The sequence below is a fragment of the Triticum dicoccoides genome, chromosome 4A (genome assembly GCF_002162155.2).
Source record: "Triticum dicoccoides isolate Atlit2015 ecotype Zavitan chromosome 4A, WEW_v2.0, whole genome shotgun sequence".
Taxonomy (NCBI): Eukaryota; Viridiplantae; Streptophyta; class Magnoliopsida; order Poales; family Poaceae; genus Triticum; species Triticum dicoccoides.
The window spans coordinates 536,687,854-536,759,942 of NC_041386.1; the positions used below are offsets into that span (position 1 = coordinate 536,687,854).

Consider the following 72,089-nt stretch of genomic DNA (forward strand, 5'->3'; position numbering starts at 1 on the left):
CAGTTAACTAAACACCACTACACAAATGAACCAAACGTTAACTGAGCACCACATTGCACAATGTATAACCAAACCAAGCATGCTTGACAACTTGGAAATATAGCAATTGTATTCGTTTCTCATGTATTTTGTAAAGATAAATTTGATTTATTTCTCACATGGAAGACAATACAAAATTGCAGCCTGAAGAATTGAACATCACATTTGAATAATTGAACCAAACAGTTAACTGAAGATGACAACTAATTAACAAAATAGTAAATAAGTGATCACCACACTGCACGGCATATATAACATATACACTAGAGCACCAGATTGCATGGTAAAAATTAGATAGCACAATTCACTAGAATTTGTGAAGGAAAGGCAGGAGTAGCACATGCAACGGGTAAACCGAGCATGCTTAACCGGCGTAGCTAGCAAATGGCAAGGTGCTCCTCCAAGATCTGGGGGTCGGCACGAATGGCAGCCATCGTGACCTCATCCGTGCATGCGGCCGCGATTTTCTTCTCTGCTGCCAAATGCTCCTTGAGATCCTGGCTATACTGCATGCACCATGGCTTAGGGAGGCACTTATTTGGTGGAGGGGTCGGTGATTTGGGTGGAAGGTGCCGCGCTCGCGCCGACGGTCTGGGCATGTGGGATGTGGAAGGAGGAGGATGGGGGTCGGGTGTGGATTACCTGCCTGGATAGACGAGGCCGAGCAGCGTGAAGGAGGGTCGCCGATGAGGAGGTGGCACTGCAAGCAAGGAGTGAAGGTTTCAACTTGGAAAGGAAGGCGGAAAGAGGGGAAATGTGGCTTTTGGTAAGGGGAGGGGCGGGGAGGTAGATATTTCCGCGGAAGCCAAAAATTTGGAATCGCTTCAGCCAAAAAACTGGCGCGCAAAGTGTCATCAGACACGGTCCCTTATTCAAAACTGTGTACGATATGTGGACATCACAAACGATTCAGATGGCTTCACCCATGTGTGACGAGTTTGAACGTTAAAAGTTTTGGTTCGAATTTCCATGGTTATAGTGGTCATCCACGTCATTGCATAATTTGGGTACACAAAGGAGACTACAACACACATACACTTCTTAATCGAGCAAGTTCAAAAATTAAACAGAGCTAGCTGACCTAAACATTACTCTAACAAATTAAAGACCGGCGCTCTTAATTAAACAAAACAAAGAGTACTACTACGGTTGGTGCTCGTCGATATCTGCCGCCGCCTCCATGTCCTGCTCACGCCCGACGGTCTCATGGGGAAGGGGCTCAATGGCATCCATCGCACCATACTCGGCAAGCATCTCGCCATCCGCGTCCGCCATCTCTTTGGAGAAGGCCGCCATGAGCTGGGCATGGGCGGACACGATCTGGGCTTGGACGGGCTCCGTAGTCGCAAGGTATACGGCGGAGGAACGGACGGCTGCTTGAACGCTCTCGGCGATTGCCAGCTCTTCGGCTGTGGGTTGCCGACCGTTGTCAGAGAAGCAACTTCGTTCGATTTGTGCGGTGACCTCCAGGAGCTGGGCATGGGCGGCCTCGACATGGTCGTGGGCAGCCTCCATCAGGGCTAAGGCCGCCGCTGCGGAATGGACAGCTGATGTGCCTCTCTAGCCAGTTGCTATCCCCGAGGCAGATGTTTCTGCCGCCACCTGAGAAGCAACAGCGACCATTTGGGCTGCCTTTGCCGCCCGATCGCAGATTGCGGCCGCGCTCATGCACCTTGTTAGCACGTGAATGGCACCTACGGCCACACTCTCGCCGGAGTGGGCTACCGAAGTTTCCCTCACGACGCGGGTCCATGTGCCCATCTTTCACCGGTGATGATTGAACAGTGAAATGGTATTTGGGGAGTGAGCTAGTGTGCTTGAGACGCCGGATGTGGACTGTAGCTGACACACCTTCTCGCATAAGCCATAGGCATACTATACACCGACGGTGCTCCAGGATATTTTATGCTGCATCTCACATGGTTGCTGATAATAAACTGTGTGCGATCTACTTGATTTTTCATCTTGATTTGAATTATATAATGGGGTCACAGCGGCAATGGATGGTGTTTGAATTGCTAGACCATTTATCTGGAGTGAACATGCAACTATATGTGTGTCGTAAAAGAATTGGAATTATTCAGGGTTCGTTTGAACATTTTATACATTAAATTGGTTTTCTAGCCATTTCAGGTGCATAATTCAAATTTGAACTGCATGCACATGCTCCATTGCATATAAATTGGTTGAAATATTAAATCTGTGTCCTTGGGTGCATGGTTAGGTCCCATGCAAGAAATGGGAATGAATTCCAAACACCAGGGCACCGTTGATTGCCGGTAAAACATTGAGATGCCTGGTTTTTAAATTATAGTAAATCCAAAACACGTCTGAAATTCATGAAACTTGGCATGCTATCATGGAGCAGCATCAACATGCCGTGGTAAGATTTTGTCCCATTTGGGGCAGGTTTGGGTATATGCTTCTCACAAACAGGAGCTTCTCACAACAAGAATGATGATTTTCGGTAGGGAACGTCCCACCTTTGGGGACGAAAAGATATCCATTGCCTCTTATTGCTTTCAAATTTTTTCTCGTGTCAACATAGAACAACATGAGTGTTGTGTGAATATTTGTGATTTTTCGGGGTTCGTTTGGACATTTTTATGCATTAATTGAGTTTTCAATGCATTTATGTGCATAATTCAAATTTGAACTACATGCACATGCTCTAGTGCATATAAATTGGTTTAAAAAAATCAAATCTGTGTCCTTGGGTGCATGCTTAGGTCCCATGGAAGAAATGGGAATGAATTTCAAACACTAGGGCACCATTGATTGCTGGCAAAACGTTGAGATGCCTGGTTTTTAAATTCTAGTAAATCCAAAACCTGTCTGAAATTCATGAAACTTGGCATGCTATCATGGAGCGGCATCAACATACCGTGGTACAAAATTTGTCCCATTTGGGGGCAGGTTTGGGTATATGCTTCTGACAAACCGGAGGTTCTCACAACAAGCATGATGGTTTTCGGTAGGGAACGTCCCACCTTTGGGGACGAAACGATATCCATTGCCTCTTATTGCTTTCAGTTTTTTTTCTCGTGTCAGCATAGAACAACAGGAGTGTTGTGTGATTTTTTGTGATTTTCCGGGGTTCGTTTGGACATTTTTATGTATTAACTGAGTTTTCAATGCATTTATGTGCATAATTCAAATTTGAACTACATGCACATGCTCCATTGCATATAAATTGGTTGAAAAATCAAATATGTGTCCTTGGGTGCATGCTTAGGTCCCATGCAAGGAATGGGAATGAATTTCAAACACCAGGGCACCGTTGATTGCCGGCAAAACATTGAGATGCCTGGTTTTTCAATTCTAGTAAATTCAAAACCCGTCTGAAATTCATGAAACTTGGCATGCTATCATGCAGCGGCGTTAACATGCCGTGGTAATTTTTTGTCCCATTTGGGGCAGGTTTGGGTATATGCTTCTCACAAACCAGAGTTTCTCACAACAAGCATGATGGTTTTCGGTAGGGAACGTCCCACCTTTGGGGACGCACCGATATCCATTGCCTCTTATTGCTTTCAAAATTTTCTCATGTCAATATAGAACAACATGAGTGTTGCGTGATTTTTTGTGATTTTTCGGGGTTCGTTTGGACATTTTTATGCATTAACTGAGTTTTCAATGCATTTATGTGTATAATTCAAATTTGAACTACATGCACATGCTCCAGTGCATATAAATTGGTTGAAAAATCAAATCTGTGTCCTTGGGTGCATGCTCAGGTCCCATGCAAGAAATGGGAATGAATTTCAAATACCAGGGCACCGTTGATTACCGGCAAAACATTGAGATGCCTGGTTCTTAAATTCTAATAAATCCAAAACCCGTCTGAAATTCATGAAACTTGGCATGCTATCATGGAGCGGCATCAACATGCCCTGGTAAATTTTTTGTCCCATTTGGGGAAGGTTTGGGTATATGCTTCTCACAAACCGGAGTTTCTCACAACAAGCATGATGGTTTTCGGTAGAGAATGTCCCACCTTTGGGGACGAAACGATATCCATTGCCTCTTATTGCTTTCAATTATTTCTCGTGTCAACATAGAAAAACAAGAGTGTTGTGTGATTTTTTGTGATTTTTCGGGGTTTGTTTGGACATTTTTATGCATTAACTGAGTTTTCAATGCATTTATGTGCATAATTCAAATTTGAACTACATGCACATGCTCCAATGCATATAAATTGGTTGAAAAATCAAATCTGTGTCCTTGGGTGCATGCTTAGGTCCCGCAAGAAATGGGAATGAATTTCGAACACCAAGGCACCGTTGATTGCCGGCAAAACATTGAGATGCCTCGTTTTTTAAATTCTAGTAAATCCAAAACTCATCTGAAATTCATGAAACTTGGCATGCTTTCATGGAGCGGCGTCAACATGCCGTAGTAAAAAATTTGTCCTGTTTGGGGCAGGTTTGGGTATATAATTCTCACAAATCAGATTTTCTCACAACAAGCACCATGGTTTCAGTAGGGAACGTCCCACCTTTGGGAACGAAACGATATCCACTGCCTCTTATTGCTTCCAAAAATTTTCTCGTGTCAACATAGAACAACATGAGTGTTGTGTCAATTTTTGTGATTTTTCGGGGTTCGTTTGGACATTTTTATGCATTAACTAAGTTTTCAATGCATTTATGTGCATAATTCAAATTTGAACTACATGCACACGTTCCAGTGCATATAAATTGGTTGAAAAATCAAATATGTGTCCTTGGGTGCATGCTTAGGTCCCATGCAAGAAATGGGAATGAATTTCAAAGACAAGGGCACCGTTGATTGCCGGCAAAACATTGAGATGCCTGGTTTTTAAATTCTAGTAAATCCAAAACTCATCTGAAATTCATGAAACTTGGCATGCTATCATGGAATGGCAGCCGACATGCTGTGGTATTTTTTGTGTCCATTTTGAGAGAAGGCGCACTCGAATAATGATAGCCAACAAAGGCATTTTGAAAAAACAGCTGCCACTTTAATATCTCAAATGTTTGTATAATTCAAACCATGTGCGTTCTGTTAACCATTTACGTGACACCACGTGTCTTGGTTTTAATGGCTGTAGGAGGTGCCGTGCGGACAACTGCTTGACCTTGACTGAATGGGAGGCATGCGAGCGCCGTCCGGTGCACAAGCTAACCGAGAGGCGTGCAAGTTGTCCTAGAATGCACAGGCTCACTGGGAAGCGTCCGAGTTGTACGATGCGTAGGCTCACTGGGAAGCGAGCCCTTTGACTTCCATGGCCGCCCGCCTTGCTCGCATCCTCTCCATTAATGGCGCCCAAGCCGTAGTTTAATTCTCTTTTTAAATGTAAAACAATCATTGCAAACATTTTAGTTAGAACACCCATATGCAAACTGACAGCTTCCCCAGGAAGCCAAATGAAAATGTGCCAAGCAGGATTTCTACTGCTCTTGATCGCAAACGTTTTAGATAGAACACCTATACGCAAAGTGAGAGCAGCGCATGATTTGTGCATCCCTTCAATGGAAACGGTTGTTTTGGATGACCCGTGTGCAACCACGTACAAAACATTTGGTAAGATTTGCCAATCCTTGTAACACTGCGATTTGTCAAAATATGAAGCTAAAAATCACTAGCAGTATCTAATTTTTGCAACTAAAATTCAGTAATTAAGCATAGATTTGATTCATAGATTAAGCAGTCGTTCTTAATTTATACAGACAGTTCAACTTAACAGCCGAACCGACCAAAATTTTCCCCAACTGTTACCAACCACGTACTGAAATAGCTAGTTCAACTATATATACTAGCTAATTTTAAGTACGTTGTACTGTTCCACCAGATCTATAGTCAGATGAACTGAACAAAATAGACCCTAAATACTACTACTACTGCGGAGGGGCTTTGTACTACTTCCGGATGCCTCTCCTCTACCGAGCATGCTCAGTAAGAGGCGGCGGAGGAGGAGCCTACCGACGAGCTGGGCAACCGCAATACGGTGCCTGCCACTGTTGCAGCTTCAGCGACGCTCACCTCGAACGCCCTCTGCCGCTCCAGACGACCCCTCGAAGTGTTGGTTCTCCTCTTAGATCACCTGATTCCTCGCCTCTGAGGTGGTGTGTGCCGCGGCCATGGCGACGGTAAGGCTCTTTGCATGATCGACGAGGCACTCCTCCTCCTCCCACAGGAACTCGGTGTAGCATGAAAGGTCGCTGACGCACGTGCAGGCATCCACCTCCGCCTCCTGCCTTCAGGCGGCGGTGGCGGAGCGGGTGATGACCCCGACGGTCGACGGTGGGCTGGCGGCCACGGCGGCCGACGACGGGGTGGCGGCCACGACCACCACCTCCCGCCTTCGGGCCGCGGTGGCGGAGCGGGTGATGGCCACAGTGGCCGGCAGTGGGGTGGAGGCCATGACGACCACCTCCCACCTTCAGGCCGCAGCGACAGAGCGCACGATGGCCCTGGCTTTCGATGATGGTGTGGAGGCAACGGCGGCCGGCTACAGCTGCCGACGGGCACTGGCGGCGGAGCGTGTGGTGGGTGTTCCACGCACACCCAACAGGGACGCCACGCGCACTACACTACACCAGGGACTGCGCCGCCGCCATGGTGTAGCCTCCCAGCTGGAGCTGTCCTCTGATGGCAGCGGAGTGGCTGAGCGACGACGACGGACCGGTGCCATTGGCGATTGTGGGAGAAGTAGACGAGATAAGCTACAGGGAGGGAGGGGAAAATGTGACGCAGGACTCGCCGGTCGTGGGGGTTTATATAGCAGGCCGGTAAGCATTGGGATTTCAGGGGATTTCACCGAGTCGGGTGGGAAGCTTGTGTGGGAACCTGCGAGGTTGCACGGGAACGGGCTCACCGATGATTCATTGGTGCCACCGTTTGGCCAAAAGAATGCCCCCGTGCGCTGCGCAAGCTTGCGCTGTAAGCCATCTGCGGCAGCAGGGTGGCAAGACGTGCAAGAGGAGGATGAAAGACCATGTACACATACGGTTAATAAAAAATGTTTTTGATTTAATTACCTACTACACCACCGTCCTGGTTTATAAGTATGATTTAAGTAATAAAATATGAGTGCATGTCGCCAAAGATTATATAGTTGGATTTGAATTTGAACATAGTTTCCAATTATATAATTTTTAAAACATGCATTAACATTTTATTGGTTAAATTTGAGGGCAAAGTATGACACAGAATATAAAGGAGACTATAGACTAGTCAGAGGTGGTAGCACACGGCCGCTCTCTACGCAACGATGCAACTGTTGGCCGGCTTGTAGGCGACCATTTCCTGCCCGTTCAACTGCTCTATGCGTGTGGTTGCTTGCGGTTCAGGCGGCCGCGACGCGCTCTGCTCGCGTCCCGCCGCGTGCACTCTACCCTCGCGTCCCTCCGGGTGCTCTGCCCTCGTCCCTCCACGCGCGCTGCCAGTGTTTGGGGCCGGCGCACGATCACGCACGTTCATGTGCAAGCGGTTGCGCCGGGTGCGGCGCGACGATGCAGTTACCCGCTGCAAAAACTGCCATGCGGACGCGCCGAGAATCCATGCCACCCGGCCCCCTTTTATTCCTGTGGCCATTTACCTTCATCTCTCGTCTCACACGACACAATAAGCACACCCACGAGGACACATACAGAGAGGACATCCAGCGGTTCCAATGGCGCTCCCCGTGGCTCCAATGGCGTTCCCAGCGGCCGACGACGACAACGATGTGCAGTTCACGACGCATCACGTAGTGGACACCCATGTGAGGGGGAAGACCCTCTCGGTGGTGTACACGAATGATCCGGTCTCGGTGGAGAGCTCCATCCAAACTATGGAGCAGTTCCTTCCTGAGGACAAGTACTGAGTGGTCGGCTTCAACCTCGAGTACACCAGCGGTCGTTCGGGGCACGATCAGAAGGTTGCCGTCGCCCAGTTGTGCGTGCGACATGATGTCCTCGTCTACCACTACCACCTTGCCACAAGGCCTTGCGAGCATTTCTCCAGGTTTATCAATAGCTCCGACTAAAGTTTCGCTACGGTGGACACCACCAACGATCTAAAAGCGCTCAAGGTTTCGGACTTGAAATGCCTGAATCTTGTCAACTTCCAAAGCCACTACAAGGTCTGGGGTAGCGACAAAAACAAACTAAACTCCCTGGTTGACCTCGCCTCGGCCATCATCGACCCCTACTACATGAAGATGAAAAATGAGAGCAATAAGGACAGGAACGCATGGCACAGTGTGTGGCATAAGAGACTGGATGAACAACATGTCAAGTATGCGGCCATGGACGCGTACACAAGCTACAAGATGTACATGCGGATCATTGACATGAGGAACTGTCTTCTTCCTGACCCAGACGAGGGATAGAGCCACATAGCAGTGGCGGGAGCGTCTGATAACCCACAAGTATAGGGGATCGCAACAGTTTTTGAGGGTAGAGTATTCAACACAAATTTATTGATTCGACACAAGGGGAGTCAAAGAATATTCTCAAGTATTAGCAGCTGAGTTGTCAATTCAACCACACCTGGAAACTTAATATCTATAGCAAAGTGTTTAGTACCAAAGTAATATGATAGTAGTGGTAACGGTAGCAAAAGGTAACAATAGCAAAAGTAATGTTTTTGGTATTTTGTAGTGATGATAGCAATAGCAACGGAAAAGTAAATAAGCGAAGAACAATATATGGAAAGCCCGCAGGCAATGGATCAGTGATGGAGAATTATGCTGGATGCGGTTCATCATGTAACAATCATAACCTAGGGTGACACAGAACTAGCTCCAGTTCATTGATATAATGTAGGCATGAATTCTGAATATAGTCATACGTGCTTATGGAAAAGAACTTGCATGACATCTTTTGTCCTACCCTCCCGTGGCAGCGGGGTCCTTACGGAAACTAAGGGATATTAAGGCCTCCTTTTAATAGAGTACCGGAACAAAGCATTAACACATAGTGAATACATGAACTCCTCAAACTACGGTCATCACCGGTAAGTATCCCGATTATTGTCACTTCGGGGTTAACGGATCATAACACATAATAGGTGACTATAGACTTGCAAGATAGGATCTAGAACTCTCATATATCGATGAAAACATAATAGGTTCAGATCTGAAATCATGGCACTCGGGCCCTAGTGACAAGCATTAAGCATAACAAAGTCATAGCAACATCAATCTCAGAACATAGTAGATACTAGGGATCAAACCCTAACAAAACTAACTCTATTACATGATAGATCCCATCCAACCATCACCGTCCAGCAAGCCTATGATGTAATTACTCACGCACGGCGGTGAGCATCATGAAATTGGTGATGGAGAATGGTTGATGATGACGATGGCGATGAATTCCCCTCTCCGGAGCCCCGAACGGACTCCAGATCAGCCCTCCTGAGAGGTTTTAGGGCTTGGCGGCGGCTCTGTATCGTAAAACGCGATGAATCCCTCTCTCTGATTTTTTTCTCCCGAAACCAAATATATAGAGTTGGAGTTGAGGTCAGAGGAGCTCCAGGGGCCCCACGAGGTAGGGGGGCAGGCGCGCCACCACCCTTGTGGACAGGTGGTGGGCCCCCTGGCCTTCATCTTTTGCAGGTATTTTTCATATTTTGCAAAAAGTTGCTCCGTGAAGTTTCAGGTCATTCCGAGAACTTTTGTTTCTGCACATAAATAACACCATGGTAATTCTGCTGAAAACAGCGTCAGTCTGGGTTAGTTCCATTCAAATCATGCAAGTTAGAGTCCAAAACAAGGGCAGAAGTGTTTGGAAAAGTAGATACGATGGAGACGTATCAGCGTCACAAGAAGTAGATGACTAGATGATCGTTTCTCCTACTTTAGAATGCACACAATTGTTTATTGAGGTGTGTGCGAATGATCTGTATAGTCACTTATGTAATTGGATGTTTATTTCAGTTATATATATACATGTTATTCTACTGTAGACAGAGCAAATCACACGTCTTATTAGCAGCAATCGTCTGTGTTATTATTGGTCTTCGCACACATTTCTGATTACGAACGTGTTTGCCGCGTATCACACACACCTTGATCTGGCTGACCGTTTCTTTTGTGTTGCCTAATCACAAACAGTTCATCCGAGTGAACCGTATGCTCCATATCGCACATGCCTTCATCATGCTTCCCGTTTCTTTTGTTCCTCCTCATCACAAACAGTTCATTGAGCTGAACCATATGCCCTGCATCGCACACGCAACTAAAATCCGAACCGTGTTTGATAGCTCCGCCATCGCAAACGTTTTGCACCTTTTTTGACGGTTCTTTTACACCACCATTTGTGATTATGGCATCACACGCAGTTTCATCGAAGGGTCTCTGATCGTAGTGTCGCGTTTGGACCATCCTGCAGTAGTGTCAATAATTGCACCAATCGTTCTAAGGAAAGGTCTACTAAGAATAATAGGACATGTAGGATTGCAATCTATATCAAGAACAATGAAATCTACGGGCACATAATTCCTATTTGCAACAATAAGAACATCATTAATCCTTCCCATAGGTTTCTTAATAGTGGAATCCGCAAGATGCAAATTTAAGGAACAATCATCAAATTCACGGAAACCTAACACACCACATAAAGTTTTTGGAATCGTGGAAACACTAGCACCCAAATCACACAAAGCATAGCATTCATAATCTTTAATATTAATATTAATAGTAGGTTCCCACTCATCATAAAGTTTTCTAGGGATAGAAACTTCCAATTCAAGCTTTTCTTCAAAAGATTGCATCATAGCATCAACTATATGTTTAGTAAAAGCTTTGTTTTGATTATAAGCATGAGGAGAATTCAACATGGATTGCTACAAGGAAATACAATCTATTAAAGAACAATTATCATAATTAAATTCCTTGAAATCCAAAAGAGTGGGTTCATTGCTATTTAAAGTTTTGACCTCTCCAATCCCACTTTTATCAATTTTTGCATCAAGATCTAAAAACATTGAATCACCGTGACGCCTTCTAACTAAAGTTGACTCATCTCCAGTCCCATATTTATCAAGATTTACATTGGAAAACAAACATTCAATAGGAGTCACATCTATTAATTTAAGATCTTCATCATTATTCTCATGGAAACTAGAAGAACACACTTTTATAAACCAATCCTTTTTAGCACACATCTTAGCGGTTCTTTCTTTGCACTCATCAATGGAAATTCTCATGGCTTTGAGAGACTCATTGATATCATGATTAGGTGTAATAGATCTAAGTTTCAAAGAATCAACATCAAGAGAAATTCTATCCACGTTCCTAGCCAAATCATCAATCTTAAGCAAATTTTCTTCAATCAAAGCATTGAAATTCTTTTGCGAACTCATAAATTCTTTTAACACTATTCTCAAAATCAGAGGTAATCTTATTATAATTTCCATAAGAATTGTTGTACAAATTACTATAATTATTAGAGGAATTACTAGGAAACGGCCTAGGATTAAAATTACCTCTATACGCGTTATTACCAAAATTGTTCCTACCAACAAAATTCACATCCATAGATTCATTATTATCCTCAATCTAAGTAGACAAAATAATATCATTAGGATTAGTAGGAGCACTCTTGGTAGAAAATAATTTCATAAGCTCATCCATCTTTCCACTCAAAACATTAATCTCTTCAATCGCATGCACTTTTTTTACCGGTGGAAGATCTTTTAGTATGCCATTGAGAATAATTAACCATAATATTATCTGGGAGTTTAGTAGCTTCTCCTAAAGTAATTTCCATAAAAGTACCCCCCGCGGCCGAATCTAAAAGATTTCTAGAAGCAAAATTCAATCCGGCAGAAAAAAATTGTATAATCATCCACAAATTCAAACCATGAGTAGGGCAATTCCGTATCATCAATTTGATCCTCTCCCAAGATTGTCCAACATGTTCATGATCAAGTTTTTTAAAATTCATAATATCATTCCTAAGGGAGATGATCTTAGCGGGAGGAAAATACTTGGAGATAAAAGCATCCTTGCACTTATTCCATGAATCAATACTATTTTTAGGCAAAGATGAAAACCAAGTTTTAGCACGATCTCAAAGTGAGAACGCAAATAGCTTCAATTTTACAATATCATTATCCACATCTTTTTTTCTTTTGCATATCACACAAATCAACGAAATTATTAAGATGGGATGCGACATCTTCATTGGGAAGGCTAGAAAATTGATCTTTGATAACAAGATTCAGCAAAGCGGTATTAATTTCACAAGATTCCGCATTAGTAGCGGGATCAATCAGAGTACTAATAAAATCATTGTTGTTGGTATTGGAAAAGTCACACAATTTGGTATTATCTTGAGCCATCATGACAAAGCAAGCAATCCAACACACGAGCACACAAAAATAAAGCGAAGAAGACGAACGGAAGAGGGTCGAAGAAAAGGAGAATCTTTTCAAAAATTGTTTTAGAAGTGGGGGAGGGGAAAATGAGAGGCGAATGGAAAATAATGTAATGTGAGGGATGAGAGTTTATGATGGGTACTTGGTATGTCTCGGCTTGGCGTAGATCTCCCCGGCAACGGCGCCAGAAATTCTTCCTGCTACCTCTTGAGCTTGTGTTGGTTTTTCCCTTAAAGAGGAAAGGGTGATGCATCAAATTAGAGTAAGTATTTCCCTCAACTTTTGAGAACCAAGGTATCAATCTAGTAGGAGACAACGCAACAAGCCACCGAATACCTACACAAACAAACACCAACTTGCACCCAACGCGACAAAGGGGTTGTCAATCCCTTCATATTTATTTGCAAAGTGAGATATGATATAGATGGATAAACAGTAAAGTAATATTTTTGGTATTTTCGGTTTATGAAACAGAAAGTAAAAGATTGCAAAGAAAGTAAATAGGAAACTAAAATTGTAGATCGGAAACTTATATGATGGAAAATAGACCCGGGGGGCATAGGTTTCACTAGAGGCTTCTCTCATGATAGAAAATATTACGGTGGGTGAACAAATTACTGCCGAGCAATTGATAGAAAAGCGCAGAGTTATGACGATATCTAAGGCAATTATCATGAATATAGGCATCACGTCCGTATCAAGTAGACGGACTCCTGCTTGCTTCTACTACTATTACTCCACACATCGACCGACTCCTGCCTGCATCTAAAGTATTAAGTTCATAAGAACAGAGTAACACATTAAGAAAGACCACATGATGTAGCGGGATAAACTTAAGCAATATGATGAAAACCCCATCTTGTTATCCTCGATGGCAACAATAGAATACGTGTCGGTTCCCCTTCTGTCACTAGGATCGAGCACCGTAAGATTGAACCCAAAGCTAAGCACTTCTCCCATTGAAAGAAAAACCAATCTAGTTGGCCAAACCAAATCGGTAGTTCGAAGAGACTTGCAAAGATATCAAATCAGGCATACAAGAATTCAGAGGAGATTCAAATAGTATTCATAGATAAGCTGATCATAAATCCACAATTCATCGGATCTCGGCAAACACACCGCGAATAGATCTCCAAGAACATCGAGGAGAACTTTGTATTGAGAATCAAAGAGAGAGAAGAAGCCATCTAGCTACTAGCTGTGGACCCGTAGGTCTGTGGTAAATTACTTATGCTTCATCGGAGAGGCAATGGTGTTGATATAGAAGCTCTCCGTGATCGAATCCCCCTCCGGCAGGATGCCAGAAAAGGCCCCTAGATGGGATCTCACAGGTACAAAAGGTTGCGGCGGTGAAAAAGTGGTTTCGTGGCTCTCCTGGTAGGTTTTGGGATATTTGAGAATATATAGGCGAAAGAAATAGGTTGGTGGAGTCACGAAGGGCCTACAAGAGTGGGGGCATGCCCTACCCCTGGGCGTGCCTCCCGACCTTGTGGCCGCCTCGTGGCGTTCCTGACGTGCACTCCAAGCCCTCTAGATGTCTTTTGGTTCAAGCAAAATCATCGCGAAAGTTTCATTCCGTTTGGACTCTGTTTGGTATTCCTTTTCTGCCTAACTCTAAAACAAGGAAAAAACAGGAACTGGCACTGGGCTCTAGGCTAATAAGTTAGTCCGAAAATTCATATAAAATAGCATATTAATGCATATAAAACATCCAAAACAGATAATATAATAGCATGGAACAATCAAAAAATATAGATACAATGGAGATGTATCAGCTTCCTGCAATAAATATAGGAATTAAGTACTCCCTGTGTCTCATATTAGTTATCACTGAAATGAATGTATCTAGGCGTATTTCAATGCTAAAATAAATCCGTTTGGGCAACAGATAATATGGGACATAGGGAGTATGAATCATGTTGTCCTCCCGATGGATAGATTGTTGTTTGAACAGATGGAATATGAGTCATAGCGATGGCACTCACACTGATGCTACTGTTTCGGTTTCGGTGTTTCCACTACAAATCGCGCCTACTCATATTTCATCTACTTACAAACAAGTTTTTCCAAGAACATTTATGTTGCAATTGAGAACCTATAGTTGCTAGACTTTCAAATTGCTTGAAAATAACCCCCCAAAAATGCTTGAAAATAACAATTAAATTGCTTTTATTCCATCAAATGAAGCTCAGATATCATGATACGTGAGCATTTTGTTCTTGTAAAATTATGGACGCAACTGACAAAAAATTCAAACATCAGGTAGCACATCACTTATTGCATACATTAACTACAAACTTAACCCTTTGCCACCACATCGATAGTTTAGGAGACGGTTGAATAGAGATCATCGATAACAACACGAACCGCTATCGGGATTCGTACCCAATGGCTGCCTCCGTCGTGCCACACCAAATTATCAAATGAGTAATCGCCTTGGATCTTTCGTGTTGCCTTGAAGCTCACCTTGAAAGACTGTGAGCTTGTATCCTTGCCAAACACCAACACCATAGGTTTGACCAGCATATCAACTCCAGCAGGGGGCTCAACAAATGCTTTATACACAGAATCAGCTTGGCCCACATTGGTGATAGTCCTTGATACTATTTCCGATGACTTGAGATTTGGGATGGCGATTGATGGGAGATTTAGGTCAAACAAAGATTTCTGTGTTGCTATACAACTATTGTTTGTATCTGACCCAAGCATGCAGTTGAACAATTTCTAGTAATCTGAAGCATCGATGTCGTATATAAGTCCAGGACCACTTGCATGAGTCGGATTAATAAATCCAGCTCCATAATCAAAAGGATTTGCAATCTTATTTGGGGTTGCATCAGCTAGTAACGAGACACTGTTGTTGTCTGTAATGTATGCTGCAAAACAACTTAGTTCTGTTAAAAAATGCATTATGAACATATGATTTTCTTTTTGGACATATAATGTTCAACATACTTTGAAGTCTATGGGAAGACGTTGTTATCCTAATAATATAATTAGCCTATCCCTACCGGTTGTCATTAGTGCTGATTTGAAAGCAACAGGTTACCAATCTGGATGGAGTGACTTGAGCACAGCTATAATGCCGGATACATGTGGGCAAGCCATCGATGTCCCTGAATCGAAGAAGTAGAGCCCCAGTTCCTTGTAAATACCAACCTGTGGCGCCACTGCTAAAATATTCACCCCCCGTAGGGCAATGTCAGGCTGTTTACAATGCAGTGTGAAGGTATCATTTCATATGTTAAGAACAGTGATATGTTAAAGACACAAAGATCAACAAATTTATGATGTAAAAACTGTAATTTTGCAGTATATACCTTGAGCACTGCAGGATAGACGAAGCTTGGACCCCTTGATGAGAAAGATGCAATCTTTGGAGTAAGAAATCCACTTCCAGTTGTTGTTTGACTTACATAAACCTTTGCTACCAGATCTTGACTGGTACTGTTGAGAAGGAGAAGTGTTTAAGGCCAACTAAAGTACCAAATATGCACGTACATTCTGAATAACAAGAGTAAATTTCACAAAACTGCAATTTTTAATGCACAAAGTGAAGGAAATATGCCCTAGAGGCAATAATAAAGTTGCTATTTATATTTCCTTATATCATGATAAATGTTTATTATTCATGCTAGAATTGTATTAACTGGAAACTTAGTACATGTGTGAAAACATAGACAAACTGAGTGTCACTAGTATGCCTCTACTTAACTAGCTCGTTAATCAAAGATGGTTAAGTTTCCTAACCATTGACATGAGTTGTCATTTCATTAACGGGATCACATCATTAGAGAATGATGTGATTGTCTTGACCCATCCGTTAGCTTAGCACGATGATCGCTTAGTATGTTGCTATTGCTTTGTTCATAACTTATACATGTTCCTATGACTATGAGATTATGCAACTCCCGAATACCGGAGGAACATTTAGTGTGCTATCAAACGTCACAACGTAACTGGGTGACTATAAAGATGCTCTACTGGTGTTTCCGATGGTGTTTGTTGAGTTGGCATAGATCGAGATTAGGATTTGTCACTCCGTGTATCGGAGAGGTATCTATGGGCCCTCTCGGTAATGCACATCACTATAAGGGTTGCAAGCAATGTGACTAATGAGTTAGTTACGGGATGTTGCATTACGGAACGAGTAAAGAGACTTGCCGGTAACGAGATTGTCGGTGTCAAAACCAGCGGATCTCGGGTTGGGGGTCCCGAACTGTGCGTCTAAGGCGGATGGTAACAGGAGGCAGGGGACACGATGTTTTACCCAGGTTCGGGCCCTCTCGATGGAGGTAATACTCTACGTCCTGCTTGATTGGTCTTGATGATATGAGTATTACAAGAGTTGATCTACCACGAGATCAGAGAGGCTAAACCCTAGAAGCTAGCCTATGGTATGATTGTATATTGTCCTATGGACTAAAACCCTCCGGTTTATAAAGACACCGGAGGGGGGCTAGGGTTACACAAGGTCGGTTACAAAGGAGGAGATATCCATATCCATATTGCCTAGCTTGCCTTCCACACCAAGTAGAGTCCCATCCGGACACGGGACGAAGTCTTCAATCTTGTATCTTCATAGTCCAATAGTCCGGCCAAAGGATATAGTCCGGCTGTCCGGAGACCCCCTAATCCAGGACTCCCTCAGTAGCCCCTGAACCAGGCTTCAATGATGATGAGTCCGGTGTGCAGTGTTTTCTTCGGCATTGCAAGGCGGGTTCCTCCTTCGAATACACCACGGAAGAGTTTGAATACAAGGATAGTGTCCGACCCTACAAAATAAGTTCCACATACCACCGTAGAGAGAATAATATTTCCACCAATCTAATCTGTTGACGCGTTTTGGCAGCATGACATCACGCCATGGCCTACTAATTATTAGAACCGTTTTTCTTTAATCAGCCCGCACATAACGCGAAGCGGTTTCTTGACACGTCTTGTCAAAGCAGAGATCGTGTTCCCCATATCACGGGATTCTCATCAATACAAACGTGGGTAACCCAACCGTGCTTGTTGGTATGACTCCTAGATCTTAGGTAAGTCTCAAACAGCCACGAGGAGGACGCCTGATATTCATCCCCTTTATAAAGGGACAAGGCTTTTTGTTTTTCCCTCTTGTGCTTAATCGAATCCTTCCCCCGCCTCGAGTTCTAACACCCAAAGCTTAGGTCAGGTGCTTCGGACCTTCAATCATGTCCGGATCCAGCCTTTAAGGCTGGTGGGTGCCTTCCTCCGTCACGGAGGAGGACATCAAGAAGTTGAGGGAGGCCAGATATCTGACCGCCAAAATTTCGCATAGGCTGCCCGCCCGAGGGCAGGTCGTCCCTACTCCCGAACCCAACGAGAGCGTTGTGTTCGTCTCCCACTTCCTCCGAGGACTAGGCCTCGCTCTGGATCCCTTTGTCAGGGGTCTTATGTTCTATTATGGTCTGGATTTTCATGATCTGGTCTCGGATTCCCTTCTTCACATCTCATCATTTATTGTCGTGTGTGAGGCCTTCCTCCGCATTACCCCTCACTTCGGCATGTGGCTCAAGACCTTCGATGTGAAGCCAAAGATGGTCGAGGGGCAGTACAAAGCGTGCGGAGGTGCTTTAATAAGCAAAATTGCTGACGCTCCATGGCCAAAGGGTTCCTTTCCAGAGGTGTCCGGATTGTGGCAACGGGAGTGGTTTTACGTCACAACTCCTCGAAGTGCCAAATGGGTAGCTGCCCCCACCTTTCGCTCGGGCCCCCCACCACAACTGATGTCATGGATCAGCAGGGGGCTGAGCTGGGGTCCAGCCAAGGACATGCCAATACTACAGAGCCGTATCCGAGATCTCTTCGAGGGAGATTTTAGTCTGGTTAAGGTAATGCAAGTTATGGTGGTTCGTCAAGTCCAGCCTTGCAAACGCCGGCCCCTCCGCATGTGGGAATTCAACCCGGAAGGACCGTGCACTATTCAGAATTTCCTCGGCATGACGCACGAGGAGATGTGCAAATTGTTCTTCGGAGCCCAAATAGAGTGTCCGGACACTACCGAGGACGTGGGCCTGAGCTGCAACCGCCCTGCTGCCCAAGTAAGTAATCCCCTGGACGAATCGCTCTTTGACCAGGACTGGATAGCAAAGGTGAACATGATCCGGTGTTCGGCCCCCCTTCCTGAAGGCTTGGACAATCCGGTGCTGGAAAAGATGCTCGAGCCAGCACCTCGTCTAGTGCCCTCAAAGGAAGATGAAGGGGGGAAAAAGGGCGAAAGCGGGCCTCCATCGCTACCTATTCCAATCGAAGGAATGAGCGCCTCCGCGAGGGAGGATAACCAAGGGGAAGAATCTGACATTCTCCCTCCCCGGGGAAGGAAGAGGACTACCTCTGAAGATCCAGAAACTAAGGTTTCCAAACGGGAGAAGAAATCTCCACCAGAGGGTCCTGCCTCAGAGGGTATTCTTGCCGCACAATGTCCGCGCGGGGATCAGCTCTCTACCGAGCTGTAAGTAATCAAAAAGTACTTAATAGTGAAGATATCCTACCTTGCTTCTGAAGACAATAACCGATGCTTGTAAATTGTAGTCCGAATCGCAGCTCTTCTCGACAGAGTTCATCTTCGGGGGATCTTCTTCCGAGGATGATGGAGAGTGAAACGCCTCCCCCACACTCCCCAGCTCAAGAAGCGGGCGACCTTGAAGTGTCGTCGCGAAGGGTATCTCCGGATCCAATATCGCCAGAAGATAACCCTTTGGCTGCCCGACATCCCCAGTATCCGGCTCCTGAGGAGAGCGACATCAAGGGTCCGTACAGTGTGCGGTCGGACGTGCTGAAGGATCTTTTGGGGCAAGTTGTCGTCTCGGAAGCACATCATACGCTAATGGGTACGGTAATTGAAAGGATTTGATCTGCCGAAAGCTGTTTGCACGAAGCTTTTATGAGTCTGCTAAAAGGCTTCGAGGTACGTGAAATAATGTATGCCTTTAACAGTACCACATACGTTAGGTATGCCCATGCAGATAGTAGCCCCTGAGACTCTAGTTGTTGTCGAGAACGGTGGCAAACAGAGGATCATAGTGCCAGGTAATAACCAGACCGCCTTTATGTGTAGGTGGTTGAAGCTCCGGTGGCTAGTCGGACTGATGGGTTTGCCGAACTAAAGCGGCAGCTGGATGCGGCAGATGCCGACATCGTGCTTGTCAACAAGCGGCTTGACGAGGCACATGGTGAGTGATTTTTTCTGGTGATCGTCACATAGTAAGTGCAGCATGATGCTAGTATCTTTAATATGTTGTGACTGCAGATGGAGCTGCCACCGTGGAGACCCTTCGGGCGGAGCTTGCCCGAGCCAAGGAGCAAGCGAGGAGTAGCAATGCGGCCGCTTTAAAGGCGGTCAAAGAGTTAAGGGCCAAACAGGCCGCGCATTGCGAGAGCAAGGAAAAAATAGCCAAGATGGCTGTAGAATTAAAAGATGCTGCTGACCGTTACCGGCTTCTTGAAGAAGAAGACCGGGCGAAAGCGACGGACCTGGAGAAGGCCCGGGTGGCTGCCAAGGAAGCCCGCTCCAAAATTAGAGCGACGAAGGAGGAGCTGAATCAAGCTGTAGATATCGTGTCTGGGAAGCCCTTCTTGTTGTGGACTAAGTTCGGAGATCCTAAGTATGCTCCTCTAGACCGGCTATGGAGTTCTGCGGACGAGTACATGGATTTGGTTGCAAGTGCTGCTGATGCAACCGAGTACTTCAAGGATCAGAAAGGTCCCGAAGTGGAGAAGCTGTTCTGGTCACAGTTTCACGCTCCAGTCCGTCCACTGCTGCTGAATGAGCGATTGACCGGTTGGGCCGAGCTCCATAGGTTGTCCGGACTTGCCATGAGGTCCGTTGTGGATCACCTGTGGCCGGGAGGGCCAAGGCCGAGTAGCTACTTTAGCTTAGTGCAACAATTCCTTGAGGCCGTGCCACGCATCGATGCTGTAAAGAGATCAACGTGCATAGAAGGTGCGCGGATGGCCCTTGCCCGTGTCAAAACATACTGGGCGGAGATGGAGGCCACCACTATTGCGGCAAAGGGTTCGGCCATAGGCCGAGTGGCTGCCGAGCACTACTTTGAAGAAGTCCTTGAAGGCGCTCGCTCGATAGAGGCTCAGTGCTCGAAGAATATTATTTTCTAGTGACATGTAGTCCCATTGTACAAACAATGTTTTTCTGAATTAATCAAGGCTGTATTTATACTTTTGCCCGAAAGTACTATGATGCCTCCTGTGCGGCCGTTTATGTATATATGTATATAACCTGAAAGTTTGCAGTAGTTGGCTTCCGCACCCACGCATATAATGCGGGGGTGTTTGCAAAATATGCATATCCACACTTGATCCAACGTCTTGGTCCATTAAGGAGGTGATAGCGTAGCGAACAAGGCAATCGGACTATATTGCTTTAACACTTTCACTTAGCCATAGGAGTTTGACACTGGGGCTACTATATAGCCCCTGGTACTTCTGCGCTCGTCCGAATATGGTGCGCGTACGTACATGACCGGGAAATGGCCCTTTGTTAATGCGGAGGAATCCCGAAGATTCCTATTAGTCATCGAGTGGTTGACAAGTCTCTCGCTATATCATGATAGTCAGTTTTCGGCTTTCTCTACTGAGGTGCTCATCCGGACGAACCAGGGCACAATCACAGTAGTTCTCCCAGTGCTACCTTAGCGATATAACGGAACGTAAGGTACCAAAACGTGAGAGCCGGGCAAACCCAACATTTGACCAAAGACATGATTCGGAGCTGATGCATATAGGGCCAAAATCGCGACACCGAACACTCCCTAAGGTGTTTGGTCTTTATAACATATACCGGGCTAAACAATGCCCTTTATAAGAAACCCCATGTGTTCAGGTACGTGCAAAATCCTGGCGTGGCCACATGCCAATAACGCCGGCATCCTTCTCGGTTGTGTGGAGTATCCGGAGGATGTGAGCAACAAGAGACAGTAAAAAAGGTTTACACAGGGCCTTAATCTAAAAAGAAACCTTTTGGTGGGTCCCTGCTGCACGTCTGCGCCTGTGTCTCCGTTGTGCCGTGTCCTGGACGGGTGTAGCACGATTGTAACCTGCAAAAAGGAAAGAACTTAGATGAAGGTTGCCGTGCCGAAAAGAAGAATGAGTTATCAGAATTCCAGAGAAGCCTAGTTGAGCCGGGCTGGCCGTGATTACACGTGGGAAGCCCCTGGCATCGCTTTATGAGGGTTTGAAAACCAATCTTATACATGTATGATGGAACGCCGGACTCGTCTAACCGTGTCCATGGTCTTGACGACCTGCCATTTTTCTGGTTGGTGAGGCCGTCTAGTGTGCGGCTGTTAGAGCCGCCGCGTCCTCTTCCGTATGTGAAGAACGGTTGGTATTTCCGCTAAATGTAATGACGCCTCGTGGACCGGGCATCTTGAGCTTGAGAAAAGCATAATGCGGTATTGCGTTAAAACGAGTGAAAGCCGCCCTTCCGAGTAGTGCTTGAAAATCACTTCGGAATGGAGCGATGTGAAAAGTTAACGTTTCACTTCGGAAGTTATCAGGAGAACCGAATACCACCTTTAGTAGTAGAGAGCCCGTACAGTGGGCCTCTTGGCCTGGTATTACTCCCTTGAAGGTAGTATTACTGTGGCTTATTTGTGTCGGGTCTATCCCCATTTTGCGGACTGTGTCTTGATATATCAGATTGAGATCATTGCAGTCGTCCATGAGGACCCTTGTGAAATGGTACCAATTTATTATTGGGTCTAACACCAAGGCCGCCAGTCCTTCGCGCCGGATATGTGTATTGTGATCCCTACGATCAAAAGTGATTGGGCAGGCCAACCAGGGGTTGGACCTAGGGGTGATGGGCTCGATGGCGCGTGTGCATCGGAGTGCGTGATTGCTTATCCTCCTTGTCACATTGATCATGTTTACTATTTTAACCTCCGGTGGGAATTTTTTTCTGTCCTCTGGCGCTTTGCTGACGAGGTTAATCCTCGTCTTCGCTTGGTATCTCCTCCCCTTTGTGTTCGATGTTTAGCTTACCGGCCTACTTGAAGACCCAACATTCTCTGTGGGTATGATTTGCAGGTTTGTCTGGGGTGCCGTGAATTTGACAGAGCTTGTCAAGAATTTTGTTTAGGCCAGATTGTCCTTCTCTGCTGCCTTTGAAAGGCTTTTTCTACTGACCTGGTCGGGAGCCCCTGAATCCGGCGTTTACCGCCGTATTATCTAGGCTACCTTCTTTATTTCGACGCTTGTTTTTGTTGCGTCGTGGTTTACCATTGCCATCCCTTACTTCGGATGTGCTTGGGTCGCTGGTGCTGCTACGGGCCAACTAGCTGTCCTCGCCCGCACAAAAGCGGGTCATGAGGCTTGTTAGGGCTGCCATTGTTCTCGGTTTTTCTTGACCGAGGTGTCTGGCGAGCCATTCGTCTCGGACGCTGTGTTTAAAAGCTGCTCCAAAGCTTTCGGGCGGACTCTCCGGATTGTTGGATTATGTGACTTAAATGTCTGCATCCGGAGGTCGGACATAAGTCCCTTGAAAATTGGCCCGGAAAGCGTCCTCGAGCTCCTCCCAACCTCCAATTGAGTTTTCGGGGAGGCTTTTCAGCCAGTGCCTAGCTGGCCCTTTAAGCTTGAGGGGCAAGTATTTAATGGCATGGAGATCGTCTCCACGAGCCATATGAATATGGAGGATGAAGTCCTCTATCCAGACTCCAGGGTCTACGGTTCCATCGTACGCCTCTATGTCCACTGGTTTGAATCCTTCTGGGAATTCGTGATCCAGCACCTCATCTGTGAAACATAGTGGGTGTGTGGCACCCCTGTATTGGGATGCGCCATAGTGTTCAGACGGTTGTAGTATTCGGTGCTGGTTGTGTACCGTAGCGTGCTTCCTAGATCCATAGATAGATCTGTTCGCGCCAGATTTTTGACGCAAGTTCTCACGTAGAACGTGTGTTGACTTATGCGTGACTTTGTTAGCCGCTCTATCGCGTTCACGGGGTGGTGGATCCGGCCGGTTGGCCGTATCACTTATCGGCTGTATGGGCTCTAAGGCCTCGTTGTCGAATTCCGGTAATAGCTTGCGCTTTGGATAGCTATTTGGGTCGTAGCTTCTACCATACTTTGTTACTTTGTTCCACTTGCTGTTGAGTGTATCTTGTGCAACCTTGAGCCTTTGCTTCTGTTTCTTCAGGCTTCTCGCTGTGGCAGTAAGCCTTCTGTGGAGGTTCTCTTGCTCCAAGTATGTTTCCGGGATGATGGGTGCATCATCGTCCGGACTGTTTTCTTCCCTAGATGGGGATGGATGATGCTTATCTTTGGCGTCATCGTGTTTGGACGTCGGATCCGTACTATGTTTGCTGTTTGCATCTTGATCGTTTCTTGCCACTGGGGTGGTGCAGTTGTCGTCTTTTCCGGAGTCGCATGGACTATTGTTATCGCTGTTTTTGCTATGGCGGGACTTAGGGCGGCGCCGCTGACGTCGACGCTTGGGTTGCTTCTTGGAGGGGTCATCCTCCGCTTTCTCGTTGCCATTGGCTTTGTTGGGGGTGTCCACCATGTACATGTCATGTGATGAAGTAGCGGTCCAGCGCCCTGTGGGCGGTGGTTCCGGTTCGTCTCCGGCTTCGTCGTCCATACCGTCGAAGTCCTCAGAGCCGAAGTCGAGCATGTCGGTTAAGTCGTCGACAGTGGCTACTAAGTGGGTGGTGAGTGGGCGCGAATTTCTTCGTCGTCCGCATCCCATTCTAGCCGGACATAGTTCGGCCAAGGTTCTCCTGACAGGGATAGAGACCTTAATGAATTTAGGACATCTCCAAAAGGTGAGTGCTGAAAGATATCTGCGGAGGTGAACTCCATGATCGGCGCCCAGTCGGACTCGACGGGCGCGGATAAGAGCTGCTCGGAGTCCGTGACCGAAGATGAATCCAGTGGTTCGGCAACACGGCTCTCGTAAGGGGTGAAGTCAGTATCTGGCTCTATCACCACTGAGAGTGTGGCCTCCATGGCGGGGTCCATCCCTCCGCTCTCGGATTGCGCGACTTGTTCCAGGTTAAAAACCGGAGTAGCTGCTGATGCGATCTCCCGAACACTGTCCGACAGTAGAGTTATGTCTTGCTCGTCGTGACTGCGCGGCGCGTCCGACATGGGCTCGAATCCGTCGAAGATCAAGTCTTCGCGGACATCGGCCGTGTAGTTCAAGTTTCCAAATCTGACCTGATGGCCAGGGGCGTAGCTCTCAATCTGCTCCAGATGGCCAAGCGAATTGGCCCGCAGTGCAAAGCCGTAGAATATGAAGATCTGTCCGGGGAGGAAAGCCTCACCCTGGACCGCATCGCTAGCGATGATCGAAGAAGCCATCGAGCCTTATGGTGACGACACAGTGGAACTCTCATGAAAGCACAAATGTCTGTGTCAAAACCGGTGGATCTCGGGTAGGGGGTCCCGAACTGTGCGTCCAAGGCGGATGGTAACATGAGGCAGGGGACACGATGTTTTACCCAGGTTCGGACCCTCTCGATGGAGGTAATACCCTACGTCCTGCTTGATTGTTCTTGATGATATGAGTATTACAGGAGTTGATCTACCACGAGATCAGAGAGGATAAACCCTAGAAGCTAGCCTATGGTATGATTGTATATTGTCCTATGGACTAAAACCCTTCGGTTTATATAGACACCGGAGGGGGGCTAGGGTTACACAAGGTCGGTTACAAAGGAGGAGATATCCATATCCGTATTGCCTAGCTTGCCTTCCACGCCAAGCAGAGTCCCATCCGGACACGGGACAAAGTCTTCAATCTTGTATCTTCATAGTCCAATAGTCCGGCCAAAGGATATAGTCCGACTGTCCGGAGACCCCCTAATCCAGGACTCCCTCAGAGATTGAACCAGGTATTGAGATACCGACGATCGAATCTTGGGCAAGTAACATACCGATGACAAAGGGAACAACATATATTGTTATGCGGTTTGACCGATAAAGATCTTCGTATAATATGTAGGAACCAATATGAGCATCTAGGTTTCGCTATTGGTTATTGACTGAAGATGAGTCTCGGTCATGTCTACATAGTTCTCGAACCGTAGGGTCCACACGCTTAACGTTCGATGACGATCGGTATTATGAGTTTATGTTTTTTGATGTGCCGAAGGTAGTTCGGAGTCCCGGATATGATCACGAACATGATGAGGAGTCTCGAAATGGTCGAGACATATAGATCGATATATTGGAAGGCTATGTTTGGACATCGGAAAGGTTCCAGATGAGTTCGGGCATTTACCGGAGTACCGGGGGGTTACCGGAACCACCCGGGGAGTCAATGGGCCTTATCGGGCCTTAGTGGGAGAGCGGAGGAGGCGGCCAAGGTGGAGGGCGCGCCCCCAAGCCCAATCTGAGTTGGGTGGGGGGTTGCCCCCCTTTCCTTCCCTCTCTCTCCCCCTTCCTTCCTCTCCTACTCCAACTAGGGAAAAGGGAATCCTACTCCCATGAGGAGTAGGACTCCCCCCTTGGGCGCGCCTTGAGAGGGCTGGCCCTCCCCTCCTACACTCCTTTATATACGGGGGAGGGGGCACCCCATAGACACACAAGTTAATTGTTTAGCCGTGTGCGGTGCCCCCTCCACAGATTTCCACCTCTTTCATATCGTTGTAGTGCTTAGGCGAAGCCTTGCGTCGGTAACTTCATCATCACCGTCATCATGCCATCTGCTACCTCTTGAGCACTGCGTTGGTTTTCCCTTGAAGATGAAAGGGTGATGCAGTAAAGCAGCATAAGTATTTCCCTCAGTTTTTGAGAACCAAGGTATCAATCCAATAGGAGACCACGCGCGAGTCACCTCATACCTACACAAAGAAATAAAAACCTCGCAACCAATGCGATAAAGGGGATGTCAATCCCTTCACGACCACTTGCAAGAGTGAGATCTAATAGAGATGATAATAATAAGATAAATATTTTTGGTCTTTTTATGATATAGATTGAAAGTAAAGAAAACTTGTATGATGGAAAATAGACCTGGGGGCCATAGGTTTCACTAGTGGCTTCTCTCAAGATAGTATAAGTATTACGGTGGGTGAACAAATTACTGTCGAGCAATTGATAGAAAAGCGAATAATTATGAGAATATCTAGGTACGATCATGTATATAGGCATCACGTCCGTGACAAGTAGACCGACTCCTGCCTACATCTACTACTATTACTCCACACATCGACCGCAATCCAGCATGCATCTAGAGTATTAAGTTCATAAGAACAAAGTAACGCCTTAAGCAAGATGACATGATGTAGAGGGATAAACTCATGCAATATTATATAAACCCCATCTTTTTATCCTCGATGGCAACAATACAATACGTGTCATTTCCCTTTCTATCACTGGGATCGAGCACCGCAAGATTGAACCCAAAGCTAAGCACTTCTCCCATTGCAAGAAAGATCAATCTAGTAGACCAAACCAAACTGATAATTCGAAGAGACTTGCAAAGATAAACCAATCATACATAAAAAAATTCAAAGAAGATTCAAATATTGTTCATAGATAAACTTGATCATAAACACACAATTCATCAGATCTCGACAAACACACCGCAAAAGAAGATTACATCGAATAAATCTCCAAGAGAATCGAGGAGAACTTTGTATTGAGATCCAAAGAGAGAGAAGAAGTCATCTAGCTACTAGTTATGGACCCGAAGGTTTGAGGCAAACTACTCACACATCATCGGAGGGGCCATGGAGTTGATGTAGAGGCCTTCCGTGATCAATGCCCCCTCCGGCGGAGCTCCAAAAAAGGCCCCAAGATGGGATCTCTTGGGTACAAAAGGTTGCGGCGATGGAAATAGGGTTTCATGGTGCTCCTGGATGTTTTCGGGGTATGTCAATATATATAGGAGTAAGAAGTAGGTCGGTGGAGCAACGAGGGGCCCACGAGGGTGGAGGGCGCGCCCCCTGCCTCGTGGCCACCTCATTGATTGCTTGATGTCCACTCCAAGTCCCTTGGATCACATTTTTTCCAAAAATCACGCTCCCGAACGTTTCATTCCGTTTGGACTCCGTTTGATATTCCTTTTCTACGGAACATTGAAATAGGCAAAAACAACAATTTGGGCTGGGCCTCCGGTTAATAGTAGTCCAAAAAATAATATAAAAGTGTAAAATAAAGCCCATTAACATCCAAAACAGATAATATAATAGCATGGAACAATCAAAAATTATAGATACGTTGGAGACGTATCAAACATCCCCAAGCTTAATTCCTGCTCGTCCTCGAGTAGGTAAATGATAAAAACAGAATTTTTGATGTGGAATTCTTCCTAACATATTTCTCGTTGTAATTTTCCTTTGTTATGGCATGAATGTTCGGATCCGAAAGATTCAAGATAAAAGTTTAATATTGACATAAAAATAATAATACTTCAAGCATACTAACTAAGCAATCATGTCTTCTCAAAATAACATGGCCAAAGAAAGTTCATCCCTACAAATCATATAGTTTGGTCATGCTCCATTTTCGTCACACAAGTATGCTCTCATCATGGACAACCCCGATGACAAGCCAATCAATTGTTTCACACTTAGTAATCTCAAACTTTTTTCAACTTCCTCGCAATACATGAGCGTGAGCCATGGATATAGCACTATAGGTGGAATAGAATATAATGAAGGGGGTTATGTGGAGAAGAGAAAAAGGATAAAGTCTCACATTGACGAGGCTAATCAATGGGCTAGGGAGATGCCCATCAATTGATGTCAATGCAAGGAGTAGGGATTTCCATGCAACGGATGCACTAGAGCTATAAATGTTCTAAGGTTCAACAAAAGAAACTAAGTGGGTGTGCATACAACTTGCTTGCTCACGAAGACCTAGGGCACTTGAGGAGGCCCATTGTTGGAATATACAAGCCAAGTTCTATAATGAAAAATTCCCACTAGTATATGAAAATGACAAAACAAGAGACTCTCTAATAAAGATCATGGTGCTACTTTGAAGCACAAGTGTGGAAAAAGGACAATAGCATTGCCCCTTTTTGGGCCTTCTTTTTTTGGCCTTTCTCTATTTTTTTATTGGGACAATGCTCTATTAATGATGATCATCACACTTCTATTTATTTACAACTCAATGGTTACAACCCGATACTAGAACAAGATATGACTCTATATGAATGCTTCCGGCGGTGTACCGGGATGTGCAATGACTCATGAGTGACATGTATGAAAGAATTATGAACGGTGGCTTTGCCACAAATACGATGTCAACTACATGATCATGCAAGGCAATATGACATTGATGATGCGTGTCATAATAAACAGAATGGTGGAAAGTTGCATGTCAATATATCTCGGAATGGCTATGGAAATGCCATAATAGGTAGGTATGGTGGCTGTTTTGAGGAAGATATAAGGAGGTTTATGTGTGATAGAGCGTATCGTATCACGGGGTTTGGATGCACCGGCGAAGTTTGCACCAACTCTCAAGGTGAGAAAGGGCAATGCACGGTACCGAAGAGGCTAGCAATGATGGAAGGGTGAGAGTGCGTATAATCCATGGACTCAACATTAGTCATAAAGAACTCACATACTTATTGCAAAAATCTACAAGTCATCAAAAACCAAGTATTACGCGCTTGCTCCTAGGGGATAGATTGGTAGGAAAAGACCATCGCTCGTCCCCGACCGCCACTCATAAGGAAGACAATCAAATAACACCTCATGTTTCAAATTTGTTACACAATGTTTACCATACGTGCATGCTACGGGACTTGCAAACTTCAACACAAGTATTTCTCAAATTCACAACTACTCAACTAGCACAACTTTGATATCACTATCTCCATATCTCAAAACAATCATCAAGTATCAAACTTCTCTTAGTATTCAATGCACTTATATGAAAGCTTCTTATTATGACTAAAAGCAAATTGCCATGTTGTTCTAAAGGACTCTCAAAATAATATCAGTGAAGCATGAGAGATCAATTATTTCTATAAAATGAAACCACCACCGTGCTCTAAAAGATATAAGTGAAGCACTAGAGCAAAAACTATATAGCTCAAAAGATATAAGTGAAGCACATAGAGTATTCTAATAAATTCCAATTCATGTGTGTCTCTCTAAAAAGGTGTGTACAGCAAGGATGATTGTGGTAAACTAAAAAGCAAAGACTCAAATCATACAAGACGCTCCAAGCAAAACACATATCATGTGGCGAATAAAAATATAGCTCCAAGTAAAGTTACCGATGAACGAACACGAAAGAGGGGATGCCTTCCGGGGCATCCCCAAGCTTAGCCTTTTTGGTTTCCTTGTATTTTACCTTGGGGTGCCTTGGGAATCCCCAAGCTTAGGCTCTTGCCACTCCTTGTTCCATAATCCATCAAATCTTTACCCAAAACTTGAAAACTTCACAACACAAAACTTAACAGAAAATCTCGTGAGCTCCGTTAGCGAAAGAAAACAAAACACCACTACAAGGTACTGTAATGAACTCATTATTTATTTATATTGGTGTTAAACCTACTGTATTCCAACTTCTCTATGGTTTATAAACTCTATTACTAACCATAGATTCATCAAAATGCAAACAACACACGAAAAACAGAATCTGTCAAAAACAGAATAGTCTGTAGTAATCTGTAACTAACTCAAACTTATGGAACCCCAAAAATTCTAAAATAAATTGCTGGATGTGAGGAATTTATCTATTAATCATCTGCAAAAATAATTAACTAAATATCACTCTCCAATAAAAAATGGCAGCAATTCTCGTGAGCGTAAAGTTTCTATTTTTTACAGCAAGATCAAAAAGACTTTCCCCAAGTCTTCCCAACGGTCCTACTTGGCACAAACACTAATTAAACACAAAAAACACAACCAAAACAGAGGCTAGATAAATTATTTATTACGAAACAGGAGTAAAAAGCACGTAATAAAAATAAAAGTGGGTTGCCTCCCAACAAGCGCTATCGTTTAACACCCCTAGCTAGGCATAAAAACGAAGATAGATCTAGGTATTGCCATCTTTGGTAGGCAATTATTCAATATGACACCTATAACTCCTAGGAGTTTCTTTCTTTTTATTAATTATCAAACTCCTAGGCACGAAATCGAGAAAATCATTTGTAGCAAAAGGTTCCTTAAGGATAGTGAGAAAGTTGGGGTGAACACTTATGGATTTGAGGTCCGCATTTTCCTTACTAGAAGTTTCACCCTTATTTTTAGGAACATACATCAATTTGGAAATCTTAGCATTAGGAGGAGTGTTTTTCACGGAACAAAAGGCAGACCCAAGGTTGGTAATAATATCCTCAAATTTATCAATTCTAGTGGAATCTTGATCTATCTTTTCATTAACCATAGGTCCCTTTTCTTTAAATTTTTTAAGAGCAACTCCTACCTTAGATCCGTATTGGGTAATTTGGTTGTGGATATTTCTATCCAAATTTTCAATTAACTCTATGGTGGCAACTTTATTTTCAATAATTTCAAGCCATTGCATAACATGTTCCAAAGTTATGATAGTTCCGTTGACCAAAAGAGGAGGTGGGCCAAACAAATCTATCATAGCATTGTAAGAATCAAAAGTATGGCTACCCAAGAAATTCCCTCCGGTAATGGTATCAAGAATATATCTATTCCAAGGAGTGATGCCTACATAAAAATTGCGAAGAAGAACAGAAGTAGATTGCTTCCTAGTAGATCTATTTTGCGCATTGCAAATTCTGTACCAAGCATCTTTTAGATTTTCTCCCTCCCTTTGTTTAAAATTAAGAACTTTATTCTCGGGAGACAAAGGAGTAGATAAAGGACCAGCCATAACGACGAAGCAAGCGGAAAAGAGGCGAACGGAAAGAGGGCGAATAAAACGGCAAGGGTGAAGTGGGGGAGAGGAAAACGAGAGGCAAATGGCAAATAATGTAATGCGAAGGATACGCGTTATGATGAGTACTTGGTATGTCTTGACTTGGCGTAGATCTCCCTAGCAACGGCGCCAGAAATCCTTCTTGCTACCTCTTCAGCACTGCGTTGGTTTTCCCTTGAAGATGAAAGGGTGATGCAGTAAAGCAGCGTAAGTATTTCCCTCACTTTTTGAGAACCAAGGTATCAATCAAGTAGGAGACCACGCGCAAGTCACCTCATACCTACACAAACAAATAAGAACCTCGCAACCAACGCGATAAAGGGGTTGTCAATCCCTTCACTGCCACTTGCAAGAGTGAGATCTGATAGAGATGATAATAATAAGATAAATATTTTTGGTATTTTTATGGTATAGATTGAAAGTAAAGATTGCAAAATAAAATAGATTGAAAACTTGTATGATGGAAAATAGACCTGGGGGCCATAGGTTTCACTAGTGGCTTCTCTCAAGATAGCATAAGTATTACGGTGGGTGAACAAATTACTGTCGAGCAATTGATAGAAAAGCGAATAATTATGAGAATATCTAGGTATGATCATGTATATAGGCATCACGTCCGTGACAAGTAGACCAACTCCTGCCTACATCTAATACTATTACTCCACACATCGACTGCTATACAACATGCATCTAGAGTATTAAGTTCATAAGAACAGAGTAACGCCTTAAGAAAGATGACATGATGTAGAGGGATAAACTCATGCAATATGATATAAACCCCATCTTTTTATCCTCGATGGCAACAATACAATACGTGTCATTTCCCTTTCTATCACTGGGATCGAGCACTGCAAGATTGAACCCAAAGCTAAGCACTTCTCCCATTGCAAGAAAGATCAATCTAGTAGGCCAAACCAAACTGATAATTCGAAGAGACTTGCAAAGATAAACCAATCATACATAAAATAATTCAGAGAAGATTCAAATATTGTTCATAGATAAACTTGATCATAAACCCACAATTCATCGAATCTCGATAAACACACCACAAAAGAAGATTACATCGATTAGATCTCCAAGAGAATTGAGGAGAACTTTGTATTGAGATCCAAAGAGAGAGAAGAAGCCATCTAGCTACTAGCTATGGACCCGATGGTCTGAGGTAAACTACTCACACATCATCAGAGGGGCCATGGAGTTGATGTAGAGGCCCTCCGTGATCAATGCCCCCTCCGGAGGAGCTCCGAAAAAGGCCCCAAGATGGGATCTCTTGGGTACAGAAGGTTGCGGCGGTGGAAATAGGGTTTCGTGGTGCTCCTGGATGTTTTCGGGGTATGTCAATATATATAGGAGGAAGAAGTAGGTTGGTGGAGCAACGAGGGACCCATGAGGGTGGAGGGCGCGCCCAGGGGGGTGGGCGCCCCCTGCCTCGTGGCCGCCTCGTTGATTGCTTGACGTCCACTCCAAGTCACCTTGATCACGTTTGTTCCAAAAACCATGCTCCCGAAGGTTTCATTCCGTTTGGACTCCGTTTGATATTCCTTTTCTACGAAACACTGAAATAGGCAAAAACAACAATTTGGGCCGGGCCTCCGATTAATAGGTTAGTCCAAAAAATAATATAAAAGTGTAAAATAAAGCCCATTAACATCCAAAACAGATAATATAATAGCATGGAACAATCAAAAATTATAGATACGTTGGCGACGTATCACCGTCGTGCTGACGAAACTCTCCCTCGACCTCAGCTGGATCTAGAGTTCATGGGACGTCACCGAGCTCAACACGTGCAGATCGTGGAGGTGTCGTACCTCCGGTGCTAGGATCGGTCGGATCATGAAGACGTACAACTACATCAACCACGTTCTCCGCTTATGGTCTATGAGGGTACGTCGACTACACTCTCCCCTCTCGTTGCTATGCACCTAGATGGATCTTGCATGTGCGTAGGAATTTTTTTTGAAATTACTGCATTCCCCAACAGTGGCATCCGAGCCAGGTCTATGCATAGATGTTATATGCACGAGTAGAACACAAATGAGTTGTAGGTGTGAGTATACACATATTGCTTGCCGTCACTAGTTGATTCTTGATTCAGCGGTATTGTTGGATGAAGCGGCTCAGACTGACATTACGCGTACACTTACGTGAGAATTGTTCTACCGACGTGCTTCACACACAGGTGGCTAGTGGGTGTCTGTTTCTCCAACTTTAGTTGAATCGGTTTCAATGAACATGGTTCTTTCTGAAGATCAATAAGCAATCACTATACTACGTTGTGGTTTTTGATGCATAGGTAAGGCTAGAAGCCCGTAGTAGCCACGTAAAACTTACAACAACAAAGTAGAGGACGTCTATTTGCAAGGCATGTTGTGATGTGATATGGTCAAGACGTGATTATATAAATTGTTGTATGAGATGATCATGTTTTGTAACACAGTTATCGGCAACTGGCAGGAGCCATATTGTTGTCGCTTTATTGTATGAAATGTAATCGCCATGTAATTGCTTTACTTTATCACTAAGCGGTAGCGATAGTCGTAGAAGCAATAGTTGGCGAGACAACAACGATGCTTTGATGGAGATCAAGGTTTCAAGACGGTGACGATGGTGATCATGACGGTGCTTTGGAGATGGAGATCAAAGGCACAAGATGATGATGGCCATATCATATCACTTATATTTGATTGCATGTGATGTTTATCCTTTATGCATCTTATTTTGCTTAGTTCGGCGGTAGCATTATAAGATGATCTCTCACTAAATTTCAAGGTACAAGTGTTCTCCCTGAGTATGCATCGTTGCTACAGTTCATCGTGCCGAGACACCACGTGATGATCGGGTGTGATAAGCTCTACGTTCACATACAACGGGTGCAAGCCAGTTTTGCACACGCAAAATACTCGGGTTAAACTTGATGAGCCTAGCATATGCAGATATGGCCTCGGAACACTGAGACCGAAAGGTCGAGCGTGAATCATATAGTAGATATGATCAACATAGTGATGTTCACCATTGAAAACTACTCCATCTCACGTGATGATTGGACATGGTTTAGTTGATATGGATCACGTGATCACTTAGATGATTATAGGGATGTCTATCTAAGTGGGAGTTCTTAAGTAATATGATTAATTGAACTTTAATTTATCATGAACTTAGTACCTGATAGTATTTTGCATGTCTATGTTGTTGTAGATAGCCCGTGCTGTTGTTCCATTGAATTTTAATGCGTTCCTAGAGAAAGCTAAGTTGAAAGATGATGGTAGCAATTACACGGACTGGGTCCGTAACTTGAGGATTATCCTCATTGCTGCACAGAAGAATTATGTCCTAGAAGCACCACTGGGTGACAAGCCTGCTGCAAATGTTGTTGACAACGTTAAGAATGTCTGGCAGAGCAAAGCTGATGACTACTCGATAGTTCATTGTGCCATGCTTTACGGCTTAGAACCGGGACTCCAACGATGTTTTGAACATCATGGAGCATATGAGATGGTCCAGGAGTTGAAGTTAATATTTCAAGCAAATGCCTAGATTGAGAGATATGAAGTCTCCAATAAGTTCTATAGCTGCAAAATGGAGGAGAATAGTTCTATCAGTGAACATATACTCAGAATGTATGGGTACCACAACCGCTTGACTCATTTGGGAGTTAATCTTCCTGATGATAGTGTCATTGACAGAGTTCTTCAATCACTGCCACCAAGCTACAAGAGCTTCATGATGAACTATAATACGCAAGGGATGGATAAGACAATTCCCGAGATCTTCGCAATGCTAAAGGCTGCGAAGGTAGAAATCAAGAAGGAGCATCAAGTGTTGATGGTCAACAAGACCACCAGTTTCAAGAAGAAGGGCAAAGGGAAGAAGGGGAACTTCAAGAAGAACAACAAGCAAGTTGCTGCTCAAGTGAAGAAGCCCAAGTCTGGATCTAAGCCGGAGACTGAGTGCTTCTACTGCAAAGGGACTGGTCACTGGGAGTGGAACTGCCCCAAGTATTGGCGGATAAGAAGGATGGCAAAGTGAAAGGTATATTTGATATACATGTTATTGATGTGTACCTTACTAATGCTCGCAGTAGCACCTGGGTATTTTATACTAGTTCTGTTGCTAATATTTGCAACTAGAAACAGGGGCTACGGATTAAGCGAAGATTGGCTAAGGACGAGGTGACGATGGGCGTGGGAAATGGTTCCAAAGTCGATGTGATCGTCGTCGACACGCTACCTCTACATCTACCTTCTGATTAGTCTTAGACCTAAATAATTGTTATTTGGTGCCAGCGTTAAGCATGAACATTATATCTGGATCTTGTTTGATGCGAGACGGTTATTCATTTAAATCAGAGAATAATGGTTGTTCTATTTATATGAGTAATATATTTTATGGTCATGCACCCTTGATGAGTGGTCTATTTTTACTAAATCTCGATAGTAGTGATACACATATTCATAGTATTGAAGCCAAAAGATAAAAGTTTAATAATGATAGTGCAAATTATTTGTGGAACTGCCGTTTAGGTCATATTGGTGTAAAGCGCATGAAGAAACTCCATGCTGATGGACTTTTGGAATCACTTGATGCTTGCGAACCATGTCTCATGTGCAAGATGACTAAGACTCCGTTCTTCGAAACAATGGAACGAGCAACAGACTTATTGGAAATAATACATATTGATGTATGCGGTCCGATGAGTGTTGATGCTCGGGCGGGTATCGTTATTTTCTAACCTTCACAGATGATTTGAGAAGATATGGGTATATCTACTTGATGAAACATAAGTCTGAAACATTTGAAAAGTTCAAAAAAATTTAGAGTGAAGTGGAAAATCATCATAACAAGAAAATAAAGTTTCTACTATCTGATCGTGGAGGAGAATATTTGAGTTACGAGTTTGGTCTTCATTTGAAACAATGCAGAATAGTTTCACAACTCACGCCACCTGGAACACCACAGCGTAATGGTGTGTCCAAACGTCGTAACCGCACTTTATTAGATATGGTGCGATCTATGATGTCTCTTACCGATTTACCGCTATTGTTTTGGGGTTATGCTTTAGAGACGGCTGCATTCATGTTAAATAGGGCACCATCGAAATCCGTTGAGATGACACCTTATGAACTGTGGTTTGACAAGAAACCCAAGTTGTCGCTTGTTAAAGTTTGGGGCTGCGATGCTTATGTGAAAAAGCTTCAACCTAATAAGCTCGAACCCAAATCGGAGAAATGTGTCTTCATAGGATACCCAAAGGAGACTGTTGGGTACACCTTCTATCACAGATCCGAAGGCAAGATATTCATTGCTAAGAATGGATCCTTTCTAGAGAAGGAGTTTCTCTCGAAAGAAGTGAGTGGAAGGAAAGTAGAACTTCATGAGGTAACTGTACCTGCTCCCTTATTGGAAAGTAGTTCATCACAGAAATCAGTTCCAGTGATTCCTACACCAGTAAGTGAGGAAGCTAATGATGATGATCATGAAACTTCTGATCAAGTTACTACCTCATAGGTCAACCAGAGTAAGATCCGCAGCAGAGTGGTACGGTAATCCTATTCTGGAGGTCATGTTACTTGACCATGATGAACCTAGGAACTATGAGGAAGTGATGATGAGCCTAGATTCCGCAAAATGGCTTGAGTCCATGAAATCTGAGATGGGATCCATGTATGAGAACAAAGTGTGGACTTTGGTTACTTGCCCGATGATCGGCAAGTCATAGAGAATAAATGGATCTTCAAGAAGAAGACTGACGCTCACGGCAATATTACTGTCTACAAAGCTCGACTTGTTGCGAAAGGTTTTCAACAAGTTCAAGGAGTTGACTACGATGAAACCTTCTCACCCGTAGCGATGCTTAAGTCCGTCTGAATCATGTTAGCAATTGCCGCATTTTATTATTATGAAATTTGGCAAATGGATGTCAAAACTGCATTCTTTAATGGATATCTTAAAGAAGAGTTGTATATGATGCAACTAGAAGGTTTTGTCGATCCAAAAGGTGCTAACAAAGTGTGCAAGCTCCAGCGATCCATTTATGGACTGGTGCAAGCCTCTCGGAGTTGGAATATGCATTTTGATAGTGTGATCAAAGCATATGGTTTTATACAGACTTTTGGAGAAGCCTGTATTTACAAGAAAGTGAGTGGGAGCTCTGTAGCATTTCTGATATTATATGTTGATGACATATTGTTGATCAGAAATGATACTGAATTTCTGAATAGCATAAAAGTATACTTGAATAAGAATTTTTCAATGAAAGACCTATATAGACAGATCAAGACGCTTAATTGGACTTTCACAAAGCACATACCTTGATAAAGTTTTGAATAAGTTCAAAATGGATCAAGCAAAGAAAGGGTTCTTGCGTGTGTTATAAGGTGTGAAGTTGAGTCAGACTCAATGGTTAACCACTTCAGAAGATAGCGAGAAAATGAAAGTCATTCCCTATGCTTCAGCCATAGGTTCTATCATGTATGCAATGTTGTGTACCAGACCTGATGTGTGCCTTGCTATTAGTTTAGCAGGGAGGTACCAAAGTAATCGAGGAGTGGATCACTGGACAGCGGTCAAGAATATCCTGAAATACCTGAAAAGGACTAATGATATGTTTCTCATTTATGGAGGTGACAAAGAGCTCATCGTAAATGGTTACATCGATGCAAGCTTTGACATTGATCCGGATGACTCTAAGTCAAAAACTGGATACGTATTTTTATTGAATGGTGGAGCTATCATTTGGTGCAGTTCCAAGCAGAGCCACGTGGCGGGATCTACATGTCAAGCGGAGTACATAGCTGCTTCAGAAGCAGCAAATGAAGGAGTTCATATCCAATCTAGGTGTCATACCTAGTGCATCGGGTCCAATGAAAATCTTTTGTGACAGTACTGGTGCAATTGCCTTGGCAAAGGAATCCAGATTTCACAAGAGAACCAAGCACATCAAGAGATGCTTCAATTCCATCCGCGATCAAGTCAAGGAGGGAGACATAGAGATTTGCAAGATACATATGGATCTGAATGTTGCAGACCCATTGAATAAGCCTCTCTCACGAGCAAAACATGATCAACACTAAGACTCCATGGGTGCTAGAATCATTACTGTGTAAATCTAGATTATTGACTCTAGTGCAAGTGGGAGACTGGAGGAAATATGCCCTAGAGGCAATAATAAAGTTGTTATTTATATTTCCTAATATCATGATAAATGTTTATTATTCATGCTAGAATTGTATTATCCAGAAACTTATTACATGTGTGAATACATAGACAAACAGAGTGTCACTAGTATGCCTCTACTTGACTAGCTCGTTAATCAAAGATGGTTAAGTTTCCTAACCATTGACATGAGTTGTCATTTTATTAACGGGATCACATCATTAGAGAATGATGTGATTCACTTGACCCATCCGTTAGCTTAGCACGATGATTGTTTAGTTTGTTGCTATTGCTTTGTTCATAACTTATACATGTTCCTATGACTATGAGATTATACAACTCCCGAATACTGGAGGAACACTTAGTGTGCTATCAAACGTCACAACGTAACTTGGTGACTATACAGATGCTCTAGAGGTGTGTCCGATGGTGTTTGTTGAGTTGGCATAGATCGAGATTAGGATTTGTCACTCCGTGTATCGGAGAGGTATCTCTGGCCCCTCTCGGTAATGCACATCACTATAAGCCTTGCAAGCAATGTGACTAATGAGTTAGTTACGGGATGTTGCATTATGGAATGAGTAAAGAGACTTACTGGTAACGAGATTGAACTAGGTATTGAGATACCGACGATCGAATCTCGGGCAAGTAACATACCGATGACAAGGGGAACAACGTATGTTGTTATGCGGTTTGACCGGTAAAGATCTTCGTAGAATATGTAGGAACCAATATGAGCATCCAGGTTCCGGTATTGGTTATTGACCGGAGATGAGTCTCGGTCATGTCTACATAGTTCTCGAACCCGTAGGGTCCACACGCTTAACGTTCGATGACGATCGGTTTTATGAGTTTATGTGTTTTGATGTACCGAAGGTAGTTCCGAGTCCCGGATATGATCACGGACATGACGAGGAGTCTCGAAATGGTCGAGACATAAAGATCGATATATTGGAAGGCTATGTTTGGACATCGGAAGGGTTCCGGATGAGTTCTGGCATTTACCGGAGTACCGGGGGCTTACCGGAACCCCCCGGGGAGTCAATGGGCCTTATTGGGCCTTAGTGGGAGAGAGGAGGAGGCGGCCATCAAGACCAATCCGAATTGGGTGGGGGGTCGGCCCCCTTTCCTTCCCTCTCTCTCCCCCTTCCTACCTCTCCTACTCCAACTAGGGAAAGGGGAATCCTACTCCCCTAGGATTCCCCCCTTGGGTGCGCCATGAGAGGGCCGGCCCTCCCCTCCTCAACTCCTCTATATACAGGGGAGTGGGGCACCCCATAGACACACAAGTTGATTGTTTAGCCTTGTGCGGTGCCCCCCTCCACGAATTTCCACCTCGGTCATATCGTTGTAGTGCTTAGGCGAAGCCCTGCGTCGGTAACTTCATTATCACCGTCATCACGCCGTCATGCTGATGAAACTCTCCCTCGACCTTATCTGGATCTAGAGTTTGTGGGACGTCACCGAGCTGAACGTGTGTAGACCGCGGAGGTGCCGTACCTACGGTGCTAGGATTGGTTGGATCGTGAAGACATACGGCTACATCAACCGCGTTGTCATAACACTTCCGCTTACGGTCTATGAGGGTACATGGATTACACTCTCCCCTCCCGTTGCAATGCATCCCCTAGATGGATCTTGCGTGTGCGTAGGAATTTTTTTGAAGTTACTGCGTTCCCAACACAAAGTATCACAAAATAACAGGTTGAAGAACAAATTTCACAGAATTGAACATTAGTCTATACTCTACCGGTTTATTGATCAAACATATCCCATAACTATTTATATAAGAATTTTGTGATTGTGCTTATGTAAGACTTGGTTTTGTGAAAATACATCACACTCCTGTAGTCAATAGTACATAAATCTGTTTATGTGAAAGTAGTCTTTAAATTTGTAGTTTTGTGATGCACGTTATCCCTAAATAGTTATGTGAAATTGGTATTTATATATGTAGTTTGGTAATAGGCTGTTACAAAATTTATTTAGAAGACAAATGTCACATAGAAAAACATTACATTAAGATAGACATCAAGGTAACTTTTGAACAAGCATGACTAATCATTAACCAACATATATTTTTGATAAATCATACCTGCAATTAGCAATTATGCATTGTAGGATTAGGGTTTCTTAACATGTTTACTGTTTAGGGAACACGACTACTCCGTGGTAGGTTCGATTATTAGTAGTACCTGCTTGAAAAGGGTCAAACAGGTTTTGTCTAGTTTTCTGAACCCTGGGTTGGACTACCCCACAAATGTCTTACCAGTTTACTGATGTGTAGTAGTAATGGATGCGTAGCATTTCACAAGTTATTCGTGCTCTCTTAGTCATGGTGTCTCTCCAATATTTTCATTTTTTCTCTAGAACTTATGTTTATGTATTTACTTTTGGATACTGTAACCTACATTTTATGATTTTAAATAAAATGAACACCAAAAAAATCCATACCTATTCCCAACCCCCAAAATTGTTGTCCATCAGAAGGGATTAACCCACGAGAAAATTTAGGAATCTTCACAAAGACTTGCTCCTAAAGGAAACGACATGTGAAATTATAGTACATGCCATGTATTAAAGTGCACAAGGTACAATATCTAAACCTTTAGTAACATCTCATACTCAATCAACCATAGCTCCGGTTTGCGTTGCATACTGTAATTCACAGGGTAGAAGAAACAATATCAACCATCTATGATAATGTAAAGGCAACACTGGTTTAGCATTGAGACGTGACCACACCCATTGTTAACCAACTTTGGAAAGTGCATAACTATTACATAATCCTACCATTTAGAAATTCCTATTCCCTCTGAGGATTTTTTTAATTTCCTAGTGTACATCAATGTGCACGGATAAAATATTCTCTTGAAAATCTTGGTGCTACATACTTAGCTGCTAATCCTGTGTTTCATGCAAGAACCAAGCTACATACTTAACGGCAGAAATTATTGTTGGGGAACATAGTAATTCAAAAAAATTCCTACAATCACGCAAGATCTAACTAGGAGATGCATAGCAACAAGAGGGGAGAGTGTGTCCACGTACCCTCGTAGACCGAAAGCGGAAGCGTCATGTAACGCGGTTGATGTAGTCGAACGTCTTCACGATCCAACCGATCCAAGTACCGAACGTACGGCACCTCCATCTTCCGCACACGTTCAGCATGATGATGTCCCATGAGCTCTTGATCCAGTAGAAGGACGAGGGAGAGTTTCGTTAGCACGACGGCGTGATGATGGTGTTCGTGATGGATCCGCGCAGGGCTTCGCCTAAGCACTACGACAATATGACTGAGGTGGTAAACTATGGAGGAGGGCATTGCACACGGCTAAGAGAAATCTTGGTGTGCCCCCTGCCCCCATATATAAAGGGGGGAGGAGGAGGTGGCCAGCCCAAGGGGGGCGCGCCAAGGGGAGAGTCCTACTTGGACTCCTAGTCCAAGTAGGATTCGGGCCCCCTCCTTCCAACTAACGGGAATGGAAAGGGGGTGGAGGGAGAAGGAAAGGGGGGTCGTGCCCCCAACCCTAGTCCAATTAGGTTTGGGCTTGGGGGGGATGTCGGTGTCAAAACCGGCAGATCTCGGGTAGGGGGCCCCGAACTGTGCGTCTAAGGCGGATGGTAACAGGAGGAAGGGGACACAATGTTTTACCCAGGTTCGGGCCCTCTTGATGGAGGTAAAACCCTACGTCCTGCTTGATTTATTCTTCACGATATGGGTATTACAAGAGTTGATCTACCACGAGATCAGAGAGGCTAAACCCTAGAAGCTAGCCTATGGTATGATTGTCTGCTGTCCTACGGACTAAACCCTCCGGTTTATATAGACACCGGAGGGGGCTAGGGTTACACAAGGTCGGTTACAAAGGAGGAGATATACATATCCGTATTGCCTAGCTTGCCATCCACGCCAAGTAGAGTCCCATCCGGACACGGAACGAAGTCTTCAATCTTGTATCTTCATAGTCCAACAGTCTGGCCAAAGGATATAGTCCGGCTGCCCAGAGACCCCCTAATCCAGGACTCCCTCAGTAGCCCCTGAACCAGGCTTCAATGACGACGAGTCCGACACGCAGTGTTGTCTTAGGCATTGCAAGGCGGGTTCCTCCTCCGGATATACCACAGAAGAGTTCAAATAAAGGATAGTGTCCGACCCTGCAAAATAAGTTCCACATACCACCATAGAGAGAATAATATTTCCACAAATCTAATCTGCTGACACGTTTAGGCAACATGACATCATGCCATGGCTCGGCGATTATTCGAAACGTTTTTCTTTAACTAGCCCCGCACATAATGCGATGCAGTTTCTTGACACATCTTGTCAAAGCAGAGATCGTGTTCCCCTTATTGCGGGATTCTCATCAATACGGACGTGGGTAACCCAACCGCACCATCAATTAAGACGCTTGGTGGATAAGGAAGTTTTACCAGGCTAGTGGAGGTGCATAGTTTAGTCCGCCCTTATAAAGGGACAAGGTCTCACCTTTTCTACCCTCGCCTTCTTCCTCCTTGCTCATCCATTCTTGTGCACTCGAGCTCCAACGCCAAAGTCCACATCCTTCCCCTCAACCTTCTCCAATCATGTCCAGAGCGGGAGGCAAATGGATGGCTTCCTCTGTTACGGAGGGACACATCAAGATGCTGCGCGGAGCCGGATACTTAGTCGCGAACATCGCGCATCGGCTGCCATGGACTAGGGTAGATCATTCCTACCCCTAAACCTCACGAGAGGGTAGTCTTCCTCCAGCACTTCCTCTGCGGACTAGGGTTTCCCCTCCATCCATTCATCCGTGGTCTCATGTTCTACTACGGGCTGGACTTCCATGATCTGGCCCCGAACTTCATCCTCAACATTTCGGCGTTCATCGTCGTGTGTGAGGCTTTCCTCCGCATCCGGCCCCACTTCGGCCTGTGGTTAAAGACCTTCAATATCAAGCCGAAGGTGGTGGGAGGCCAACAAGCAGAATGCGGCGGAGCCATGGTGGGCAAGATGCGCAATGTTATATGGCTCGAAGGCTCCTTTGTGGAGACCATAAAGGGGTGGCAATCGGTGTGGTTCTACATCACCGAGCCGCGCGACGCCAAATGGGTGGCTACCCCCAAGTTTTGATCTGGAATCCCCACGCGGCCCACCTCCTGGAAAGAGAAGGGTCTGTCCTGGGGTTCGTTGGTAGAGCTGGACGGACTCCAGAAATGTATCCGGAATATGGCCGGCAAGAAGCTCAAGCTTGTCAACATAGTCCAGGTCATGCTCATCCGCCGGATCCTCCCGTGCCAACAACGGGACTTCAACTTTTGGGAGTTCGACCCGGCCCAGCACCAGACTCTGAGCGAGCTCTTCGACACGACGCACAAGGACGTTTGGAAGGTGCTGTTCAAGGGCGCCGAGGTCCCTCCCTCCGTCACCGAGGACCGCGGGCTAAGCGCGAAGCGCCAAGCGCATTCGGTGAGTTCTATACATTCGGTAGGATATTTATTTCCCCTAGCTTAACCATGTGCGGGGTCTAACCTCCATGCCTTTGATAGGACTGGGTGGAGACGTCGGGACAGATTAACTGTCCGGCCCCTCTGCTCGAAGACACTGCGGACGCTCTCCTGATGGAGATGCTGACTCCGAATCCTTACAAGGTGCCGGAGAAGACCAAGAAGGCCAAGGGAACCCTAAAGAGTTCCCGACGCCAGGTGTTATCGGACTCATCATCCGATAACTCCGCAACGCACTCCTCCCCCGAAGACGAGGAGGAAGATGAAGATGCTCCCCGTCCAGTCGGGGGAGACAAGAAAAGGAAGGTCGCCCCAACTGGGGGGGCGAAGGGTCCAAGAAGGGAAGGAATCTCCTTCCGGACTACTCCACCACCGCCGCCGAAGGCGAAGACGAATGGCTGCTCAGGGACAAGCCCCTGGCGAAGTCGTAAGTATTAGGATGCCAGAGTAACTCATAGCATACCTTTGTCGCACTGCCTCTCCTAACACCGAATTATGACTATGCAGACCGCCACGAGCCCGTATTGATGTATCGTCGGACAGCTCCCTGGGCTCGTCGGATATGGATAGCGATCCACTTCCGACCGCCACCTCCCCTTGCCCTACGGACAATGCTGAGGTATTGTCTCAAGAGGCACCGGGTCGAGGGGAGACAGTCCCGGAGGCGCCTCAAGGCGACCTTCCAGACTCCGGGAGCAGAGGGAGCATGGCTCCCGAGGGCTCCGAGTTCGGCCCTCAGCCGAACACCGCGCCGGAACCCCCAGTGGTTCCAGACTCGGGCAGGCGGCCTCCTTCCAAAAGGGGCAAGACGCCTGTGCCGGTGACCTCTGTCCATCCAGAGGCACCGGACAATCTGCTGGGAGCGCTTCACACTACTTCCATCGATGAAGAGCACCGTACTATTATGAGTGCGGTGGTCCAGAAGGTTCAGTCCGCCAAGAGCGGACTGACTGAAGCCTGTGCCCGCCTTCTAACGGGCTTTGAGGTAAGTTTTTGAAATATGGCGAAAAATATTAACGCATAGACAGTAGCCCCTGATGCTCTGTTCGGTGTTCACAAAGAAAAGCCGAACGGAGGATCAAACAATATCACAGGAGTCTAATATAAGTATGTCAATATGCGTATGCAGGCTTCGCTGCTAGCCTCTGCCGTACTAACTGCGGAGGTCGCCGCACTGAAGCAGGACCTTAAAGGGTCCAAGGACGAGCTCGGCCTTGCCAAGAGGCAGCTCGAGGAGAACAAAGGTAAGTAGTACCTAGTCTATGGATATGTATAAAGAGAATGTGATTGCAAAATGACAGGATCATCGTAAATTTGCCAGGGGCCACGACCGAGGTGGCGACCCTGAAGCAAGCGCTATCTGAGGCCGAAAACAAAGCGGCCAAGGAGCGCGCCGAGCGGGAAAGGCATGAGGCACGGGTGGGAGAGGTGCAGCAAGAGCTCCACGCTCTCATGACGAAGCACGAGGCGTTGGATCTTGACTTGAAGGCGTGAGAGTCCGAGCTTGCTGCGGCCCTTGAGAGCACAAAAAATGCCAAGGCCGAAGGCCAAAAGGTGTTGGGGAACGTAGCAGAAATTCAAAAAATTTCCTACGTATCACCAAGATCTATCTATGGAGAGACCAGCAACAAGTAGAAAGGAGAGTGCATCTACATACCCTTGTAGATCGCTAAGCGGAAGCGTTCAAGTGAACGGGGTTGATGGAGTCGTACTTGTCGTGATTCAGATCACCGATGATCCTAGTGCCGAACGAACGGCACCTCCGCGTTCAACACACGTACAACTCGACGATGTCTCCCACGCCTTGATCCAGCAAGGAGAGAGGGAGAGGTTGAGGAAGACTCCATCCAGCAGCAGCACAACGGCGTGGTGGTGATGGAGGAGCGTGGCAATCCTGCAGGGCTTCGCCAAGCACCTACGGGAGAGGAGGAGGTGTCACGGGAGGGAGGGAGGCGCCAAGGGCTCAGGTATGGATGCCCTCCATCCCCTCCACTATATATAGGGGCAGGGGAGAGGGGGGAGGCGCAGCCTTGCCCCTTCCTCCAAGGAAGGGGTGCGGCTAAGAGGGGGGAGGAGTCCATCCTCCCCAAGGCACCTCGGAGGTGCCTTCCCCCTTTAGGACTCTCCCCTTTTTCCTATATCTTGGCGCATGGGCCTCTAGGGGCTGGTGCTCTTGGCCCATGTAGGCCAAGGCGCACCCCCTACAGCCCATGTGGCCCCCCGGGCAGGTGGCCCCACCCGGTGGGCCCCCGGGACCCTTCCGGTGGTCCCGGTACAATACCGATGACCCCGAAACTTGTCCTGATGGCCGAAACAGGACTTCCTATATATAAATCTTTACCTCCGGACCATTCCGGAACTCCTCCTGACGTTCGGGATCTCATCCGGGACTCCGAACAACATTCGGTAACCACATACAAACTTCCTTTATAACCCTAGCGTCATCGAACCTTAAGTGTGTAGACCCTACGGGTTCGGGAGACATGCAGACATGACCGAGATGTTCTCCGGTCAATAACCAACAGCGGGATCTGGATACCCATGTTGGATCCCACATGTTCCACGATGATCTCATCGGATGAACCACGATGTCAAGGACTCAATCGATCCCGTATACAATTCCCTTTGTCTAGCGGTATGGTACTTGCCCGAGATTCGATCGTCGGTATACCGATACCTTGTTCAATCTCGTTACCGGCAAGTCTCTTTACTCGTTCCGTAACACATCATCCCGTGATCAACCCCTTGGTCACATTGTGCACATTATGATGATGTCCTACCGAGTGGGCCCAGAGATACCTCTCCGTTTACACGGAGTGACAAAATCCCAATCTCGATTCGTGCCAACCCAACAGACACTATCAGAGATACCCGTAGTGTACCTTTATAGCCACCCAGTTACGTTGTGACGTTTGGCACACCCAAAGCACTCCTACGGTATCCGGGAGTTGCACAATCTCATGGTCTAAGGAAATGATACTTGACATTAGAAAAGCTTTAGCATACGAACTACATGATCTTGTGCTAGGCTTAGGATTGGGTCTTGTCCATCACATCATTCTCCTAATGATGTGATCCCGTTATCAACGACATCCAATGTCCATGGTCAGGAAACCGTAACCATCTATTGATTAAACGAGCTAGTCAACTAGAGGCTTACTAGGGACATGGTGTTGTCTATGTATCCACACATGTATCTGAGTTTCCTATCAATACAATTCTAGCATGGATAATAAACGATTATCATGAACAAGGAAATATAATAATAATCAATTTATTATTGCCTCTAGGGCATATTTCCAACAGTCTCCCACTTGCACTAGAGTCAATAATCTAGTTCACATCGATATGTGATTAACACTCAAGGTCACATCCCCATGTGACTAACACCCAAAGAGTTTACTAGAGTCAATAATCTAGTTCACATTTACCATGTGATTAACACTCGATGAGTTCTGGGTTTGATCATGTTATGCTTGTGAGAGAGGTTATAGTCAACGGCTCTGAACCTTTCAGATCCGTGTGTGCTTTACAAATCTCTATGTCATCTCCTAGATGCAGCTACCACGTTCTATTTGGAGCTATTCCAAATAACTGTTCTACTTGGAGCTATTCTAAATTGTTGCTCCATTATACGTATCCGGTATCTCTACTCAGAGCTATCCGGATAGGTGTTAAGCTCGCATCGACGTAACCCTTTACGACGAACTCTTTTACCACCTCCATAATTGAGAAAATTCCTTAGTCCACTAGTTACTAAGGATAACTTTGACCGCTGTCCTGTGATCCATTCTTGGATCACTCTTGTACCCCTTGACTGACTCATGGTAAAGCACACTTCAGGTGCGGTACACAGCATAGCATACTGTAGAGCCTATGTCTTAAGCATAGGGGACGACCTTCGTTCCTTTCTCTCTATTCTGCCATGGTCGAGCTTTAAGTCTTAACTTCATACCTTACAACTCAGGCAAGAACTCCTTCTTTGACTGATCCATCTTGAACACCTTCAAGATCACGTCAAGGCATGTGCTCATTTGAAAGTACTATTAAGCGTTTTGATCTATCCTTATAGATCTTGATGCTCAATGTTCAAGTAGCTTAATCCAGGTTTTCCATTGAAAAACACTTTCAAAATAACCCTATATGCTTTCCAGAAATTCTACATAATTTCTGATCAACAATATGTCAACAACATATACTCATCAGAAATTCTATAGTGCTCCCACTCACTTCTTTGGAAATACAAGTTTCTTATAAACTTTGTATACACCCAAAATCTTTGATCATCATCAAAGCATACATTCCAACTCCGAGATGCTCACTCCAGTCCTCAGAAGGATTGCTGGAGCTTTGCATACTTATTAGCATATTTCAGGATAGACAAAACCTTCCGGTTGTATCACATACAACCTTTCCTCAAGAATCGTCGAGGAAACAATGTTTTGACATCCTATCTGCAAGATTTCATAAATAATGCAGTAATTGCTAATATAATTCCAACAGACTCTTAGCATCGCTACGAGTGAGAAAGTCTCATCGTAGTCAACTCCTTGAACTTGTCGAAAAACATCTTAACGACAAGTCGAGCTTTCTCAATGGTGACACTTACCATCATTGTCTGTCTTCCTTTCAAAATCCATATGTACCTAACAGCCTTACGACCATCAAGTAGTTCTTCCAAAGTCTACACTTTGTTTTCATACATGGATCCTCTCTCGAGTTTTATGGCCTTGAGCCATTTATCGGAATCCGGGCCCACCATCGCTTCTCCATAGCTCGTAGGTTCATTGTTGTCTAGCAACATGACTTCCAAAACAGGATTACTGTACCACTCTGAAGTAGTACGTATCCTTGTCACCCTACGAGGTTCGGTAGTGACTTGATCCGAAACTTCATGATCACTATCATAAGCTTCCACTTCAATTGGTGTAGGTGCCACAGGAACAACTTCCTGTGCCCTGCTACACATTTGTTGAAGTGACAGTTCAATAACCTCATCAAGTCTCCACCATCCTCCCACTCAATTCTTTCGAGAGAAACTTTTCCTCGAGAAAGGACCCGATTCTAGAAACAATCCCTTATTGCTTTCGAATCTGAGACAGGAGGTATACCCAACTGTTTTGGGTGTCCTATGAAGATGCATTTATCCGCTTTGGGTTCGAGCTTATCAGCCTGAAACCTTTCCACATAAGCATCGCAGCCCCAAACTTCTAAGAAACGACAACTTAGGTTTCTCCAAACGGTGTCGTCTCAACGGAATTATGTGGTGCCCTTTTTAAAGTGAATGTGGTTGTCTCTAATGCCTAACCCATAAACTATAGTGGTACTTCGATAAGAGACATCATGGTATGCATCATATCCAATAGGGTGCAGTTATGATGTTCGGACACACCATCACACTATGGTGTTCCAGGCTATATTAGTTGTGAAACTATTTCCACAATGTCTTAATTCTGTGCAAAACTCGTAATTCAGATATTCATCTCTATGATCATATCATAGATATTTTATCCTCTTGTCACGACGATCTTTCAACTTCACCCTGAAATTACTTGAACCTTTCAATAATTCAGACTCGTGATTCATCAAGCAAATATACTCAACATCTACTCGAATCATCTGTGAAGTAAGAACATAACGATATTCACTGCATGCCTCAGCACTCATTGGACTGCACACATCAAAATGTGTTACTTCCAACAAGTTGCTATCTTGTTCCATCTTACTGAAAACGAGGCTTTTCAGTCATCTTGCCCATGTGGTATGATTTGCATGTCCCAAGTGATTCAAAGTCAAGTGAGTCAAAATGCTCCATTTGCATGGAGTTTCTTCATGCATATACACCAATAGACATGGTTCGCATGTCTCAAACTTTTCAAAAACGAGTGAGCCCAAAGATCCATCAATATGGAGCTTCTTCATGCATTTTATACCGATATGACTTACCTGGCAGTGCCACAAGTAGGTGGTACTATCATTACTATCTTTTGGCATGAACATGTGTATCACTACGATCGAGATTTAATAAATCATTCATTTTAGGTGTAAGACCATTGAAGGTATTATTCAAATAAACAGAGTAACCATTATTCTCCTTAAATGAATAACCGTATTGCGATAGACGTAATCCAATCATGTCTATGCTCAACGCAAACACCAAATAACAATTATTAGGTTTAACACCAATCTCTTTGGTAGAGGGAGCGTGCGATGCTTGATCATATCAAGCTTGGAAAAACTTCCAACACATATCGTCAGCTCACCTTTAGCTAGTCTCCGTTTATTCCGTAGCCTTTTGTTTCGAGTTACTAACACTTAGCAACCGAACCGGTATCTAATACCCTGGTGCTACTAGGAGTACTAGCAAAGTACACATTAACACAATGTATATCCAATATACTTCTATCGACCTTGCCAGCCTTCTTATCTACCAAGTATCTAGGGTAATTCTGCTCTAGTGGTTGTTCCCCTTATTACAGAAGCACTTAGTCTCGGGTTTGGGTTTTACCTTGGGTTTCTTCACTAGAGCAGCAGCTGATTTGCCGTTTCATGAAGTATCCCTTCTTGCCCTTACCCTTCTTGAAACTAGTGGTTTCACCAACCATCAACAATTGATGCTCCTTCTTGATTTCTACTTTCGCGGTGTCAAACATCGCGAATACCTCAAGGATCATCATATCTATCCCTGATATGTTATAGTTCATCACGAAGCTCTAACAGCTTGGTGGCAATGACTTTGGAGAACCATCACTGTCTTATCTGGAAGATCAACTCCCACTCGATTCAAATGATTGTTGTACTCAGACAATCTGAGCACAAGCTCAACAATTGAGCTTTTCTCCTTAGTTTGCAGGTTAAGAAAGTCATCGGAGGTCTTATACCTCTTGACATGGGCACGAGCCTAAAATCCCAATTTCAGCCCTCAAAACATCTCATATGTTTCGCGATGTTTCAAAAACGTCTTTGGTGCCTCAACTCTAAACCGTTTAACTGAACTATCACGTAGTTATCAAAACGTGTATGTCAGATGTTCGCAACAACCACAGACAACGTTCGAGGTTCAGCACACTGAGCGGTGCATTAAGGACATAAGCCTTCTATGAAGCAATGAGGACAATCCTCAGTTTACGGACCTAGTCCGCATAATTGCTACTATCATCTTTCAACTAATTTTTCTCTAGGAACATATCTAAACAGTAGAACTATAGCGTGAGCTACGACATAATTTGCAAAATCCTTTTGACTATGTTCAGGATAATTAAGTTCATCTTATGAACTCCCACTCAGATAGACATCCCTCTAGTCATCTAAGTGATTACATGATCCGAGTCAAACTAGGCCGTGTCCGATCATCACGTGAGACGGACTAGTCATCATCGGTGAACACCTTCATGTTGATCGTATCTTCTATACTACTCATGCTCGACCTTTCGGTCTCCGTGTTCCGAGGCCATGTCTGTACATGCTAGGCTCGTCAAGTTAACCCTAAGTGTTTCGCGTGTGTTCCGAGGCCATGTCTGTACATGCTAGGCTCGTCAACACCCGTTGTATTTGAACGTCTGAATAAAACACCCGATCATCACGTGATGTTTTGAAACAGCGAACTGTCGCAACGGTGCACAGTTAGGGGAGAACACTTCTTGCAATTGTTGTAAGGGATCATCTTATTTACTACCGTCGTTCTAAGCAAATAAGATGTATAAACATGATAAACATCACATGCAATCAAATAGTGACATGATATGGCCATCATCACTTTGCTCCTTTTGATCTCCATCTTCGGGGCTCCATGATCATCATCGTCACCGGCATGACACCATGATCTCCATCATCATGATCTCCATCATCGTGTCTTCATGAAGTTGCCTCGCCAACTATTACTTCTACTACTATGGCTAACGGTTAGCAATAAAGTAAAGTAATTACATGACGTTTAAGTTGACACGCAGGTCACAAATAAATAAAGACAACTCCTATGGCTCCTGCCGGTTGTCATACTCATCGACATGCAAGTCGTGATTCCTATTACAAGAACATGATCAATCTCATACATCACATATATTATTCATCACATCCTTTTTTGGCCATATCACATCACATAGCATACCCTGCAAAAACAAGTTAGACGTCCTCTAATTGTTGTTTGCATGTTTTACGTGGCTGCTATGGGTTTCTAGCAAGAACGTTTCTTACCTACGCATGAACCACAACGTGATATGCCAATTGCTATTTACCCTTCATAAGGACCCTTTTCATCGAATCCGATCCGACTAAAGTGGGAGAGACAGACACCCGCCAGCCACCTTATGCAACTAGTGCATGTTTGTCGGTGGAACCGGTCTCACGTAAGCGTACGTGTAAGGTTGGTCCGGGCCGCTTCATCCCACGATGCCGCCGAATCAAGATAAGACTAGTAACGGCAAGCATATTGAACAATATCGACGCCCACAACTACTTTGTGTTCTACTCGTGCAAAGAATCTACGCAATAGACCTAGCTCATGATGCCACTGTTGGGAAACGTAGCAGAAATTCAAAAAATTTCCTACGTATCACCAAGATCTATCTATGGAGAGACCAGCAACAAGTAGAAAGGAGAGTGCATCTACATACCCTTGTAGATCGCTAAGCGGAAGCGTTCAAGTGAACGGGGTTGATGAAGTCGTACTCGTCGTGATTCAGATCACCGATGATCCTAGTGCCGAACGGACGGCACCTCCGCGTTCAACACACGTACAGCTCGACGATGTCTCCCACGCCTTGATCCAGCAAGGAGAGAGGGAGAGGTTGAGGAAGACTCCATCCAGCAGCAGCACAACGGCGTGGTGGTGATGGAGGAGCGTGGCAATCCTGCAGGGCTTCGCCAAGCACCTACGGGAGAGGAGGAGGTGTCACGGGAGGGAGGGAGGCGCCAAGGGCTCAGGTATGGATGCCCTCCCTCCCCTCCACTATATATAGGGGCAGGGGAGAGGGGGGAGGCGCAGCCTTGCCCCTTCCTCCAAGGAAGGGGTGCGGCTAAGAGGGGGGAGGAGTCCATCCTCCCCAAGGCACCTCGGAGGTGCCTTCCCCCTTTAGGACTCTCCCCTTTTTCCTATATCTTGGCGCATGGGCCTCTAGGGGCTGGTGCCCTTGGTCCATGTAGGACAAGGCGCACCCCCTACAGCCCATGTGGCCCCCCGGGCAGGTGGCCCCACCCGGTGGGCCCCCGGGACCCTTCCGGTGGTCCCGGTACAATACCGATGACCCCGAAACTTGTCCTGATGGCCGAAACAGGACTTCCTATATATAAATCTTTACCTCCGGACCATTCCGGAACTCCTCGTGACGTCCGGGATCTCATCCGGGACTCCGAACAACATTCGTTAACCACATACAAACTTCCTTTATAACCCTAGCGTCATCGAACCTTAAGTGTGTAGACCCTACGGGTTCGGGAGACATGCAGACATGACCGAGATGTTCTCCGGTCAATAACCAACAGCGGGATCTGGATACCCATGTTGGCTCCCACATGTTCCACGATGATCTCATCGGATGAACCACGATGTCAAGGACTCAATCGATCCCGTATACAATTCCCTTTGTCTAGCGGTATGGTACTTGCCCGAGATTCGATCATCGGTATACCGATACCTTGTTCAATCTCGTTACCGGCAAGTCTCTTTACTCGTTCCGTAACACATCATCCCGTGATCAACCCCTTGGTCACATTGTGCACATTATGATGATGTCCTACCGAGTGGGCCCAGAGATACCTCTCCGTTTACACGGAGTGACAAAATCCCAATCTCGATTCGTGCCAACCCAACAGACACTATCAGAGATACCCGTAGTGTACCTTTATAGCCACCCAGTTACGTTGTGACGTTTGGCACACCCAAAGCACTCCTACGGTATCCGGGAGTTGCACAATCTCATGGTCTAAGGAAATGATACTTGACATTAGAAAAGCTTTAGCATACGAACTACATGATCTTGTGCTAGGCTTAGGATTGGGTCTTGTCCATCACATCACTCTCCTAATGATGTGATCCCGTTATCAACGACATCCAATGTCCATGGTCAGGAAACCGTAACCATCTATTGATTAAACGAGCTAGTCAACTAGAGGCTTACTAGGGACATGGTGTTGTCTATGTATCCACACATGTATCTGAGTTTCCTATCAATACAATTCTAGCATGGATAATAAACGATTATCATGAACAAGGAAATATAATAATAATCAATTTATTATTGCCTCTAGGGCATATTTCCAACAAAAGGCCCTCCAGGAGATTGATGTGATGAAGAAGATAGCGGCGGGTAAGGCATTCTATATGCAAAGCAAGCATGTGAAAGTAAATTGACTGTTACTTACCCGAATCCGGAGCTCTCCAGGAGCATTTGCAGATTTTCCCCGCAGTGTGTCGGATGCCGCACAGTTTTACCAGGCCGAGGAGGGAAGCTCAACGGAGAAGTTGTTCTAGTCTCAGTATACTGGGACCGAACACCCGATGCCTCTGAGCGACCAGCTAAAGCAGTTGGTCGAGCTACACAAGGCGGCCGAACAGGCCATGAAGGGCTTTATAGTCTGGATGTGGCCTGGCGACGCCCTTCCCAACAACTACTTCGGCCTGGTGAGGCGGCTTGTGGATGCCTGCCCATGGCTGGAAGTCATCAAGCGGTCCGTCTGCATCGAAGGTGCACGCCGGGCTTTCGCCCGTGTGAAGGTGCAATGGGCCAAACTGGACGCCGTGAAGCTGATTAAGGAAGGGCTGCCGGAGGGCAAGGAGCATCGCCACCCTGAGATGTACTATGAGGGTGTCCTGAAGGGTGCTCGTCTCGTAGCGGACGAGTGTATGAAAGATATAATATTCAAGTAAATTCGCTCGTGTAATCCTGTATTTATGAAAACTTGTTCATATGCACTATGCAACGCTTATTTGAATTTAAAATATTACCTTCTGTTCGACTGTTTATCAAATCTGAGAGATGGCTAGTCGTCGGCTTCTGCCCCCACGCCACGAGTGCTGGGGTGTTCGGGATAAACCTGAGCACTCTTGTTCCCATTGTTGGGTCCTTCGAGGGAGGTGCTCAGCACAACGAATAAGGCAATCAGACTATAATGCGTTATCACTCTCACTTAGCCATAGAATTCTATAATTTTAAATTTCGGCGAAGCTCCTAGTATTCGGAAGGCCGAATTCGGGGCGCGATACACGCCTTAAGCCGGACAGGGCCGACTCCTCGCTCTAAGCGGCATAAGCCTTTAGGGACTCGAAACCTCTCGAACAGTGACCAGTCTCTTGCCTTATCATGACAGTCAGTTTTAGCTTTCTCTACTGAGGTGCTTAGCCCAGCAGAACCGGGGCACAATCGCAGTAGTTCTCCCAGTGCTACCTTAGCCGATATAGCGGAATGTAAGGTACCAAAACATGGGAGCCGGGCAAACTCAACTATTGACCCAAGACATGATTCAGAGATGATGCATATAATGTTATAAGTTCGGGGTGCCGCACTATCGAAAGTGTTCGGACTTCTCACGCCATATTATGGGGTATGCTTAAGCCCCTGGCGTATTGGCCGTACCAGAGTGTACGGGTGCTGGATGTCATAAATGAACATATACTAGCAAGATGCCCGTGCTACGCTACGGGATAAGAAATGATCAGGTGGACTTATAGTCAGGAGCTGGTATATGCTACTAATGGTAATAAAAATGTACCAAGCACTAATCAAAGTGACAATATATTATTGATAGGTACACATCAAGCACAGTCAAACATATGGTTTCCAATCGATAAACCTCTTCATCCAAGCGAAACATTTTCTTCTTCATCTTTGCCTCACGGGAGGATTTGTTCTCCATGCTCATCTCATTGCTCGCTCTATCGTATATCGAGGTGGTGACAGAGATCATGCAACAATAAGAAAATCCGTCCACATACATGTGACAACTGAGACAGACACTAACCATCTTAATTTTCTAGTTTCTCTTCCTATCCTTGTCTGCTTAATTTTCTACTTTCGACAATAGATTGATTATTTGCTCGGACAATAGCCAAGTCATCGAAGTCATGAATAGCAGCTTGCACTGGTGGGCAGTGTTGCAGCAGTTGCCAATGATAGTTATTTCTTGTCTTCAGAGTTTACCAAAGTGGTGTTTGAACATGAGCATCGAGTGGCGGATGCTATTGCCCATGAACTGGTCCGTCTTCCGATGTTTAATGAAGCTACTTGTTGGATTGAAGTACCACCACCATCAATTCTATCTCTTTTAGGAACATTATAATGATGTATACGAATGAATAAAGAGGCATTTTTATTTTAAAAAAAACAAGGGACCTAGTAATGTGTCCTTTTGGGGAACAAAAGAAGAAAGGGTAAAAAACCAGGAGGTGAACCTTACCAATCTAATGCACAAAATAGAGTGGTACAAATTAAAATCAGGACTTTATTGTGCACTGCATTACCAATGAAAATATCACATGATTTTGTTTCTTAAAACCAATAGTCTCATGAAACATACATGACTCGACACAAGAAATGCGTCGTCATGAAGTTGCGTCGCGAAAAATTAACAATCTAATCAATTGTTATTAAGCTTAGACACGCAAGAATATGACAGTAGTAACACGACATATATCTCCCCCGCCACAAAGTAGAGTATCAAAGACTATCTCCCATCACTATACAAAATCATAGTATCCAACTTTTCTACAAAGCAGCGCGTCCCCAAGCGTAGGAAATCGGACAAACTTTCAGGCTCTGCTTCACCCTCTCAGTGCACCACATACCTCCACTCCACTCACCACACCCTCTCAGTGTATCAGATAGGTGCCTTGGTATATGTTACATCTTAGAAATAAATGGTCAACGTACATCAAGAAACTGGAGGCAATGGTCCTGGCAGGAAACCTTTGTTGTATATATATCATTGGATTACTACTTAGTTGAACAAACTTTCACCTGCTTCTTACATTAGATAAAGCAGGGATTGACTGTAACACGATGAAAACCAAAGTCACCTACTGCCTGCTACTGCTTGCTACTTGAGCAAAACATAAAAAATAATGTTCTGACTATATTCTTGGGGAACTCTGCACTTAGTAAGATCAGGATCTCCTGACTATATTTTAACATACTTCAGTTTATCTTTAAAAAAATCATGCTGACGCTGATGCTTATTATAATTACCTTCCTTGGTGAAAAATATTTTCTGTAAAAAAATACCAACTGGCTTAAAAGATCAAGCATAATCATTTTAGGCTAGTTCTTATGATACGAGGTGCTGGAATGATTACATGTGGATCTTAATCTGACAAATATGACTACTGATAAATAAAAAAATATCATCCTCACCTATGCCATGAATTAGTTATTGTGCAAACAGTTGCCGCCATAGTCATCCTTGCAGCAGTAACTGCGGCGCAACACATTGCACGTTCCTACATTCCCCGTGCTCGCCCATCTTTGTGTCACTATCATGCACCTCGCCCTTGCTGCCACAACCTAAATTCAGAAATAGCTGATCCCAACAATGCAAATTTTCTTTCAGAAAATTTAGAAGTACAAAACCCCTACAAAAATCAAAATTGACCTGACACCTATGCAGTAGTTTACAATCACCAAATCAGACATATGAAGAATGCTCAAAGGTTGGCACTAACCCTGACCAAAAGATTAGCTTTGCATAAGTAAACTACCCTGCAAAATTTTGCCACTTGAACCTTCCAGTCATACAAATAATTTCACTACTCTTTAAAAGGTGGCTAACTCCATTCGGTCAGCTTGAAATCCAACAGATAACTAAGTACTTGGTTGGTTTTTCTGTGAGATGAAACATTAATCCTCATGGCCATCACCACATGTGCATAAAGGAAGAAATAATTTGTAGTTTTACCTCATAGCCAGAATGCACAATAGTTATGCACATATAAATGTCTAAAGTATGAAGGAACGATGATATGCATTGACAACCACATTGCAAATATAATACTTTCACACAAATTAAACTATCCTGCAAACCAGCCACCAAATCACTTCAGTATAAACACAAAAATGACCAAACAACACACTAATTAAGTGAAAGCAATGATCTCGCATTCGGTGGCTGTAACATTTTGGCGTAATACCTGCATGCTCCCCACCAAATGGAGGGTTAGCAAAAAAATAATTAAAACTTTAAAGTGCAAAAAGGATTTCACAAGAGCCTATTACAACAATCAGAGGCCTAATAATAAGCTTCACAACTTGCAGATGGCAATGGGAAAAGAAAACACACTGATAACATGTTCAAAACCATGAAATATGAAGCATGTTCCACTTCTTATGCAGTAGGTTGGCCGACACCATGGATGAGCAGAGCACAGCCGGCGAGATACCTGTGGAGGTCAGTGTCGGAGGAGACGACGATGAGGAAGTGGAGGTGGTGGGAGTGGGAAGTACGACTGCTGGATCAATAAAGGGTGGAGGTAGGAGAGGCGTTGTGGCACTGATGGCGCCGGCGGCGTACTTGTGGTGGCTGGGAACAAAGGAGATGGGGAGGAGTGGAGGGGATGACGAGGAGCACGGGGAGGTGGCGGTGATGGGAGTGCTAACTGCGGTGTTAGAGGAGAACGCAGGAGAGGCGTCCGCAGATGGACGACTTCGACGGCGTGCTTGCCGAGGTCGGCGTTGGAGGAGACGGGAAAGGGTAGAGAGGACGTTGAGGTGGAGGTGCGTCATGGTGGTGGGCGGTGGGGCTGAGAAGCATGAGAGGCGCAGGAGGTGGATGGCGCCAGCAGCAGCCGCCTCGCGCCGCTGCCAGATCGATTTAAGTGATGTCCATCGGTGATTCGATTTGTTTCCAGATGGTTCCAGGAGTTGGGAGAGAGAAGCCTGAACAAGAAAGATGTGGTTGAGGGGTTATGTGCAAATGAGCAGCAGACTGATTTATGTGCGTTAGATACTGATCCGACGATCCTAAATGATGGATGGCAGACACACCATCATCACCAACTCAGAATTTTATAGGAGTATATATATATATATATATATATATATATATATATATATATATATATATATATATATATAAAGAAGAATGCAATAATAGTCTTAATGCTATGCATTTTTTATCAAAAAGGGTGCGTTAAAGCAGAATGATACAAGTAGTGCGATAAGCAAAAAGTAGGACTGTTCTACATGTCCCTTCCAAGGGCAAGCTGAGGAATGGTAGTAAAGCAAATATTTCACTCGTTATCGTAATCCACCTGGGAGTTCCATGGTGTGACGTAGCTTTCTGCCTCCTTGGATGTTGCATCATGTGTTTGGCAATCATGCTGCCGGACAGGGTTTCCAGAGATTGAAGTCCTGAAAGAGAAAAATAACAAAGCGGGAAGCCCCTAGTGTGGTTTAAGCCGCTACTTGGGGCGTGCCACCGTCGTGCCCCTTCCCCGCCTGTGCCCATGATATTTTTAATGCGTAATTATGTATGCGTGGCATGGATTTCGCCGTTTGGCTGGGACCGGGGTGGGGGCCGCATTGCTATGCGAGCTCAGAACGTGCCAGGCGGTCCTGTTGCCGATTACTCTGGGCCCGCTTGAAGGTGACCGGGTCCTTAAACGCCTAACTAGTGGATTGCCTTAAGAGGCTGCTTTGTGCTTCCGCTGCGAGGGCCCCAGTGTGCTCCTCCGTTCGGAGAGAGCGCTCTGTGTTTCCATTAACTGTAATGACCCCCCGAGGTCCTGGCATCTTGAGCTTCAGGTATGCATAATGTGGTACCGCATTGAATCTCGCAAATGCGGTTCGCCCGAGCAGTGCATGATAACCACTGCGGAACGGGACTATATCAAAGATTAACTCTTTGCTTCGGAAGTTATCCGGGGATCCGAAGACCACTTCCAGTGTGACTGGGCCTGTGCAATGGGCCTCTACACCTGGTATGACGCCTTTAAAGGTCGTTTTTGTGGGTTTTGATCCTTGAGGGGTCTATACCCATTTTGTGCACTGTGTCCTGATGAAGCAGGTTCAGGCTGCTGCCGCCATCCATAAGGACTCGAGTGAGGTGAAATCCGTCAATGATTGGGTCTAGGACCAGTGTGGCGAATTCGCCATGGCGGATACTAGTGGGGTGGTCCCTACGATCGAAGGTGATCGGATAGGAGGACCATGGGTTGAACTTTGGGGCGACTGGCTCTAACGCATATATGTCCCTGAGCGCACGCTTCCGCTCCCTCTTGGCGATGTGGGTTGCGTATATCATGTTCACCATCCGCACTTGTCGGGGGAACCTCTTCTGTCCTCCGATATTCGGCTGCCGAGGCTCCTCCTCGTCATTGCTATGTGGCCCCTTATCCTTGTTTTCGGCAATTAACTTGCCAACCTGCTTGAACACCCAACAATCCCTGTTGGTGTGGTTGGCTGGCTTGTCGGGGGTGCCGTGTATTTGACACGAGCGATCGAGTATACGGTCCAAACTGGACGGGCCCGGAGTGCTTCTTTTGAATGGCTTTTTCCGCTGACCGGGTTTAGAGCCTTTGAATCCGGCATTGACTGTCGTATCCTCGGTATTGTCGCTGTTAATGCGGCGCTTATGTTTGTTGCGACGTGACATGCTATTGCCGTCCTTGGTATCCAAAGTACCATGGTTCTTTGATATGTTATTACTGCGAGCCAGCCAGTTGTCTTCTCCCGCACAAAAGCGGGTCATGAGTGTCCTGAGGGCAGCCATAGATTTCGGCTTTTCCTGACCAAGGTGCTGGGCTAGCCACTCGTCGCGGATGTTGTGCTTGAAAGCTGCTAGGGCCTCTGCATCCGGACAGTCGACGATTTGATTTTTCTTTGTTAGGAACCGTGTCCAGAATTGCCTGGCCGATTCCTCTAGCTGCTGAATTATGTGGCTCAAGTCATCGGCATCTGGTGGTCGCACATAAGTGCCCTGAAAGTTGTCGAGGAATGCGGCTTCCAGATCTTCCCAACAGCCAGTGGACTCTACTGGCAAGCTATTGAGCCAATGCCGAGCTGGTCCTTTGAGTTTGAGTGGGAGGTATTTAATGGCGTGTAGATTATCACCGCGTGCCATGTGGATATGCAGGAGGAAATCCTCGATCCATACCGCAGGATCTGCTATGCCGTCGTATGATTCTATATTTACGGGTTTGAAACCCTCTGGGATTTGATGATCCATTACTTCGTCTGTGAAACATAAGGGGTGTGCGGCACCTCTGTACTGGGCTATATCACGACGCAGCTCCAATGAGTCTTGCCCGCTGTGCTCAGCCCGGCCGGATTTACTTTTACTGTATCTAGCATGACGATTATCGTTTTGCGTAATGGCACGCCCCCGCGATCCGTAGATCGATCTTGCGTGTTTTTCTTTGTCCTCCAATACGTCTCGCAGGTCTGGCGTATTTCCCCATGCCTTTTTATTTGAATGGCATCGGGGTGCAGGCTGAGCTTTTGGCTGGAATGCCTCTCTGTCACGGCCACGAGGTGGCCGATCAGTCGCGTCATACGCTTCTTCCTCCAGTCGGGGTAGCAACCTGCATTTTGGGTAACTCTTGGAGGGGCCTTCGAGTTTATATTCCTTGGCCGCCAGGACTTCAGTCCATCTGTCAGCTAGCAGATCTTGACCAGCTTGAAGCTGCTGCTGCTTTTTATGAAGGCTATTTGCCGTGGCTATAAGCCGGTGCTTGAAGCGCTCTTGTTCGACGGGATCCTCTGGCACGACGAATTCGTCATCGTCGAGGCTTGCCTTGTCTTCGGAGGGAGGCATGTAATTATCATCCTCCGCCTCTCCGTCTGCCGCTCCTTCTGGAGGGCTGGCTTCTCCATCCTCCTGCCCTAAATCGTGCTAGAGGGGATTATTGCCATCTTCGGCACTATCCGGAGTGCTATTATCTCCTGTGCCGGTATCACCACTTTTGCTTTGGCAGGACATAGAGCGGCGCCGCTGACGTCGATGCTTGGGTTGCTTCTTGGAGGGGTCATCCTCCGTTGTCTCGTCGCCATTGCCTTCTTTGGGTGTGTCCACCATGTATATATCGTGTGATGAGGTGGCTGTCCAGTGCCCTGTGGGCAGTGGTTCCTCTTCGTCTCCCGCATCGTCGTCCATACCGTCGATGTCTTCGGAGTCGAATTCGAGCATGTCGGTTAAGTCGTCGACAGTGGCTACTAAGTGGGTGGTGGGTGGGCAGCGAATTTCTTCGTCATCCGCATCCCAATCCTGCCGGACATAGTTCGGCCAGGATCCTCCTGACAAGGAGAGAGACCTTAATGAGCTCAGTATGTCGCCAAAGGGCGAGTGCTGAAAAATATCCGCGTAGGTAAACTCCATGATCGGCGCCCAATCGGATTCGCTAGGAACGGGCGCAGGCGGTTCGGAGTCCGTGAGTCTAAAAAAATTACGAGCCCGTCCGGCTCTCAAGAATCCAAGACATGCGGCCGCCTTCCCCTTGCTGGCTGTCACCCAGGCCGGCTTTCGGAAGGCGGCCCGACTTTAGCCCTCATAAAGAAAGCCACGGGAGGGCCGGCTTCGAGAAGCCGGCCGCGAGAAGGCCGACTCCAAGAAGACGGCTCCCACAAAGCGGTCGAGACCGTACCCTCAAAGTTTGCATCCACCTAACGGCGATGTGACGGGGCGCGGCTATAGTAAAGCCTGCCACCCCCAAATCCCGGAGCACGCCTGGCACAGTGCGTCGTACGGGTGGCCATGACCCGTCCGGCGCAGCACTGTTGCCACGTTGACCTTGAGGTCATCCATGACGGGCTACCAGTACGGCCCGCGGGCGGTGGGCCCCTGCGGGCAGAGAGACACCCGAAGGCGGCCACGCCTCCCCCAGTCGGCCCAAGACAGAGCCGGCTCCCCACAGCCAGCTTGCCACCCCCTCAAAGGAGACGCCCCATTAAGGAGACAAGACGCGGTGAGGCTACAGTGGTCACCCGCCGGACAGCGGCACTGTAGCCACACTTACCATGGCGAAGCCCTCGTCACCAAGATTGAGCAATAGTAACCAGCCACCGACAAGGCCCTGGACAGTGGGGCCTGCCTGTCGACCAAGGGGCCGGCAACCGGCAGGACCCACCAGTCGGCGGGCCACAGCAGCCGGCGCAGAAGCTGGCGAGCGCAGTCACAGACGGCTGGGCCCCGCGCCTAGTTGGATTACCATTGTACCCCCGGGGGGTAGGCCTATATAAACCCCCCGGGGCGCCCATGCAAAGGGTTGGACCCCCAGCTAGTTTTAGACACCACACAAGGAGAAGAAGCAAGCTAGCCGTGCCCTTCTTCCTCCTCCCACCGAACAGCTCAAGGAGCATTGTGTAGCTACTTGTTCATCCAGTGATCATGCGGAGACCCCGCAGAGCAGCAGTAGGGGTGTTATCTCCACGGAGAGCCCCGAAGTTGGGTAAGATTCGCCGGCGTGCATGTCTTCGCCTCATCCCGTTTCCAGGCACTGGCAACGTCTTACTGGCTCCCACAATGATAAGCCACCCGTTGGCATATGTCGCACCTACCACCCGACATTTGGCGCCCACTGTGGGGCCATGTGCACCGTCGTCCGGAGACCTGTTCTGGACGGGAACCCTCTTCCTCCCCAGCGAGCGTAGCCAGCCCGGCACGCCCGATGGCGCTTGCCACGACGCACTGCAAGGCGTCACCAGCATCTGTGCGGCGAGCAGCCTCGCCAATCTCCTCGATGAAACCCTCATCTCCGACGAGCTCCCCTCTGATGCGGGCACCGACCACCTCGCCAACCTCCTCGACCAGCTCCATGTCTCCAGCGAGCCCGCTGTGGATCTGGAGTCGGTTGGCTCCACCGACCCGATGCCTGTCGACTCCGACACGACCTCCTTCGACACCTTCCCCACCAATGTCGCGACCTACAACGACCCGCTTCCTCGGACCGACGGCCGCGATACTGTCACCACCGAAGTGATGATCATCGGCCACGGTGGCCCGGCCGACGAGAGCGCCCACGACGCCCCGCACGCGGCGGCCCACGACTTGTCCACCCCCCTCCCGGCTGATGCCTACGAAGAAGCACTGGAGGCGCGCCGCCTCGCCCTCCTCGTAGAGGGCCGGAGGCTGGCTTCCGTGAGACGCCTCACTGAGGCCTACCAGCGCGAAGCTGACCGCGCCGCCTTCGGCACGCCGGCCCCGGGCGGGCCAAGCCGGGACGGCATTGTCAAGCAACGCGGCGCCGTCATCGCCGACACGCTGGGAGTCGACCGCCCGGTCTATGCCACTCCGCTCGAGAACTTGCGTGCCGCCCAGGCGGCCGTGGACGAGTTGGACGGCTTGGAGGCCGAAGAACTCCCCCACATGACCCGGCGCATCCAGCAACTAATTGACGCGGCCGCACGGCGGCACGAAGCCGACGCCCGCGCGGGAAGCCCTCCCCCACGCCGAGATCATGGCGCGATGTCCCGAACACCGACTACGAGCAACGCTCGCGCGCGGCGTGAGAAAGAGCCGGCGGCCAGCCGAAGCCGGACCCGAATCTCCATCGAGCGAGACGTGGACGGCCATCCCCGAGCCATGGAATGGCGGGGAAACCCGCCTCCGCCTCGACCCCGTGGATAGAGATATCCCACCCCGCCGCCAGTGGCGCACCCGACTCTCAGCGGCCGACTAGGTCGCCGTGAAGGAGTCGGCGAGAACGACGCCCGCCATCGAATCGACCGCCTGGCGCGATCCCTGGCGCTGGAAGAACAAGACGATGTCGGCCCACCTTGCTTCGGCCCCCGCATCCGCGACGAGCCTTTCCCCAAAGGGTTCTCGCTCCCAAGAGACACGCCCAAGTACAACGGCTCCGTGAAGCCGGAAGATTGGTTGATCGACTACTCCACGGCGGTCAGCATAGCCAACGGCAACCGGCGCGTTGCCGTGAAGTACGTGCCCCTCATGCTGCAAGGCATGGCGCGGACCTGGCTCAACAGCCTCAAGCCTCTCAGCATCAACAGCTGGCTAGATTTCACCGAAGCTTTCATCCGCGACTTCACCAGCACCTACAAGCGGGCCCCCAAGCCCATGCAGCTCTCCCTGTGCGTACAGGGCCCAACCGAGTCCACTCGCGACTACCTCACGCGTTGGGCCGAGCTCCGCAATTCTTGCAAGGGGGTGCACGAGGTGCAAGCCATCGAATACTTCACTGCCAGGTGCCGAGAAGGTACCCTCCTCAAGCACAAGCTCCTCTGCGACGAGCCGACTACCCTCGACGAGCTTCTGGACATAGCAGAAAAATACGCCACCGCCGACTCTCTGATGAAGACCGAGCTCCGGGTAGACGCGTCCAGGAAAGTACTCAACCCGGCGCCCAAGACGCCGGCAGGGGATTCCGGCCGACGCCCACACCCGAACGACCACAAGCGCAAGGGCCCTGCACCGCCTCCCGCCAGTCGGCAGGTGGCAACGGTCGAAGACGCGCTGCCTGAAGGGCGACCCGCGCCCAAGAAGCCCAAGGGCGGCCGGCCGGCTTGGCAGCCGGCTTTCTCCTACGAGCAAACTCTCGACGCCCCGTGCAAATTCCATAGCGGCGCGAAGCCGTCCAACCACACAACCTGGAAGTGCCATTGGCTCACCCGAATCTCTAAAGGTGAGGGGCTCGCACCGCCTCCTCCTGCCGGCCCGCCGCCTCCGGCTCCGCCGCCTCCGGCCGCTCGGCCCGCAGTCGGAGCCGTGCACGTCGAATTCCCCAACGAGCAAGCAACCTACATCATCTTTACAAGCCAGCTCGAAGACCGGCGCGGCAAACGCCGAGAGCACCAGGAAGTCAGCATGGTCGCTGCCAACCCCGCCAGACACATGCATTGGTCAGAAAAACCCATTAGCTGGAGCCGGGCCAACCATCCAGAGGTGATGCCGTCTCCCGGCTCTTATGCGTTGGTCCTGGAAGCCACCCTCGCGACGGACAGACGCGCTGACCACTTCTCCCGTGTGCTGATAGACGGCTGGAGCAGCATCAACATCCTGTACCGTGACACCCTGGAGAAGCTAAATGTCAAGACGAAGCAGCTCATGCCTACTCGGACAGTGTTTCATGGCATCATACCCGGCTTGTCCTGCGCCCCCATTGGCAAGATCAAGATTGATGTACTCTTTGGGGACAAGGAGCATTTCCGCCGGGAAGCAATCTGGTTTGAAGTGGTGGACCTGGAGAGCCCCTACCACGCGCTACTTGGCCGACCCGCCTTGGCCAGGTTCATGGCAGTTCCCCACTATGCATACCTCAAGATGAAGATACCAAGTTCCAAGGGCGTCATCACCGTAGCCGGCGATTACATGAAGTCTTCCGAGTGCGCTGCCGCCAGCAGCCGGCTGGCCGAGTCCCTTGTGATTGCCGAAGAGAAGATGTTGGATCGGGTCATGGCCATGGCCAGCAAGCAGCCGAACCAGTCCCCCGACCCCAAGGAGTATGATGCCCAAGGATCTTTCTAGCCGGCCAAAGAAACCAAGAAGATATCCCTTGACCCCGAGCACCTTGAGAGGTTTGCCGTCATCGGGGCAAGCCTGAACAGCAAATAGGAAGGCGAGCTCGCCGATTTCCTCCGTGAGAATCGGGACATCTTTGCATGGTCCCCCAAGGACATGCCGGGTGTTCCGAAGGAATTCGCCGAGCACAAACTACACGTCCGAAAAGACGCGAAACCGGTCAAGCAGCCCCTCCACCGACTATCAGAGGAAAAGAGAAGGATTGTAGGGGAGGAGATAGCCCGGCTTCTGGCAGCCGGCTTCATTATGGAAGTCTTCTTTCCAGAGTGGCTTGCCAACCCGGTCCTCATGTTAAAGAAGAACAACAAGTGGCGCATGTGTATAGACTACACAAGCCTCAACAAGGCCTGCCCTAAAGATCCCTTTGCCCTGCCGAGGATTGACCAAGTGATAGACTCAACGGCCGGATGCGAGCTGTTGAGTTTCTTGGATGCCTACTCAGGATATCACCAGATAAAGCTAGATCCGGACGACCGCCTGAAGACCGCCTTCATCACGCCATTTGGAGCCTTCTGCTACCTGACTATGACATTCGGCTTAAGAAATGCCGGTGCCACTTTTCAGCGTTGCATGCAGAAGTGCCTCCTCAAGCAACTTAGCAGAAACTCTCACGTCTACGTGGACGACATTGTGGTGAAGACGGAGAAGCGCGGCACCTTGCTGGAAGACCTCAAAGAAACGTTTGAAAACCTACGCCGGTTCCAAATCAAGCTCAACCCCGAGAAATGCGTGTTCGGAGTGCCAGCCGGCCAGCTCCTAGGCTTCCTGGTCTCCGAACGCGGCATCGAATGCAACCCGGTGAAGATCAAGGCCATCGAGAGAATGGCGATCCCCACCAAGCTCCGAGACATCCAAAAGTGCACCGGATGCCTGGCCTCCTTGAACCGCTTCATCAGCCGGCTCGGAGAGAAAGCTCTCCCCCTCTACCGCCTCATGAAGAAGAGCACTCACTTCGAGTGGAACGACCAGGCCGATCAAGCTTTTCACGAGCTGAAGAAGATGCTGGCCACGCCGCCCGTCCTAGCGGCGCCGACTGAGAAAGAGCCCATGCTCCTTTACATTGCCGCAACCAGCCGGGTGGTCAGCACCGTCATCGTAGTCCAACGCCCAGAAGAAGGCCGAGCCCAGCCGGTCCAGAGGCCGGTGTATTATTTGATCGAGGTGCTGTCCGCTTCAAAGCAGAACTACCCGCACTACCAGAAGATGTGTTACGGCGTGTACTTCACCGCCAAGAAGCTGAAGCCCTACTTTCAAGAGCATCCCGTCACGGTCGTATGCACCGCCCCGCTGGCCGAGATCATAGGCAGCCGGGACGCATCCGGCCGGGTGGCGAAATGGGCCATCGAGCTGGCCCCTTACACAATCTTCTACCAGCCCCGCACCGCCATCAAGTCCCAAGCACTGGCCGACTTCCTCATCGACTGGGCCGAGACCCAGTACCTGCCGCCGGCTCCCGACTCCACCCATTGGCGCATGCACTTTGACGGGTCCAAGATGCGCACCGGCTTGGGAGCTGGCGTCGTCCTTACCTCTCCCAAAGGCGACAAGCTCAGATACACGTTGCAGATTCACTTTGCCGCCTCCAACAATGTAGCCGAGTACGAGGCACTCATACACGGGCTCCGGCTTGCCAAGGAACTCGGCATCCGCCGGATCCTATGTTATGGCGACTCAGACTTGGTGGTTCAGCAATCATCCGGTGACTGGGACGCCAAGGACACAAATATAGCAAGCTACCACTTCCTAGTTCAACAACTCAGCGGATACTTTGAAGGATGCGAGTTCCTCCATGTACCGCGAGCCGACAACGAGCCAGCCGATGCCCTGGCTCAAATAGGCTCCACTCGGCAAGCAATACCAACCGGCATCGCTCTACAACGCCTCCTCAAGCCGTCCATCAAGCCGTCTCCAGAGTCCCATTCCATCTTCGTACCGCCTGACCCCGACGCGGCCGGGTCCGGCTCGAAGAACCAAGCAGGCGACCCCGAGACTTCAGTAGTCGGCCCGGGGACTTCGGCAACCGGCTCGGGGACTGCCACACCCGGTTCGGGGACTGCAGTAGCCGGCCCGGGGACTGCACCAGCACAACAGCCGGCGGCCGACTCCAGCATTTCACCACCCAGCCCGCCCACCCTGGTGGCAGTAGCCACATTGGCAGTAGGAGAAGTCGCGGCTCCGTCATGGGCTCAGTCCATCCTCAACTTCCTATAAACCAAGATCTGCCGGCTGACGAAACAGAGGCGAGACAAGTCCAACATCGAGCCGGAGCATACACAATCGTCAACAAAGAACTCGTCAAGCGCAGTGTCACTGGAGTCCTCCAACGGTGCGTCGAGCAAGAGAAGGGCATTGCAATCCTCAAAGACATTCACCAAGGAGAATGCGGCCACCATGCAGCTTCAAGATCACTTGTCGCCAAAGCTTTCCGCCATGGTTTCTTCTGGCCGACTGCTTTGGATGACGCCAAAGAATTAGTTAAATATTGCAAAGGGTGCCAACTCTTTAGCTCCAAGCAACACATGCCGACTTCGGCACTCAAGACCATTCCCCTCACCTGGCCCTTCGCCGTTTGGGGACTGGACATGGTGGGCCCATTCAAGACGGCGCGCGGCGGCATGACGCATTTGCTCGTCGCCGTGGACAAATTCACCAAGTGGATTGAGGCAAAGCCGATCAAGAAGCTGAATGGGCCGACTGCGGTGACATTCATCGCAGACATAACAACTCGGTACGGTGTGCCACACAGCATCATCACCGACAATGGCACGAATTTTGCCAAAGGAGCCTTGGCACGTTTCTGCGCAGCACAAGGTATCCGACTGGACTTAGCATCCGTCGCCCACCCGCAGTCAAACGGCCAGGTCGAGCGAGCCAATGGCCTCATCCTCTCCGGCATCAAGCCCCGGCTGGTCGTGCCACTGGAGCGTTCAGCCGGCTGTAGGCTCGATGAGCTGCCGGCTGTCCTCTGGAGCCTGCGCACTACCCCAAACAAGTCAACCGGCTTCACTCCTTCCTTCCTCGTGTACGGTGCCAAGGCGATCATCCCAACCGACATCGAGTTCCACTCGCCCCGGGTAACCATGTACACGGAGGCGGAGGCCAAGGAAGCACGAGAAGACGGCGTCGACCTGCTGGAAGAAGGTCGGCTGTTAGCCCTCAGCCGGTCTGCCATCTACCAGCAGGGTTTGCGCCGCTACCACAGTCAGAAGGTCAGGCCAAGATCTTTCCAAGAGGGCGATCTTGTGCTCCGGCTGATCCAGCGAATATCCGGCCAGCACAAGCTCTCGGCCCCTTGGGAGGGCCCCTTCGTCATCAGCAGAGCTCTAGGCAACGACTCCTACTACCTAATCGATGCGCAGAAGCCGAAGGCACGAAAGAGAGACGACTCCGGCAAGGAGTCGGAACGACCATGGAATGCCAACCTCCTTCGAAGATTTTACAGTTGAAATGCAGTATGTATCACGCTAACTTTTGTACTAAATACGAGACAATAGGCCCCCCGAGGAGGGCTCGGGGACTGCCATCTTTTATCTATGAATGAAAAGTATCATGCTTATGACCTTGTCATTTCATTTACTTGTTCCGTCCGGCACCGGGTTCGACTAGTCGGCCCGGGGACTGGCCGACTGGAGTTATATTAGAAGTCCTACCCGCGGTCAGACAAGTAGTGTGCCGACACCCAGGCTTAGCTCTTGCCAAAGTCGCAGTTCGAAGAACCGGCTGTCTGGCTGGCAAGAGTCAAAAGCAGGAAAGGATGCCCACACGAAAAATGGCCAGGGACCAACGGACTAATATAACGAAAGCCGGTTTGCCGTCTACCACCGACCGACTACCAGAGTAGCCGGCCGGCCGGTTTCCATTCACTTCACTTCAATCCAAGAAAGCTCGAGTACTTGCCTCCCCAAAGAGGGAAGGCGGCAAAGGAAAAAGCCTAAGGATAAAAAGCATACGCGAATGGAAACCAAACATGCACATAATAATATTTACATAAAAGACCTCCAAGAGGCCAGTATTCAACATAGTTTGGATACACCCCCAGTGGGTGGAACTACGAAAGCTTAATAAAGATTGTTCAAAAGGCAACAAGCAGGAAAAATAAGGACGGTAGGTCAAGCTGGCGGAGCGACCGACGAGCCGGGCTGGTTGGCGGAGACGGTTGTGCCGGCTGAAGGAGTGGCCGGCTGGCGAACCTCGGCTTGATCACCGCCTCCCGCAGAGGGCGCGCTTCCACGCGCCTCGTTGCTGGAGGCACGGTCAGCCTGAGGCCGGCCGGTTGTTCCACTAGCCGGCTTGACGTCTTCACCGTCCTCTTCTTCGTCATCCTCGCCCTTGTCGCTGGAGGCGACCTCCTCTGCAGAGTCCTCGCCCACCGCCGGGTTCAGCCCGAACCACTCCTCCGGCTGGGCAACGCCGTCATCATTGATTTCAGGTGCAAAAACGCTTATGTCGGTGCACTCGGCGATCGTCGAAGCACGCTGGGCGATAGCCGGCCGCACCTCCTCCAGCTCCGCGTCGGCCTCCAGCCGCCAAGTGCGCAGCTGGTCCAGGTTCATCCTTGGGTACCAAGCTCGAACGAACTCCAACGCCCGCCCGGCTCCAAGACGGCCCGCCGACGCCTTCCAAGCTTCAAAGCGACTGACTGCGACCTCCAGCCAGTCGGCAGTCTAGCTTGGAGTGTGGGGGATCGTCTCGCCGGGCCAGAGGGCGGCCAACACCTGCGCCCCGGCACGTTGGAGCCGGCGAAGCATCCGGTGAGCTGGCTGCAGCCGCGCTTGGACAGCCAAGAGCTACTCCTCAAGCGTCTGATTCGCATCCGGCGTGGTGTTGACCCCCGCCTGACGGTGCGCTTCGCGATGGGCCTCGATGGTTTGGGCGGCAAAGGCGGAGTAGCCGGGAAAGTAGTCTGCATAAGAAAATAGGCAGCAGCACAAGTCAGGCCAAAAACCAGGCGGCAAAGGGCAGGAGAGGAGCGAGGAAGGCGGCTTACCGTCGATCAAGTCCTCGATGCGGTCGAAGCCTTCATCCAGCGCTCGCCGGGTTTCAGCCCAGCTCGCCTCCTCGGCCTCAAACTCTGCCTTCAGGGCGGCCTCGCTATCCTGCGCTTTCTGCAGGGCCGCCTTGTGGCTCTTCTCCTGGTCAGCCAGCTTCTTGGCCAGGCGGTCACGCTCCTGGACCAAGGCAGCGTACTCAACATCCTTGGAACGAAGGGCGGCCTGCGCTTCGCCGAGCTCCCTCCTCAAGTCGGCGTTGGCCCCTGAAAGCACGAAAGAAAAAACCAATAAGGAAAAAGTCGTCAAGGAAGATCCGACCCGACTGCTCAGCAGTCGGCCCGAATCTCGGGGACTACACCCAGCGGGTGCGCTGACGCACCCCCACAGGAAACAGACAAGATCAAGCACTTACTTTGGCTGTTGACCAGGTCGTCGGTCTTCCGACCCAACTCCTGAGCCTGGGAGTTGAAGGCGGCAGCACGGGAGTTATGATATTCCTGGAAGTTCAGACAGGAAGCAAAAATAAGGTAGTCGTCAAGAAAGATCCGACCCGACTGCTCAGCAGTCGGCCCGAATCTCGGGGACTACACCCAGTGGGTGCGCTGACGCGCCCCCACGGAAGAAATCAAGAGACCAAAGCGGCCAAGAATGAAAGACTCACCTGGATGGCAGCCCGCGTCGACAGGAACTCCTGGGTGTACTGCTGCAGCAGGGCGGCCTGAGCTTGAAGCCGACTACGGACCTCTTGAGCCGCCACATTCAGCTCGCCAGTCCCCC

The 72,089-nt window shown here is 47.3% G+C and overlaps 1 pseudogene; it reads right to left on the reverse strand.

The window, feature by feature from the left end:
• Positions 1 to 14,697: 14,697 nt before the first annotated feature.
• LOC119289072 lies at positions 14,698 to 40,713 on the reverse strand (annotated as a pseudogene).
• Positions 40,714 to 72,089: the final 31,376 nt, after the last annotated feature.